General features: G+C 36.6%; 4 protein-coding genes and 2 pseudogenes across 4 annotated transcripts; 1 reads left to right on the top strand and 5 right to left on the bottom strand.

Moving 5' to 3' along the window:
* The first annotated feature begins 4,948 nt into the window (after window positions 1–4,948).
* Window positions 4,949–5,890, top strand: LOC138816510 (olfactory receptor 1J1-like). The gene has a single exon (XM_070006301.1). The coding sequence runs from the start codon at window positions 4,949–4,951 to the stop codon at window positions 5,888–5,890; it is 942 nt and encodes a 313-aa protein (XP_069862402.1).
* A 5,174-nt stretch (window positions 5,891–11,064) lies between these two features.
* On the bottom strand, window positions 11,065–13,806 carry LOC138815620 (olfactory receptor 1J21-like; annotated as a pseudogene).
* Window positions 13,807–15,646: 1,840 nt separating this feature from the next.
* LOC138816502 (olfactory receptor 1J21-like) lies at window positions 15,647–17,528 on the bottom strand. The gene is made up of 2 exons (XM_070006288.1): window positions 17,521–17,528; window positions 15,647–16,583 (listed from the first exon to the last, which is right to left on the bottom strand). Exons 1-2 carry the CDS (start codon window positions 17,526–17,528, stop codon window positions 15,647–15,649), a joined length of 945 nt encoding a protein of 314 aa, XP_069862389.1.
* Window positions 17,529–25,490: 7,962 nt separating this feature from the next.
* LOC138816495 (olfactory receptor 1J21-like) lies at window positions 25,491–26,429 on the bottom strand (annotated as a pseudogene).
* A 7,747-nt stretch (window positions 26,430–34,176) lies between these two features.
* LOC138816488 (olfactory receptor 1J21-like) lies at window positions 34,177–35,112 on the bottom strand. The gene has a single exon (XM_070006264.1). The coding sequence runs from the start codon at window positions 35,110–35,112 to the stop codon at window positions 34,177–34,179; it is 936 nt and encodes a 311-aa protein (XP_069862365.1).
* A 10,218-nt stretch (window positions 35,113–45,330) lies between these two features.
* On the bottom strand, window positions 45,331–46,257 carry LOC138816480 (olfactory receptor 1J21-like). The gene has a single exon (XM_070006253.1). The coding sequence runs from the start codon at window positions 46,255–46,257 to the stop codon at window positions 45,331–45,333; it is 927 nt and encodes a 308-aa protein (XP_069862354.1).
* Window positions 46,258–54,612: the final 8,355 nt, after the last annotated feature.

The following is a 54,612-nucleotide window of genomic DNA, read 5'->3' as shown; positions in this document are numbered from 1 at the left end:
CAGGTGGTGTAGGAAGGACTCAATCCATATGCTACAAAGCAGACATCATGGTAGAGGAACTCAGCTTAGAAAACCAGATATTTGGGTCTGGAAACCAATTTGGATGTTTTCTTTTGAGACACTCCCAAGCTCACAAAATGGATAGACATTATCTACCTCAAAAAGTCATTTATTGGTGGGAGAGGTAGAGGAAGACAGGGAGAGTAGGAGAAAAACAAAGGAGGGAGTAACAATGTTCAACAAGAAATGTACCCATTACCTTATTCATGTAACTGCAACTTCTCTGTACAGCATCTTTACAATAAAAACTTAAAGAAGTCATCATTGTTAGATAAACTTATAGCAATTCAAACTCTTTATAATACACAAACATGTAAATAATAAAAATCCCCATATATATGCTCAAGAGAGTGAATTATCTTTAGTATGCACCTGCCCACTGGGAATATTAAGAGAAAAACAGTAATTATTATATATTTGTTTCTTACCAGAAGCTTGTGGCGCTGGTCCCCTGAGTTCCTAACCAAGTTCCTAAAGAGGGTCCCCTTTTATCATTGTCTTGGAGCTGGTGATAAAGGGGAGTTGAGCTCAGGACTTATCTCCTTGTCCCTACTCTAAGTCATTTGGAGAGAAAACGAATGATCGGTGCACATCATGAAGCTGACAGTGTTTGAATTTATCTTTTACTGAGCTAGGTAAAGGGAGCGTTTGTAGACTCCACTTAGAATTGTGTGTGTGTGTGTGTGTGTGTGTGTGTGTGTGTGTGTGTGTGTGTAAATGGTGTGCTACAAAATATTACAGATGAGTATACTTGTGCCAGGTACACCATGTATAATTTTTTAACCTTCTCAAATAACTTTCATAGGTATAATAATTGTAATTCTTTGGACTTGTACATTTCTAAGAAAATGTTGTCTGAATATGTGCTAAGCACTGTTACTGAATATCTGTTCTTTATCCAGGCTGTGAGCCAATCATTACAGGTTTAAAACAACAACAACAGCTATCTGCATTTTGGTTGATGGTTATAAACATACTTACATACATTTTCTAGAAAGTACTTTCAATGTGGCATCGTAAGTTTTTATTAATTCATTTTGACTCCATTATATTACTTCTAATGAATATATATGATCATCACCTTAACATTTCCCTTTAAAAAAGCAACTAAGAAATCAATCAAAAAACAATCAAAAACATTGTCCAGGGCCTTAACTGACATTGTTCTGGATCCCAGAAATTTCTGGTTCATAAATCCAATAGCTGGCTTTATAGTCCCTCTCTTTACCTTCAAACATCTATTTAAAGACTTAGGAAATACTTCTATGGAAAAGCTTTCAATCAAATTGATGTAGGTCTCTTTTCCATCACTGGGTGCCCTGCATAGCCATTAGAAGTGTGGGACTGGAATGAGACAAATATGAAACTAAATGATCTCTCCATTATCATGGTGTACAATTTCAGACAAATTACTTAATAGTCTCAGAACCAGTTTTCAATTCATTAACTGATAATCAGACTTTTCTTGGACAGTAGTTAGGCTCATATGGTGTAAACTATATGTCACAGAAACTTGTTAATATTATTATTATAAGTATATAATTAATAAACAGTTGCTATCCTAAATTGGGCCATCCGTATTATTGGTATTCCCATCCAGGAATCCCAAATGTTGATTCATCCTTAAATTTTTAAATTTGCTTCCTGAAATTTTTCAGTTCCCTTGGGCAGCAAGCATGGTTTATAAATATTTAGGGTATGTTTAATGGGGGCTTTTAATAGACGGATTATCACAGTCTATGAAGCCAGATAGACTTGTGTACAAATGCACAGCTCATTGATTAGTTTTAGAACACTAGATATTGCCAGTAGATGATGAAGCCCAGTGGTGATGATAAAATCCCAGTGCTCTTCTGTCCAAAGCGAGGATTCGAATGCTGAAAGTTTACAGGAAAGATGCCCCATGTCCCCAGAACTCTGATCTAACAAACACTGATCTGCTACCATTCTTGTTTCTGCTCTTTCAAACAACCCAAGGGGCTGGGAAGGTAGCTCCGTGGTAGAATGCTTGCCTTGCATGCATGAGGCCCTGGGTTCGATTGCTCAGTACCACATAAGCAGAAAAGGCAGAAGTGGCGCTGTGGCTCAAGTGGTAGAGCACTAGCCTTGAACTGAAGAGCTGAGGGACAGCACCCAGGCCCAGTGTTTAGGCCCCATGACCGTCAAAAACAAAAATCTGAATCTTAAAATGAACCAGTGATTTGCTAATTTTGGTCTGTCATAATAGGGACATAGGAAAAAATTGGTCAATGAAGTGTGTTTGCACTAACAAGGTTCCAAAGAACTCTTTCCTCTGACTCCCTCTATCTGTAGATTATCCAAAGTGGTTTTGGTCTGATGATCCATCTGTTCCTTGTTTTTTAATCTATCAGTTCAGGCAAAAAATAAAATAAAAATAAAATTTAAAAAAATAAATAAAACAACCCAAAATGTCAGGCACAACCAGTCCTTCAGTCCACCTATTACGTTTTTGTTGTTGTTGTTCTGCTATTTCATCATCTTTTCACTGAGTTTAAGATACTCATTAATATATGATTTCATCATTAACCAATATATTTGTACCAATTAGTAACATACAGTGTTGTTAAGTGTTTTAATGGATGATATCATACTGTAAGCATAATTCTGCATCTGTTTTAACTCAAGATTAATTCTTAGAGAACTATCCAGGTAGAAATATATGGTAGAAGTTTATTTTTATTGATAGGTAGAAATGTATGATAAACTATTATCTGTTCACCCATTTCTTGACTACTAGGCAATTCGTTGTTTCATCTTTACTCTTTCAAACAACACTGAAAATACCAATGCAGTCTACTTCAGAGTGAAGAAGAGAGAGCACTTTTGCAGGGAATGCCTGGGTAAAAATCACTACATCAAAGAAAATACAAACCTTCAAATTTATAAATCATATTCAAAGTGGATGAACAGGTTTGAACATCTAATAGCAATTTATAAGATATTCTTTTCCCCATGCTTATTGCAAATGCATAGTTGAAACTGTCATCAAGAGTATTCATGGTTAGTGTCATTTACATTTCCTTTGTCATTTGAAATCAAGCTACTTTAGATATGTTTATTATCCATTTGAGCTTTATTTTCCACAAATTTCTGGATTGCATTATCTTCTATATTTTGATTGGGTGTTTTCACTTTATTGATTTATACCAATTTGTATATATTCTGAGTACCAATCTTTTGCTGGTTTGGGATGTCATACATTATCCCATTTGTAACTTCTATCTTAATTTTATGAGTTTCCTGTGATGGTTGTTGTAGTTACATAGTTAAGGAAATTTATTTTGATATTGAAAAATTTGCTAGAACTTTTATTTTTCTGTCAGTATTTGGGGACTTTATTAAGAAATATGTTAGTACCTTCAGATACTGAATACTGAATAGAAGCTATGACATATCCTAATGGTTTTGAAAATTTGTTTTTCATAATTAACTTCAATTCATCTGGGAATTTCATATATGGTGTGAGTTAGGGATGTAGTGTGTGTGTGTGTGTGTGTGTGTGTGTGTGTGTGTGTGTGTGTGTGTGTGTGTGTGTGTGTGTGTGTGCTAGTCTTGGGGCTTGAACTCAGTAACTGGATGCTCTACTTCTGGAATTTTTGGTGATTAACTGGAAATGAGTTTCATAGTCTTTCCTCAGCCTCCTGAGTTGCTAGGGTTACAGGCATGAGCCACCAGCACCTGGCTGTATGGTTTTTGAAATATATGGATAGACAGCTGCTCAGAACTATTATTATGTCACTTCTGTCCATTGCCAGATGTTCATTATAAACCTATTAGCTCTTGGTTCTCCCTTTTCCTCCATTGGCTATTGTGTGTCCTATGCATTACTTATAGTTACTATAGCTTTATTATATGCTTTGATACATTATAGTATTAAAGCTTCTTCAAAAATCTATAGATGTATTTTTATGTTTATTTGGATTCATAAATAAATCCTTTTATGCTATTTTATACACACCAAAAAGTTAAAATTTCTTTTGAAAATTGCTTTGGCTTTTAAATTGTTGTTCTTTGAAACATGGTGACTGTGACCATTTAAAACATGGATTGTACTTTCATTGGGGTTATGCCTGGCTCTGAACTATCCCTAACTGAAGCTTATTATTGAAACTGTCAGAAAAATTTTATTTGGATGAGACATCTATTTGACCTAAAAATGATGTTGTACTTGCACTAATTATCTTGGATAGATTTCTGGACCTGTTGTTAATGAACAAATTAGAAACAATCATGGAATATATAACCAGGCAGGGGATATAGAATTAAAAAGTTCATTACACACAAAAGCTAGGAGCCATAGTGATATTTCTGGTGCCAAATAATTTCTCTTTGCTTCTGTGGCACAAAATCGAGAGCCAACATTCTTGAGTTTATATCCTTCTTTTTCCCTTCCTACTTCCATGACTTGTAAGACTGTCTACTGTACAGCTCTCTTGTCTGAAGAACAGAAAAGATAGCAGTGCCTATTTAGTTCATGCAAGATTATTGAATTACCACATATAAACTATTAGAATGTTTAGTAAATTTTAACTGTGTTATTATTTACAAAGACTGGTATCAGTCTGAGAAAGAAAGCAATGTGTATCATAAACCTATATTATTTTCTACCACATTTGCAGCAGAATATGTGGAACATGGAAGGAAATATGAAAGAAGACATTCCATAAGTCAAAATAACATCTCTGCTAAAATCATCCTTGTGCAGGGAGGTCACTTGGCTTTTTGCCAGTTATTTTGGAGATGGAGCCTTGTGAAATTTTCTACCTGAACTGGCTTCAAACCATGATCCTCTGGATCTTGGCCTCCTGAATAGTTACAATTACAGGTGTGAGTCCTTGGCACTGGATCATTGTTTCTTACTGTAAGTATGAGGTCTGAAAACCACAGTAGTATATCCATGTTCCTACTCCTGGGACTTCCCATCCGGCCAGAACATCAGGGTGCTTTCTTTGCCCTGTTCCTGGCCATGTACCTGACCACCGTGCTTGGGAACCTGCTCATCATCCTGCTCATCAGGCTGGACTCCCGCCTCCACACCCCCATGTACTTCTTCCTCAGCCACTTGGCTTTCACCGACATCTCTTTCTCATCAGTTACTGTCCCAAAGATGTTGATAAATATGAAGAGCCAGCGCCAATCCATCACCTACGAGGGGTGCATTTCACAGACATATTTTTTTATATTCTTTGCTGACCTGGACAGTTTTCTTATCACTTCAATGGCCTATGACAGATATGTAGCCATCTGCTATCCTCTGCACTATACCACCATCATGAGCCAGAGCCTTTGTGGTATGCTGGTAGCTGTGTCCTGGGTCATTGCTAGTGCCTGTGCTCTTCTGCATACCCTCCTCTTAGCTCATCTTGTCTTCTGTGCAGAATACATTGTCCCCCACTTCTTCTGTGACTTGGGTGCTATGCTCAAGTTGTCCTGCTCAGAGACATCCCTGAACCAGCTGGCAATCTTGACAGCAGGACTGGCAGCCATCATGCTGCCGTTTCTGTACATCCTGATTTCTTATGGTTGCATTGGGTTCACCATCCTCCAGGCTCCCTCTACCAAAGGCATCTGTAAAGCATTGTCCACTTGTGGATCTCACTTATCAGTGGTGATTCTTTATTATGGGGCAATTATTGGTCTTTATTTTCTTCCCCCACCCAACACCACCAGTGGCAATAACATCATTGCTTCAGTGATGTATTCAGTGGTCACACCCATGTTGAACCCCTTCATTTACAGTCTGAGAAATAAAGACATGAAAGGGGCTCTAAGAAAACTCCTCAGTAAGAAAACTCATTCTTCCAGTTAATATTTGTCTTTCTTTAAACCACACTCACATAATCATTTCCTCAAAAATGTAAATACAAATAATTGAAAGTACGCCTCATTTATCTTCTTCCCACAGCTGCCACTCACAATGCTTTGCTGGCATTGCTTTTGTTCCTGTTGAGCAAAGAGCAAAATAAAACGTGTCTTGTATGATTTTATGTGACATTCATCTTATTTTATGGGTTACTGAGATTGGAAAAATTGGGGAGGAATCATTAAATGGATGCCATCAAGTCCACTCTTTTGGATTTTTAATTTATTATAAACATGTCTGGAAATCCACATCGCCACTTCTAAGAATGTGTCCATTGTATGAAGGTATAGCTCCTAGATATCCAGCAGCCCTCAAACCTTCTAGAACTTTTGAAGAACAACAAAATATTATTTTATTTACATAAAAGTTTACACATTGTCTCCTTGTTCTCTAGAGTTATATCTCCTTCTTCCTTGCTCTCAAACACATATAGAGATTTAGTGGTAAAGTGAATGTCAACTCAATTGCTTCAGGTGCTGATGCAAGAGATTAGTATACGATAAACCATGTATTTTTATCCTTACAACAATCCTAAGAAGTTGTTTGGAAAACAGGTTCAGTGAGGAGAAGAATGCCCTAAGATCACATAGTTAAAGGAGAATGTTTCAATCTTGGCTGTCTTCCTCAGAGCATTATTGTAGGTTGTGCAGTTTATCTATATAAATATGTTAATTTATGTGGAATGCTAAGTATTGTTAATTATTTGTTCAGCTGAAAGAGGATACAAAAGACTTCACTTGCTTTAGGTTAATAAGTAAGGATTATCTGGATGCACAAAGTTCATCTGATCAGGAAGATCAGGAAGAGGAAGTATTAGTGTTAGGTTATTGAATTGGCTATTTCAACAAATGCACCAAGATTTGATAGACATAAAATTAAATACACCAATATGAGTTTCAATATTCAAAGTAAAGATAGTTATAAGAAGTGCAAATGCATCAACATAACTCAAGATTTTGCATTAAAAGTGGATCTAGAAACACCTAAGAGTTAGATATAAGAAGGGTCTTAAAGAGAGGGCTTTAAGTAGGGTTTTCTTTTAGCTAAAGCTTTGCACTGAACACCAGATCCTCCCAATGGGGAGGGAGGTACTTTATTTTTTACTTCAATTTTAATGGGAGAAGATCCAATAAAACCATCTAAAGCCTTTGATAGAAATCTGCTTTTGTGAAACCAAAAACAATAGCAAGGAATAAACAAGAGAAGAGGGGAGGAGTAAGATAAGCCCAAAGTGTTTCTGGGCACTACTTTTATTCCCAGTGGGTAATAAAAACAAAATGTCTCCTAAAGACCACAGATAGGTTATGTGAAACAAGTAGAAGAGTTTTGAAGCCAGTTAATTCTCCCCAACCTTATCTTTTAGAAAGCCAAAGAAACTCTCAGAGAAGGAGTGAGATAACTGTATAGAATGATGCACCACAAAACCAGGGGCTATACAGAAACATCCAAGAAAAAAAAATATGCTTCAACCATTTCATAGGAGTTGCATGAAAAGGCAGTCTAGATGTCTCTAAATATCCCTGACACAAGAGAATCAATTTTAACATTGAACCCACCCATGAGAAAACCTCCTTAATATAGTAGCCATCAAAGAAACATACTCTGCTTTCTTATTCTTTTTTCTCATGTTTCATTCCAGGTGAATGGAATGGTCCCAATACAATTGGATAACAAACAATAACAAAAATCTCAGGGTCAGTCATCAAGAAGCACTTCTGTTGTTCATGAATCTGGGGGATGTCTGGGGATTCATCTGGGAATGATTGTCTTGGCTGTCTCACTTGTAATTCTGTGACTAGTTGTGGTTAGATGATCTTAAGTGGCTCTGATCTACGTCTGTCATCCTGTTCCTGGAATCTGTTTATAAGCACATTCAGCCTCTGAACTAAGCCTTTCCTTTGTTCTGTCTGTGTGTCCTATGGTATAGACTCTATAGTTTTAGCTCACCTTCATTATCATCCACTTCGAGATGATTGAGGTGAAATGTTAGGATAGTTTGCCTTTCCTAATAGCTAAGAATCTTGAACATTTTTTCATGTATCTGTTAGCCATTTGTTTCTCCTTCTATGGGAAATAAATAAATAAATAACACCAGATGAGTAGATAAGCAAATAAAGAGAAAAAAAGACTTAACAATAAAAAATTAAGATGGCAGAAAATACTATACATCTCTGAATATCAATGGATTCAACTATCCAAAACAAAGGTATAGAATGGTTAGCTGATTTTAAAAAATATGATCCAACTATCTTTTGCCTACAAGGAATTCACCCCACTGACACAAACATTGGCTTGGAGTGAAAGGCTGAAGATCTTCCAACAAACAGACCTGTTGCAAAGGCAACAGGAATAGCTGAATTCATATTAGTTAAAGTAGATTTCAAACCAAAATTAGTCAAAAGACACAAAGAAGGTCACGTTAAAATAATAAAGAGAACAATCTAGCAAGAGGAGATAACGACTATTAACATAAATGCGCCAAGTGTCGCACCCAACTTTAAACAAACCCCACTGAACTTAGAAGCAATAGATCATGTAGTACAGTGATAGTGAGAGACTTCAATATTCCACTTTCACCAATACATAGATTAACCAGAAAACAACAACAAAACAACAAAGAAACTTCACAATCAAATGACCCTGAAGACTAAATGGACCTGACAAACATATATAGAGTATTCCATCAAGCAGTTGCACAATGCTACATTCTCCTCAGCAGCCCATGGAACTTTCTACAATCTAGATTACATCTTGGGACACAGAATAAGTCTTTAGCAAATATAAGCAAATTGAAACAATTCCTGTTATTCTCCACTTGTAGGTTTTCAAATAAAAGTTGTGTTTGTTGTTTCTGTTTCAGTGTAAACCTCTCATTTTGTACATATATTATGTTCTAAATTTCACTTAATGTGTGTTATGTGTGTATTCTTGTAGTTCATGGGATAGATGTGAAGGGATTATTCTCAATTTTCTTTATTATTCTATAAACTCCTGTTTCCTCTCCTCCTCCTCCTCCCCCTCCCCCTCCTCCTCCTCCTCTTCCCCCTCCTTCTTCTTCTTCTTCTTCTTCTTCTTCTTCTTCTTCTTCTTCTTCTTCTTCTTCTTCTTCTTCTTCTTCTTCTTCTTCTTCTTCTTCTTCTTCTTCCTCTTCCTCTTCCTCTTCCTCTTCCTCTTCCTCTTCCTCTTCCTCTTCCTCTTCTTCTTCTTCTTCTTCTTCTTCTTCTTCTTCTTCTTCTTCTTCTTCTTCTTCTTCTTCTTCTTCTTCTTCTTCTTCTTCTTCTTCTTCTTTCTTCTTCCTTCTTCCTTCTTTCTTCTTCTTCTTTTGTTGGTCCTGGGGCTTAAAATCTGGGCCTGGGTGCTGTCCCTGAGCTCTTCAGCTCAAGGTTAGCACTCTCTCACTTTGAACCACAATGCCACTTCTGGATTTCTGATGGTTAACTAGAGATAAGAGTCTCATGTACTCTTCTGTCTGGGTTGGCTTTGAACCATGATCCTCTAAGTTCAGTCTCCTGAGTAGCTAGGATTACAGGTATGAGCCACCAGTGCCTGCCTGTTTCTTCTTTTTTATCAATTTAATTTTATTGTCAAGGTGATGTACCAAGGGGTTATGGTTACATACTTAAGATAGTGAGTACATTTTTTGTCAAATATTGTTACTCCCTCCTTTGTTTTTCTCTCACTTCCCTTCTCCCTTAATCCTCCCCCAAGTTGTAAAGTTCATTTCCAACAAATTGTCTTGTGAGTATCATTGTTGCATTGGTTCTTTAGTTAACTGTCAGAACTTTATTAATTTTGAAGGTATAATAATTTTCTGAATCTTTGTAATTCTGTCATTTGTTTTCCTTAGAATATATGAATTATATAGAGGTTTTAAAGTATAATTTCACACGTGACTATATACTTTAATTGGATGACCCTTATCTGTTTTTCTTTCTTTTATTTCCACCCTCTATTATTCAACAGCCTTTGATAAGTTTGATGAGTTTCTTTATGCCATCTTCACATATAGATGTGATTATTTAGATAATATTCACCCATCATCTTCTTTTCCTCTCAAATCTCTGTCAGCCTCCCCAACAGTCCCACAATTAAATAATTATATGTATTTTTATACGTGTGTACATACAAATATGTATATATATATAAATCTTTTATATGTCTAGATTCAGCATGTTGCTTCTGAGAAAAAACATGACCTTTTCTCTAAACTTGGTCCAGTTCACTTATCATGAAGATCTTCCGTTCCAATTTCTTATTAGGATTACTCATAAATAATTTCCGTGTACAATATAAAGTAAATATAAAATTGAAATAATGAACCTATTTTTTCTCTTTTTTTCTTTTTTTTATTGTGAAAATACCGTACAGAGGGGGTACAATTACATGGGCAAGATAGTGAGTACATTTCTTATCAAGCATTTTTGCCTCATCCTTTGCTCCTTTGTTTCCCTTTACCATCCCTTCCCATCTCCCACCCACCCTCCGGCCCCCACCGGCCCCCCCCCCGGCCAAAGTTGCAAAGTTCGTTTTTCGACATGACTTGTACGTCTCATTGTTGCAATGGGTCCACCTGTATCCCTATTTAAACAATTTGTTTTTGCCCTTCCCCTCCACAAATTATGCCAACATCAAATACAATGAAATCAGGGGTTATACCATGGGGGAGGGACATACAAAGCAACAAAGAAATAATCTTATAAACGTGTTATTAGAAGTTACTTTGTTATCTTCTGAAATAAAAAATAACCTACAAAGGAGCTACAAATTGGGGCTTTAAGAAAAATAAATATTGTAAGGAAAAAATTTGCAGACAAAAGGTCAAATGTGGTTTGGGAGAGATTACAGGGAGAATGATGAAAGGGGTGGCATTAGTCCAGATGCATTGTACTCATAAACTGACATGTTGAATTGAAACACTTTGTACAACTTCTTAATAATATAAAATGAAATATAAAGGGAAATTTCTAAAAATCAAGTCTCTCAAGATCAGACCACTGGACAGGGGGAAAGCTTCATCCAAGGTGAAATACTTTCTGAAAAAGGTGCCACATCAAGATACAATAAAAATAGCAATTCAGAGAGGAAAGCATATATGTAAGGGTTTAGGATCTTGTATCCTCTTAATAGGAAGGTGACACCCACCAAACAAATATTCTACTACTGTATGTGTTTTCTAGAGTGCCTTTCATATCCCGATTCCTCAGACTATAAATAAATGGATTTAGCATGGGAGTGACCAGGCAGAATAATATAGTCACAATATTATTAGCATTGATGTTATTGGATGAAGGGAAAAGGTAGAGCCCAATAATTGCTCCATAGTACAGAGAAACCATGGAGAGGTGAGAGTCACATGTGGACAGAGCTTTGCAGATTCACTTCACAGTAGGAGCTCTCAGGATGGTGGCCCCAATGCGGCCATAAGAGACCAGAATAGGAATGGTACAGTATTGACCATCACTCCTACTGTGAGGATAACCAGCTCATTGACTGTGGTGTCTGAGCTGGACAGCTTAAGTAAGGCAGAGAGGTCTCAGAAGAAGTTGGCTAGAGTGTTGTCACCACAGAGAGATGGACTAGGAAGAGGGTGGGCACAAGGACACTGGAAATGGATAAGACCCAGGATGCAACAACTAGCAGGAAACTCAGGCTCTGCTGCATGATACTGGTATGTGCAGAGGGTGGAAGATGGCCATAGACCTGCCATAGTCCATTGAGATGAGGAGGGAGCTGTCCAGATCTACATAGAATATAGAAAAAATACAACTGGGAAGCACACCCAACGTATAGGATGGATCAGCTCTGGGTCAGCATGTTCATGAGCATTTTCGGGGCTGTGATGGAGGAGAAAGACGTCAGTGAAAGCCAAGTGGCTGAGGAAGAAGTACATGGGGTTGTGGAGGCGGGAGTCCAGCCTGATGAGCAGGATGATGAGCAGGTTCCCCAGCACGGTGGTCGGGTACGTGACCAGGAACAGGGCATAGAACAGGCCTTGCTCTTCTGGTTGGATGGGGAGCCCCAGGAGAAAGATCTCAGACACACTGCTTTATCAACTTTCTGCATGTTCCTCTTCATCTTCTGCGAAGTGAAAAATGAATGGAAACGTAAAAGAAAGAGAAATCATTTTTACTACTACATTAAAAATATGCTTTTAAGCTAGCCAATATGTGCATTTTAGCGAGTGGATTGGTCCAGTCAAAGATAAAATTTGCCCACTTAGAATCAAACTCAACATTTTTGGGAGAAATTGTAAAGTGACAAAATGACTACAAGACCAGGCTAGCTTTAAGCAGGTAGAAACTGAGTTCATCATAGAAATATAAATTGAGAAGTGTAAGGTCAGGTCATTATCCAGTTATTCAAACTAAATTATCTCTTCTACTTGCTGGCTTCTCTCTGTAACTCAAATCTGTGAAACTCTAGCTTTCATCTCTCTTTCTCTTTCATAGCTGAGGATTCTACTGTCTAATTCATTTTGGAAGTTAACAGAAGTTCACATTCATGTATAAATTCTCCTGATTTGATTGAAATTGTCTTTCAAATTCCCACATTCTCCAAACTGCTATCTGAAAATCCTCCTAATATGATTTTATCAGAGATGGATTAGACATTCATTATAGTACTCATTACTATTTAACAACAATGTATTAAGCATGAATATTCTTTGTAATAGTATGCTATTTCCAGCAATATTGCAATTTATAAAAAAAATTATTCATAGGTCATTTTGCACATTTACCTATAACAGAAAATTTCAGTTCTATCTTTATAGCAACAGTAAACACAAATTTTAAATGGCTTTCTGCTTGTTATTGTAGAAGTCAGATTTTTTACCATTTATATTGATTTTTATTTTATTTTATTTTTATTTTTTTATTGTAAAAAATACTATACAAGGGGTTACAATTACATGGGCAAGATAATGAGTACATTTCTTATCAAGCATTGTAGCCTCCTCCTTTGTTTCCCCTTCCCATCCCTTCCCATCCTCCCCCTCACCCAATCCTCAAGATTATCAGCAGAAACTCAAGTTGGAGTTTCCTATAGTAGGTAAGATACAAAATAAAATATATTTACACCTGTATTTTGGCACCAAAAACTAATAAACATTCAGAGATTTGATATAAAATTTGGAAAACCTGTTAAGAATACTTAATGGTGATTAGGGATCAACAAAATGGGGAGTATTTTTTCCAACATTTCATCCAATATAGATTTAAGATTAGTTTGAGCTAAGTCCTTGTACATGGAGGACTAGGTTTGCCCTATCCTACCAAATTTGGGGTAGTCTCTTAAGGGAGGATAAATTACCGTGTGTGGAGCTGTCACTCACAGCATGGTGATTGTAAATACCGATGACACATATTAGAAAGATATCCAGAAATACACAAATGATACTGCTGAATATAAACCCTAATCCTTGTACCTTAGGTGCTGAGCACAAATACCTTCAGTTGCAAAGTATGGGGAGATTCTTCCATTTCTTTCTCTACAATTCACAGAAAACAATGAAACAGGTAAAGCCCATGCAGAGCTCAGAGATCCCCTTTGAGAGGCATATGCATTTAGAGTCTCTGTTTAAATCCTTACAAAATATATAGATATATAGATGAAGGTTCGTGCCTCCTGAGAAATCAGTGTGAGTTTTAATTTTAAAACATCACATCGATCATCTACATCCCCAGCTCTAAATTAGCAACTAACTGTATATAATTACCTTTAGCTCTCTTGGGGAAAAGAACTACTTATTGGAACAAGCATAGAAAAGAGAAATATGGTAATAACCCAAAGTCAGCATTAGGCTCTTGGTGAGTCATAAAACTTTTGGCCTTCTCAATTTACCTTGCAGAAACAGGATTCATAATTCATAATGAACCAAAAAGAAATTGTCATAGCCGGAGTCTCTTGCTTTTGAACCCTGTGCCAATCTCAATGAGCTTCATTCATAATATACTTTGACAACATTCACTTTCCCTCACTCTCTCACCTTTGCACTCCCACAAATGCCTACACCCTGGACAGCACGCCACCTGCTTTACATTCTTGCCATTCATTCACAGGAAGAGAGAACATGTGGTATTTTACTTTTTCAGCTTGGCAATTCTTGCTTAACTTGATCACCATTTGTTTCACCTATTTGCCATCCAATGCCATTTTATTTTTTAGGGATGAATAATATTCCATGGTAAATATGTAACATGTATTCTGTATCTATTCATCTGTTATGCTGCTCAGCTAATTCCCCTGGTTCGGCTATTATGAGCAGAGATGCAATAAACATGGGTATGCATATTAATTAATACACCAGATATATGCCCAAATTATGGTATGATACATAATGTGATGGACTCTTACCATATTTTTTATGAGCCTCCGTACTACTTTCCATTGTGGTTGTATTAGTTTACCCACCAACTGTATACAAGAGTTCCTTTTCCCTCCATCCTTTCTAGTATTTATTGTTTTTTGTTCATTACCAATCTAGTTGAAATGAGATGGAATCTTAATGGAGTTCTGATTTACATTTCCTTTGCAACTAAGTTGAACATCTCTTATTTGTGAGCCTTTGTGTTTCCTTTTCTGAGAACTGTCTGCTCATCTATCCATTGATTAATTGGATCATTTGTTCTTTTGTTGCTTAATATTTTTGAGCTTTTTGTTTATTCTAGATCGATCATTTATTCACTAAATAGCAGGTAAAGATATTTCCCACATTCTTTGTGGTATCTCTTGATTCTAGTTTGTCCCATTTGTCAATTATTGCCCTTATTTCTAGGGCAGTTGGAGTCCTTTTGAGAAAAATTATTAACTATGTGTATATATTTAAACTTTTCCTTGTCTTTCCCTATAATAGTTTCAAGTTTATGGATCTTACATTAAGATTTTGATCCCTAAGGTGTTGATTTTAGTAGAGTGGGGCACACACATATAAACATGAAATATTATATAGCACATCTATCTACATATGTTGCAAACATTGTTTTATTTGCATGCTCTTTCAATGTATTTGTAAAGATGAAAGCAAATTTTCCAGTAAAATAAGTTACATATTGCTGATATTTGAAAAATGCTCACATGGTTCATGGGGCTAGAAGTATGCACCTGCACAATCATTTGAGTTCCACGCTACTAAATTTCGCTAGCTTAGTAGAACAGGGCTGGTGACTAAACCTCTCTTTATTTTAATTATCAGGTACTAGAACCAAATAAAATAATGGATAGGGAAATGACTGTCACTGTAGTCAGTTTAAAGTAATGAAATGATGTGCCTTTGTCTTGAGCAGAGATAGTTGTCCACAGAATTAAAGCCCAAACTACAATTTCAAATGCAAAGAGAAAAAAAACTTAAATGTATGTTGTTGGACACTGAATTACTTTTGTTCCACTTCAAAATAAAACAGTTGGATTAAGCTACACTGAAGACCTGCTTGAACTCAACTCAATGTGTCTAGATTTCCTGACATCTTGTCTAACTATTCTTTTTCCCATGCCCAGAGAGGCTGACATTTTTTTCAACATAGATTGATCACTCAAAACCAAACAGATGACTAAATAACATTTTTTAAGTCCATCAAAGGTGAAATGAATGCAGGAAAAAGATGCTACATTAAGATTCCCTAAAATCAGCAATTTGCCGAAGGAAAACTGGGTAGTATTGAGAGACCAACATAACAATTTAGGGAAAGATGAGCCCCAGCCTTATCATTCTGAAAATGTTCTTCTGAATACTGCTCTCAGAGCTCCTTTCATATCCTTATTCCTCAGACTGTAGATAAAAGGATTTAACATAGGTGTCACTAATGTGTACAGCACAGCCACAATGACATCTTTATCATTAGTGTTACTGAATGCGGGGAAAAAGTAGAGCCCAATAATTGCTCCATAATAAAGAGAAACCACAGAGAGGTGAGAGCCACATGTGGACAGGGCTTTGCAGATTCCCTTCAAGGAGGGAGCTCTCAGGATGGTGGCCCCAATGCGGCCATAAGAGACCAGAATGCATAAGAATGGTACAGTAATGACCACCACTCCTACTGTGAGGATAACCAGCTCATTGACTGTGGTGTCTGAGCTGGACAGCTTAAGTAAGGCAGAGAGGTCACAGAAGAAATGGGGCAGAGTATTGTCTCCATAGAAAGAGAGACGAGCTAGGAGGAGAGTATGCACAAGGGCACTGATACAAGATAAGACCCAGGATACAATAACCAGCAGGAAACACAGCCTCTGACTGATGATGGTGGTGTAGCGCAGGGGGTGACAGATGGCCACATATCTGTCGTAGGCCATTGAAGTGAGGAGGAAGCTGTCGAGATCCCCAAAAAACAAGAAAAAATACACCTGGGAAATACACCCAGCATATGGGATGGACCGGCTCTGTGTCAGCATGTTCATGAGCATCTTCGGGGCTATGACAGAGGAGAAAGAGATGTCGGTGAAAGCCAAGTGGCTGAGGAAGAAGTACATGGGGGTGTGGAGGCGGGAGTCCAGCCTGATGAGCAGGATGATGAGCAGGTTCCCCAGCACGGTGGTCAGGTACATGGCCAGGAAAAGGGCATAAAACTGGCCTTGCTCCTCTGGCCTGATGGGGAGCCCCAGGAGGATGAACTCAGAGAATGTGCTTCCATTACCCCTCCTCATGCTCTCCTACTTCTTTATTGTGGTGAGGAGGGAAAAGAAGACATGAAAGAAAGAAAAGTTATTGTGACTATTGTCCAATGTATTTAAATTAGTGAGTATGGACATTGTAACCAAATGTTTCAAACGTTTTACCAAAGTGGTGGGCATTTGTTGATGTAGAAACTAACTTGACTTTTTTTTTTTTTTTTTGAGAAATGTTGCATTATCATCATGGTCTTCAGATAAGACCTGAATCAGAGTTGAGTGGGGAATGACTTCATGCTCTGATTATTCCTCCTTGTGGTTCTCTAATTCTGTTTCTCTGGACAGAAAATAAATAGCATGAACTTGACCTAGTCAATACTCGCATTTTAATCTAAGACATTTCATCTTTTAGCCACACTAATAGGTTAGTGATATTCTGGACAAATGACAATGTCCACCAAAGAATCAACTCACCATTTTATGGAGAAACTATCAGACATCAGAATGATCTCAGAATGATCATTAACTTGGGTGAGGATTAACATTAAGGTATCCAGCAATCCATTTTAAACCTGAATTCAAAGAGGTAGTGTACAAGGTCAGGTTGATCATGAATTAATAACAAAACTAATAAATGGCTTCTTACTGTCTCTTGGCCTGGTTTAACCTATCACAGGCCACAGAAATACAATTTGTTAAGTGATTTTTTTATGCACTGGATCAAGATCAGAGAACCCAAGGTCTGCTTTGAATTTCCCTAATGGAATTTGGAGACTTGTCACCAAAGTCCAATATGGTAAGTTAAAGCAAGAGAATCAAGTGTTTACATCCAGGTCAATACATAAAATAGCTAGTAACACACCCTATAATAAATCTTTTCCCACTCAACATTTTCATTCTAACTTGGCCTTTCTAAAGGACTTTTCCTGTGATGTAGGGGGAAAAACATGTTTGATTTCCAATGTAACTTAGACCAGCTCATTCTTGGTCAAGGCTGTAGAATACCAGAAAAATTTTCCAGGATCTGTCAATAAAAAATGACCTTTCAAATGTCTTTCTGGAGTAAGTAGATAATAGCTTCTCCTTTTATAGGTCCTAATTTTGATTTTATGTCAATTATTTATTATTATTATTATTATTATTATTATTATTATTATCTTCAAGTAATTGTACAAAGGATTTCAATTTATGCCAAGGATTCTTAACATTTTTTTCTGTGCTTTGTAAATATTAATTAATCCTCTTCTTTTTCCTTTAAGTTAGTTGGTCTTAGAGCTATCCCTGAGTACAATCATGACATAATAGGGAAAGTGAACATAATGAATTTGTACTAACATAAAGTCTAAAGACATACTAAATCTGAATATATTGGCTTTTAAGAGCTGAGGAGCAACATTTAGTTTACCTCATATAGAGGTAAACTAAAGTTTACATTAACATACGAATTCTTCCAACTTGATTTGATCATCTTTAAAGTACAGGTATTTTTCAGCTCAATGTATTAAAAATCCCATTGAGCTATGTTACTTGAGGTGGATTATATATTTACTTACACTACTTCTATCTATGTTATTAAAATCAGTTGCCCAGAGAAATGATAATTTGATATCTCATATTGGAAAGTATGTTTTTATTACTTTTATATTTCTAGAAATATTGAAATATATAATGTTCTTATGTCCATTGTAAACTAGCCTATATATATGTATATATATGATGAATTTCTAGAAATGGAGTTGTAAATTCTATATTCATGATTTTAACGTATTGTTTAGTTACAGGATGCTAAGATGATTTTTAAAAAGTTAATTTTCATGTGCTGTTTAAAAGTAATGCTTAATATAAGAACCTGCCATATAAAAAACCATAATAATGTACACAATATTTAAAAGTTCTAATTGTACAAGTTTAAGGAATTTGAGAACCAGAAAAGATCAATCATAGTCTTAACCATGATTGGCCTGGAAAAAGATATTGTTTAGGAAATCACTGAGGAATCAGAATAGGTGATGTGTAGTCTGTAAAACAGACCTTTCATTCTGTTCTCAAGAATAGTATAGTATACCCAAGAATGATTTAAGTAGAGGTAAACAATTGAGTAAAATTTTTTCTTCTTGTTGTCTACTGTGTAATGTTTAAATCATAACAAAGCAAGCATTCTGGAAGCTACCTGAATTGGAATGTATTACCATAATTTAAAATAAGACCTGATTCTATTTGCACTGGGGCAGTAGAGGTGAAGAATGTTAGTGATTTCATATAAAATATGAAAGAAAAGCCAATAGTTAAAGATAAGCAAAAGATGACATGTCTCTTTACTCTTAAAATTGATCCAGGTAAATATAAAATTATTATACATGGATATTTAGTATCACCCTATCATCTTAAAATTTAAATGGATATTCAAGATAAATTTTTTTAAAGACCAATTATTCTAAATTGGGTTTTCTTCACACTGTGGTGTAGTTAAAACTAGAGATAAGAAGCACACACTGGACACACAACAGACACAGCCATACCACCAAATGGAAATTCTGCTCCTGCCCTGGCTTGGCTCCTTACAATTAGCAAGGTTACCTTCTGCGATAAGGCATGAGCAAGATTTTTCATTTCTTTCTAGACAGCATGAAATACAGTGAAACAGAAGAGATCTCTAAGAGGTTTAAAGTTCCATTGTGAGAGGCAGAAGAGTTTTCACTGAAAGGCTAATGGATACTCATTTACTTATAGCTCCTGAGAAATTAGCATGAGTATTAACTTCACAAACAACACAGAGGGCCCAGGGGTAACTCTCCATTCCCAGCTACAAATTAGAGGCAAATGGGTATAATTGCATCGTTGCTCTGAGTTTCCTTTGGGGTAAAACTCTTGGTTGAAGCAGACACCAGAGAGTTCACCTTGGAGGAATAATGATAACAACCTTTAGGCAGCTATTATGAACTTGGTGATTCCCAAAACTTTTTGCTTTCCTGGTTCATAATGGGAAATTTTGATTTACAATGAACCAAGAAAATGATTGTATATGTTAACCAAAATCTCTTGTAAAATGCCATGCTATTTCAAGGATGCCAGAAATACTCTGGTATCTTCACTTTCTGACTAAAAGATTGAGAGAAATGACATTTCACCATGATTAATGCATAATTGAAATGATCATCTGGTTTTAATACTTCATTCTGTGGATGTGTCATATTCTATCCCGCAGTTTTATATGTCCGACTATCCTTTAATCTGAGATAAATCCCACTTGAACATAGTGGATAAATTTTAATATAGTTTTATACTTGATTTGCTAATACTTCATTGAGATTTATCACAATAAGGTTCCTCAAGGATATTGGTATATAGTTTTCACTGTGTTCGTGTGTGTGTGTGTGAGAGAGAGAGAGAGAGAGAGAGAGAAAGAGAGAGAGAGAGAGAGAAAGAGAAAGAGAGAGAGAGAGAGTCCTTTCTTACATTTCTGAAATGGTTTTATTATTTAGCTCATGCAGCCTCAAAGAAACAAACTTCCTGCCTCTGCTTGTGAAGTGCTGAGTATATAGTTGTGCCCCATCATGCCCAGCATATTATCTCATATTAGGGTCAGGAAAGTAGTGAAATCATACATAGAAACGTTTTAAATGAATTCCCTTCCTTAGGATACTTTGGAATGAGTTGAGAATTGTCACTCTTCGTTGACAGTTGGTAAAATTCAACGTGAAAACCATTCCATTTTTAGATAAACTTTGCTGGGAGACTTTTTATTACATGTTCTTTCTCATTTCTTGTTATGATCTGTTCAGATTGTCTATATCCTGGTAGTTTAATTTTGTTAGGTTATAGCTATCTGCAAAGTTCTCTATTTTTTTCCTGGGTTTCCAATATGTAGCATATACTTGCTCAAAACACTCATTAATGATTCTTCATTTTATAGTATCATATTTAACATCTCCTTCTTTTTTTAACATCTTCTAACTTTTCTCCCTTAAAGTTTTGTCCATTACATTTAACTTTTAAAAAACAAAACTTTTCATTTAGTAGATCTTTTGTGTTTTCAGTATCTATTTTTATTTATTTCAGCGATGATTGTAGAGAATTGATAAAAATGATGAAGTTTAAATGTAAATACTTTATTATTACCAGAAAAATCTCAAAATTGTTGTCACACAATATATATTAAGAAATGGTCAACACCTATTTGTACCTTTTTTGTGGGGGGGGGGGGTGTTGGTCATGGGACTTGAACTCTGGGCCTGAGTGCTGTACCTCAGCTATTCAGCTCAAGGCTAGCACTCTACCACTTGAGCTATAGTGCCACTTCTGGTTTTCTGGTGGTTTATTGGAGATAAGAGTTTCACAGCCTTTCCTGCCTGGGCTGGCTTTGTACTATGATCCTCAGATCTCAGCCTCCTGAGTAGCTAAGATTACAGGCAGTAACCACAGGTACCCAGCCTTTTTGTACCTTTTAATGGATTTTATCAAATATTCTCATACATATAGATGATGTACTTTAATGATAGTGGTCCTATTACTCTCTATTTAAAGCTAGTATTAAATAAATGTGCACAATTTTGTCATCCTTAAAACAATGATCGGCCCCATGTTTTTCAGGAACTTCATGACCTGAAGAAATATTTTATAATTTTGTATAAAAATATCATCATTAAGTACATATAAAAGAATTCACTTTAAAATGTCAGATACATTTGAGTCCACCATGGTGCAAAGCACATGACTTACCATTATGATATGTCGTCAATGTACATTATATGATCGTGCAATATACCATGACAAACCTTTTTGCACAATTAAGTTGCACTAATAAAAAAGAAAGAAAAAATTCCCTTTGGCATTAGAAATCTCCAAGTGCTATAATAACTGGGTGCTAATGAATTGCTATCAATGTATACACTATTGCTAATCTATTGCTCTAACTCCTATGAGATCTAGTTCAGTTTTTCATCATAAAATGCTCATTAACTTAAGTGTATATTTGTCACTGTAGTAACTCAATTGATTCCTTTTTTTTTGGGGGGGGGTCCGGTTGTGGGGCCTGAACTCTGGGCCTGGGTGCTGTCCCTCAGCTCTTCAGCTCAAGGCTAGCACTCTGCCACTTGAGCCACAGCGCCACTTCTGGCTTTTTTCTTTTGCTGAGGAATCGAACCCAGGGCCTCATGCATGCAAGGCAAGCGCTCTACCACCGAGCCACCTTCCCAGCCCTGATTTCTATTTTTCATTCATAAACTTCTGCTTGACTATGGAGATTCTTGTATATATAAACTGTTAGTCATAAAGTGTGCATGTGTGTATTGAAATGGAACTAACTTAAAATTGTGGTACAGGGGACTGCACTGGAATATTGCTAATGCATTTACAAATACAAGCTGCTCCTCTAGCCATAATTGAATCTTTCCTTTTAAAGTTTCATATCACATTACTTCCTTGCAATAGAATGTATGCCATTTTCATGGTGACTTCCTCAAGCAATCATATTATAGCTAGACCAGTACTCTTAAATTAGTACATTAATAATTTATGTACCTTAATACTAAGACACTTTACTCTAGATAGTTAAAAATTAGCTATGTTTCAATGTTGAACAATAATTGCAGTTAAACAATGATAGCACTTATTTCCAGATTATATAAAGATTATACTTCACATAAAACATAAATGAAGTACCAGAAAGCCGAAACAGGTTTTGCTGGGGAGAAAGTCAAGATAAGGGAGGTGCAGAGGACTGGAGAGAGATAGGTAGGTGAATACAATCACAATATTTAGTGTATGTATGTGGAAATGGACCCACGTGACTTGAAGAGATGGGCAGGATGAAGACAGACAAGGGAGAATGATAACAAGTAGTAACATTGACCCGAATGTAATATAAATGGATGCGCTGAAGATGCTGGAGGGGATGTGGCCAAAAGAGGACCCTATTGCATTGTTGGTGGGAGTGTAAATGTGTTCAACCACTTTGGAAAGCAAGAGGTTCCTCAAAAGACTACATATAGAGCTACCCTATGACCCAGCAATCGCACTTTTGGGCATTTACCCAGATGATCACAAACAAGACCATACTAAAGCTACCAGCACAACTATGTTTACTGCAGCATTATTTACCATAGCTAAGATTTGGAACCAACCCAGATGCCCCTCAGTAGATGAATGTATCAAGAAAATGTGACAGACAGACAGACAGACAGACAGACAGACAGACAGACAGACAGACAGACAGACAGACAGACAGACAGACAGATAGATAGATAGATAGATAGATAGATAGATAGATAGATAGATAGATAGATAGATAGATAGATAGATTGATTGATTGATTGATTGATTCTATGCCTCCATCAGAAAGAATGACATTGTCCCCATTTGTTAGGAAATGGAAAGACTTGGAAAAAATTATATTAAGTGAAGTAAGCCAGACCCAAAGAAACATAGGCCCCATGGTTTTCTTTATTTGCAATAACTAGTATACGTCCAGGATAACCTTACCAGACAAGAAGAAAAAGTCAAAAGCTATGTACATATAACCATATAAGATGGTGCTAAGAGAAATGAACCCCAAGATAGGGACACAAGAGGTTTTATCTTGTTGCTGTTGTTTTTAATATACTTATAATGTACTATGTGATTTTTTTTGTTTCTCTTGTATGTTCTTCCCCCGTGGTATAACCCGTTTTCACTGTATTTGATTTCAGTGCCCTGCATCTTATATAAACATTTTTCTAATATGGGGAGGGGAAGGGAAATAACAAAATGCTGAGACAAGAATACAAGTTGACCCATTGTAACAATGAGATGTACAAGAGATTATGTTAAAAATGAACTTTACAACTTCAGGGGAGGAGAGAGAGAGGAGTTGGGGAGGTGGGAAGGGGAGGGATAGTAGGGGAAAAACAAAGGAGGGGGAAATAATGCTCGATAAGAAATGTACTCATTACCTTACTCATGTAACTGTAACCCATTTGTACAGTACCTTTACAATAAAAATATATATATTAAATATGGATGTGTTGAATTGAAATCTCTTTGTATAACTAAAGACTATAAGAATAGGGTAATAAACAATATATTCTTTAAAATCAATTGTTATTTAAATATTATTTAATAAAATATTAAATGATTTAAATGATTTCAAAATTAGTTCAAATAACCTATCATTTAGTTACAATAATAGATTATTATTTTTCCTATAGGAAAGCAGGAAAAACATTTTTTTAGCTAGCAAAAGGGTATCCCTAATGGTCAAGTGTGCATCTCTTAATAAGTAGATCAGTTGGAAACAGCTTTAATAATCTCTGAGAGCAGCAGGCAATCTTCTTCTGACTAAAGGAAGATATCTATACCTATGTAAAAAAGTAATGGTCAGGAAATGAAACATATTTTATCCTGAGGACAGCATGTCACCAAGACACAGACGTATTAGTAGAAAATGCTGCCATTATCTCCCAGCAGCAACTCCATAATCATAAAAAAAAAATTTGAGTGAACAGTGAGCCATCGCTGAAATAAATAGCCAGTAAGCTGGGTGCTGGTGGCTCATATCATAATTCCAGCTATTCAAGAGGCTAAGAGCAGAGAATCATGGTTCAAAGCCAGCCTGGGCAAGAATGTCTATGAGACTCTCACCTCTAATTAACCACCAAAATGTCATAGGAAGAGAGGATATAAGGAGAGTGGATATGAAAATAGCATGATACAAACATATGTGAAAATAGTGTAGCAAATCTATTAATTTATGCAATTAATATGAGTTGATTTTTAAAAATCTGTTACAGTAATTAGCTCATAACAATGAAGTTAAGTACCTTTACCTTGAGCAAAGTTCGTTTCTCAGTTTATAAAGCCAGAATTACTATTTTAGATGAGAGAAATTACACTTACAGATTAGGCAAAAAGATTACTTTGTTATTTTAAAATAAAAGACAGTTGTCTGTCACAAACAGTACCTTACCTCTAACACAGAATGATCTCAGTTCAGTTTGTGACCACGCCCAGTCACTTGGAGGAAAATCAATGTTATGTGCTAGTTACCATCACACTAACAGAACTTTGGCAAAAAAGACAGTGGATGAGATTTTTCCTTTTAAGATGAGGAGACTGGAAGAGTGTGACCAGTTCAGTGAATGAATAAGTTACACTGAAATAGAAATAACTTTTGGTGTCCTGTTACATGACAGGGGTATGCTAGACAATAAAAAATACTATATACTTCAAAAATAAAAGAAGAAAAATTTACCATCTTCATCAATATGTGAAAAAAAAGTTTGAGAAAGTACATGTTTTCCATGATATTATTAGGCACTATATACACTTATAAAAACATCATACAATATCAAGTAATTAGGTACCATTTCCGCAATAAAAATAAAACAATTAAAGTGAAAGCCATTGAACATAAAATTTAAAATGGAAGCAAAATTACATTTTAATTACTGTTATTGGAAATAAAAAGCCCTCCAATTAAATGAAAAATACCATCACAGACACACCTGGAAAAGAAAAGTATTCTACACAAAGCTGTAAAGTAGCTAATAAAAAGACTAAGCTGTGATGATATAAATGGTGAATGATTTTTAGGAAATAAATTCTACATAGCGAAGAAATGTTTAGGTTTGTAAAAAAAAAAAAAGACACCTTTTGAAAAACTCTCGAGATTTAAAAAAAATGATGTTCCATATTGTGGAAAGATAGTTGTGGTTTTTTTTACCCCATCAAAATTCACTAAAAATAATAATACCAAGAGGAAAACTGAATGAGAGGGAGGGAGGGGGTAACACAGCCCATAAAGAAATGTATGCATTATCTGACTTAGGTGCCTATAACGCCGTTGTACATCACCTTTATAATTACAATTTTTTAAGCTTTTAAAACATATAATAAAAATACAGGCAGAAAAAGATTCAGGGAAGGAGCAGAGAAGTTTTAATGTCTATTCAATTGGTGATAACAACAACTACACTGAAAAGGTTCCTCTCCTGAGGATACTTTTCAGAGCTCCTTTCATATCTCGATTCCTCAGGCTGTAGATGAAGGGGTTTAGCATGGGTGTGACCAGCGTGTACATCACAGCCACAATGACATCCTTGTCATTCGTGTTGTTGGATGAGGGGACAAAGTAGAGCCCAATAATTGCTCCATAGTACAGAGAAACCACAGAGAGGTGAGAGCCACATGTAGACAGGGCTTTGCAGATTCCCTTCAAGGAGGGAGTTTTCAAAATGGTGGTTCCAATGCGGCCATAAGAGACCAGAATGCATACAAATGGTAGGGTAATGACCAATGATCCTACAATGAGGATAACCAGCTCATTGACAGTGGTATCTGAGCTGGATAGTTTAATCAAGGCTGAGAGGTCACAGAAGAAGTGGTGGAGAGTGTTGTCTATAAAGAAAGAAAGACGGGCTAGAAGGAGGGTGTGTACAAGGGCTCCTGCAAAGGACAAAACCCAGGAGCCCATCACTAACAGGAAGCAGATGCTCTGACTCATGATGGTGGTGTAGTGCAGGGGGTGACAGATGGCCACATATCTGTCGTAGGCCATCGAAGTAAGGAGGAAGCTGTCTAGATCTGCAAAAAATAAGAAAAAATACACCTGGGAAATGCACCCAGCATATGAGATGGACCGGCTCTGTGTCAGCATGTTCATGAGCATCTTTGGTGCTGTGACAGAGGAGAAAGAGATGTCCGTGAAAGCCAAGTGGCTGAGGAAGAAGTACATGGGGGTGTGGAGGCGGGAGTCCAGCCTGATGAGCAGGATGATGAGCAGGTTTCCCAGCACAGTGGTCAGGTACATGGCCAGGAAAAGGGCATAAAACTGGCCTTACTCCTCTGGCCTGATGGGAAGTCCCAGGAGGATGAACTCAGAGAATGTGCTTCCATTACCCCTCTTCATGCTCTTCTACTTCTTTATTGCTAGAGAAAACAAGTTGGAATGAGATCTGTCTTGTGAACGATCAGAACAACAGAGAAACATACTATGATGATCTGCCTACTAACAAATGAATCTCTATGCAATATCCAAGATTCATCCAATCTCAGCACCATTGTCTTTGAGAGCTTAGGAGCTGTCTCAAATTACTGCTCATCACTCAATTAGAAAGTTAATTAAACTTTATATGACTGTACCAATTTGCCCAACCATATGGACATTATCTTTAAAATCACCACATTCTTCAGCAAGCTATGTTAATTATTTTGTTAGCCTGATACACCTGATGTATTATATACCCATTTATGTTAATTCTTTGCCATGTTACTAAGCAACTACTTTATTACAATGAAAATAGTAATTAGTTGACTTCTGGATTAATTGGTTGGCTTCAATATTCTGCTATTTCTAGCAATATTACAGTAACTATCATTATTCATATTACTTTATATATTAGTATGTATGCATCTATGATAAAACCAGGAACTGGATTTAGGGTGTATATTTGTAATTTTGATAGTCAAATTACAGGAGAATCAGTGGCTAGTAAGTTTATTTTTATTAATTTTATCGAAAGAGCTAGGAGTATAAGATCTTGTCACAGGAAGATCATGAAAGTTGGAAGTTTTACTTAAAAGTTTGGAGAGAACAGGGACAGGACATTTGAGATAAAGAGAAAATTTAAGGCCGTGTTCTAGCTAGATGTGTAAAGTCTTTTTTAATCTCTTATAGAAAAAGTTCCAATTGTATTCTCAGAGCAATAGTGGAAGGTGTAAATAAATAATTGAATACAAAATTTGAGCATCTTGCTTTTAAGCAGATAGAGATCTATGTATATAAAGAGTCTGAGCAAAGGTTGTTACAACAGATTAGACACAAATAATCAATACTTACACCTGGATTATGACAATAGAAATAATGCAATTATAGAGACTGGCATAAAATTTGGAAAAGATGTATCAAGACATAATCGGGATAAAGATAAGGAACAGGAACTATGTGATCTTATTATCTTCTAATAAATAAGATTCAGAATCATTTTGAGATAAACTATTCTCCCTGGAAAGTTGTTTTTGTCCTATCCTTTCGAAATTCAGATCGTTCATCATATGCTACTGCTCATGGAGATATCAGTCATCCTGTGGTCTGAAGAGAAGTGGAATCTGAGGGTCACATACACTCAAACACACACAATCTTAACTACTGAAGTTAATTTAATTTCTATACCTTCTCTGACCGGGCTGCTTAGATGAGGAACACTGCTACCTTCAGCTACAAAGTATAGGAAGGTTCTTCTTTTCCTCTCAAGAGAGCAGGGAATACAGTGAAACAGGAAGAACCTCTAAAGAGCACAAAGTTCCATTGTAGAAGGTAGAAGACTTAACTAGATCTGAACAAAACAAAATAAATCCCCCCCAAAAAAACATTGCTCACAGTAGCTATGGATTGGCCCCTGGGGGTCTTGCTATTTCCTAACTGATATAATTGCTTCATTTCCTTTGATTCTTGTGGGAATAAAACTCCTTGTGGAAGCAGGCATAAGAGCGTTCACACCTGGAGGAATATAATCACAAGGGAGCCATTAAAAACTTTGGGTCACAATACTTTTTGCCAAACCAAGATGGAGATTGGATGTACCAGCCACACCATCTTTGTATATGAACAGCAGGCTAGTTTTCAACTATGCAAAATAACACATTTAGTAAATATTTTATACACTTATACCTTGCTTGATCATATTCACCTCATTACTTTCTCTTGATCCATTACTCCCTCTAGTTCATCTCCCCTCAGTAATCCTCCTTTTACATTTATGTCTTTCATTTTGTCCTGTTATTTTTTGGTATGGATTTTACTTTTGAGAGACAATGTGGCCTTTACCCTTCTAAGTCTACTTCGTTGTGTTTATGCTAATGATCTCCAGTTCCAGCCATTTTCCTACACATGGCATAATTTCACTCTCTATGGTTAAATAATACTCCAGTTGTGTGTGTGTATGCGGAGAGAGAGAGAGAGAGAGAGAGAGAGAGAGAGAGAGAGAGAGAGAGAGAGAGAGAGAGAGAGAGAGAGCAATTTCTTTTTCATCTATTTATTAGCATGGTTCAGAATAGGCCTGTTTCAATTGCTTACATTATCTTGGTTCTAGTTTCATACTCTCCTGATTTCATAGTATGTTTTTCTAGTGGTACATGAAAATACTACTGAATTTTGTACATTTATTTTTGTGTCCTGCTACTTTGCTCAAAGTGTTTATCAGGTCTAAGAATTTAGGAGTTCTCAAGACAATCGTGTCAGCTCCAAATTGAGGGTAATTTGGCTTTTTCTCTTTCCTATTTGTATTCTTTTAATTTCTTGCTTTATTTTTCTAGTTAAAAATACAACTACTGTATTGAACAAGAGTTGAGAGACTGGATACCCTTGTCTCATTCCTCTTACTTAAAGGAATTACTTTCCATTTTGCCCATCTAGTAGTATGTTGTCTACAAGTTTGTCAAATAATATTTATTATCTGGAGTATGTTCCTTCCATTCCTACCTTTTTTAGGGCATTTGAATTTTGTCAAAGGATTTTCTACATCAATCAAGAGCATATGATTCCTGTGTTTTGTTCTGCTCATGTTCTACAGTACATCTTTTGATTGGTATATTTTGAGCCATTTTGTATCTCTGGAATTAAATCTGCTTATCAGAGTGTTGATGTTTTCATTAAGTTATTGAGTTCATTTTACAAGAATTTGTTTATCCAGTATAATGTTATACCATTTTCTTTATTTGTGTTCTGTCCTTTAAAAAGTAGCTTCATAGGATGTGTTGTAATGTTCCTTTATTTATGCTATAATCTCTGAAAAGCACTTGGTGCATTACTTTTTTTTACATTTGATAGAATTCAGCCATAAATTTATCCTGCACTTGTCTTTGTTTTGTTTGGAGACTCTTTATTGCTTTAATTTCATGGCTCAGAAAAGGCCTGTTTCAATTGCTTGCATTATCTTGGTTCTATTTTCATAGGTCCTGTATGTCTAGAAATTTATCTATTTCTTCCAATTATCCAGTTTATTGGAATGTAAGTTTCATATATCATTGCTCAGTCAGTTCAATGATCTTTTATATTTATTTGATATCATATAAAATATATACTTTCTCCTCTTCCATCTCTTGCAGTACCATTAATAAATAGAACCTGTTTTATATTCCTGCTATTCCTGGGGCTTGAACTCAGGGCCTTGGTACTGACCCTGAACCTCTTTGTGCTCAAGGCGAGCACTCTACCACTTGGGTCACAGGGCCACTTCCAACTTTTCTGAGATAAGAATTTCATGGACTTTTCTGCCCAAGGTTGGCTTCAAACCACAATCCCTGAATCTCAGCATCCTAAGTAGCTAAGATTATAGGTATGAGCCACTGGCATCAGGCTCTGTTATTCATTTTTGAAGAGTAGATTCTGTATATGAGAGAGAACATATAATATTTGTCTTTTCTTAGTCCAGTTTATTCCATTTAACATGATATCTAGTCCTATCCACTTTTCTTCCAAGACATAATTTCATTTTCTTTACTACTGTACAACACCATATAGTGTATACATACCACATTTTCCTTATCCAGTCCATTGCTTGATGGACTGCTTCCATATCTTGCCTATTTTGAATGGTATTGCTTTAAAAAGTGGCCATGCAGGCACTGAGAGGGAGTTGAATGGACAGAGCCTGATTTACTGTAGAGCACATGGGCAGCAAAGATGGCGCTGAGAGGAAGTAGAGTGGGCAGAGCCCAATTTGCCTTACGTTCAGTGCAAAACCAGCCCGTGAAAGCTTAGGTGCATGATAGGGTGTGACCTTGACAGTGATTGGATCCTTCCTCCCCTGCCACGCCACCCACTCCTTTTGGCTTTAAAAAGGACTGCTCTCTGTTAATAAATGAGTTTTCTTCCTACTTAAAAAAAAAAAGTGGCCATGCAGATATTCAACTGTGTTTTTACTGTAGTTTCAGATATATGCCCAAAATTGGTATAACAGAGCCATAGATTAGTTCTACTTTTAGTTTTTGAAGGAAATGGTTCCTTATTTCCATAGAGTTGCATTAATTTACATTCTCACTGACAGCGGACAAAAGGCCCTTTTTTCCTTGTATTCTTGCAAGCATTTGTCCATATTTTGTAATGATAGTCATTCTGTTATTAGCATGCAGACAAGTTGTATTAGCATGTTTGTTTTACTTCTTGTTACTTTGCTAAAAGTGTTTTAACAATCCAAAGAGTTTTCTGGTGCAGTTCTTATAGTGTTCTTAAGATTAGATAACATGGTCTGTAAATAAGGCTATTTGAACATCTTTCTTTCCCATTTGAATTCTTTTCATTCCCTTCCCCCTTTCTTGTTGATCATGTCAAAATTCAAACAATGTATTAAATAAGTTACTTGTCTTAGAGGAAATGCTTTCAGTCTGTGCCCATTCAGTATTACCTTAACTATAGGATTATTGTTATAACCCTTAGTATGTTCAGATTTGATGCTTCCATTGCTAGATCATTCAGAGGTTTGGTTTTTTTTCATCATTAAAGCATGTTAAATTTTCTCAAAGATTTTTTTCTGCATGATCTTAAATGATTTCTTAATTTTTGTCTTGGATTATATCTATATGTTATGATACATTTAATGATTTGTTTATTGAACCATCCTTGCATTTCTGTTACCTATGTATACTTGATTGTGGGGTATTTTTTTAATATGCTATTAAATCAAGTTTCCATTCATATGCTCAGGTAGTATTCAGTGACCAGTTTTGACAAATGTATATCATTAAACAAAACATTGACATAACTCCAGAGAGCTTCCTTGGCCTGCTTTCCAGACCATAGGATCCAGAAGCAAACATTAATCTTTTTATTTTAACAATAGGTTAATAAACTTACAGCAATACCTCTAACTCTATCACTAGAGCTATAAATTATGCTGAAGCTGGTTTTAGATCCTTACCTATTGTTACACTTGATTTTGGTGCTGGTTCTGGTTAAACTAGTGTTTGCTTAAAGGTCAAGTGGCATTATAGCCGTCAATGCTAGATCTGGTTCTCCAGAAGGAGCTGTTGGGAGAGCCAATGCTGGCTTCAGCTTTGGAGCTGACACTGACTCTGTTATCAGTGTTGGAGCTGGCACTAATTATTCTGCCTTGGGAACTGTCTGTTAAACTGGCAGTAGATTCTTATATTCCACTTTGTATAACAATCTCTCAATAACTCACCTTCAAAAATTCTCCCTATGCAATATCCATTTAAATGACTGGTCTAAGGCTATTGTCTTTTTTTAGATTTTTTTTGCTTTGCATTATTTTATTTTTTTATTTTTTTAATTGTGAAAATACTGTACAGAGGGGTTACAATTACATGGGCAAGATAATGAGTACATTTCTTATCAAGCATTGTAGCCTCCTCCTTTGTTTCCTCTTCCCATCCTCCCCCTGCCCCCCCACCCAACCCTCCCCGCTCCACCCCCCCTGCACCAAAGTTGTAAAGATCGTTTTCGACATAACGACTTGTACATCTCATTGTTGCAATGGGTCCACCTGTATCCCTATTTATTGTAAATGAATGTTGTTAATGCATTATACAATGTGAGAAGGTTTTATTATGCCATTCCATACCTGCATAGAATGAACTTTGGGTACATGCAATTCCTCTATTACTCTCGTATTTCCTCTGTACTCAATTCCCTCCCACACTTTAACTTTCTTACCTTATTTTCAAGGAGTTTCATTATGTCCTTTTCATATATATGCACAATGAATTTGATTATAATCGCCTTCCTTTCTTTTCACCATACAATCTCCCACTGCCCCTCCCTAGCAGCCTTTCTTTTATATTCATGTTGGAAAACTGGGAGAAAGATAGGTACAGAGGAATTTGTCAACTGGTATTAAAATAGGTAAGATGGGCTGGGTGCTGGTGGCTCCTGCCTGTAATTGTAGCTCTTCAGGAGGCTAAGATCTAAGGATCATAATTTGAAGCCAACTCATACAGGAAAGTCTGAGACTCTTATCTCCAATTAATCACCAAAAAACCAGAAGTGGAGCTGTGGTTCAAGTGGTTAAGTAATATTCTTGAGCAAGGATCAGGGACAGGGCTTAGGCCCTACTTCAGCCCTAGAACCAGCACAAAAATTAAGTTAAATAAATAAATCATGTAGGAAAATCAGATCTGGTATTCTAATGCCCAGTAGGTTGACTAGAAATAATGACTACACACACACTCACACAGACACACAGACACACACACACACACACACACACACACACACACACACACACACACACACACACACATACATACTATACCTTTTTGGACAGTGTTACTCCTTCCCTCATTTTCTCACACTTTTTCCCCTCCCGAATTAAATAAACTATAAAGAATGATAAAACTAACTTTTTTTACTAAGATTACTAGCCAAAAAGAGATCCAAATACATTACAAAGTAAAAACAATAAAACCTGAAGCTCAAATAGTAGATAACTTGCCTAGCAAGTAAAAGACCATGATTCACAGCCCAGTACCTCAAAACAAATCATGAACCTAAAAAAAAGAAAGAAAGAAATTGAAAGGTCAGATAAGTTGATGTTAGGTGAAATGAACACCAAGATAAGTATTCAAATGTTTTTTTTTCTTTCTTGCGATTGTTTCTAACATATTTATAAGATGATTTCTTTGTTGATTTGTATGTCCCTCCCCCATGGTATAAGCCCTGATTTCACTGTATTTGATGTCAGTATAATTTGTGGAGGGGAAGGGAAAAACAAATTGTTTAAACAGGGATACAGCTGGACCCATTGCAACAATGAGATGTACAAGTTGTTATGTTGAAAAATGAACTTTACAACTTTGGCGGGGTGGGGGGGAGGGGGATAGGAAGGGAAGGGATGGGAAGGGGAAACAAAGGAGGAGGCAACAATGCTTGATAAGAAATGTACTCATTACCTTGTCCATGTAATTGTAACCCCTCTGTACAGTATTTTCACAATAAAAAAAAGAAAATCATGAACCTAAAAAAAAGAAAGAAAGAAATTGAAAGCATTGCTGAAAATGAGTCTATATCTATTTTAAAAATACAACTAAGTGATGGAACTACATAAAATGCAAATGATTTTAGTACAAGAATATATTACAAAAAGGAAATTTAGGAAAAGAAACCTGTACAAATGCTTGTAAACAACCTCCTAGAAATTCTTAAGATCAATAAAGTGAAAAGGAGAAAAGGAGAAGAGAGGAAATAAAGAGGAAAAAAGAATGAGAAGGTAAGAGAATGAGGAGAGTGAGAGCCTTTGTGCCCATGACACATGCCGGTTACTCTGAAGGCTGAGTTCTGAGGATCACATTTGGAGCCAGCTCAGGAAATTCTGTGAGACTCTTATTTCCAATTAACTAGCAAAAAAAGAGAGCCAGAAGTAGAGCTATGGCTCAAGTGGTAGAGAACTAGACTTGAGTAAAAAAGCTAAGGAACAGCACCAAAGCTGTGAGTTCAAGTCCCAATACCAGCACAGAGGGAGGAAAGGAGAGACAACAGGAGGAAAACAGAAGGGAGAGAAAGGGAGGGAAAAAATGCACCCAAGAGTCACATAGCTAAAGCAAAAAGAATGCCACCTCAAGATTTAGTAAGAATTCGGGAAAGAACGTGTGTGTAGGATAGAAGGGGTTTTACATTAAATAATAGTAAACATAATGGCTAATCACAATGAAAATGTTCTGCTGAGTATATTCCTCAGAGCTCCTTTCATATCTCGATTCCTCAGACTGTAGATGAAGGGGTTTAGCATGGGTGTCACCAGAGTGTACAGCACAGCTACAATGACTTCATTGTCACTAGTGTTGTTGGATGAGGGGACCAAGTAGAGCCCAATAATTGCTCCATAATAGAGAGAAACCACAGAGAGGTGAGAGCCACACGTGGACAAAGCTTTGCAGATTCCCTTCAGGGAGGGAGTTTTCAAGATGGTGGCACCAATTTGACCGTAAGAGACCAGAATGCATAGGAATGGTATAGTAATGACCACTGTTCCTACAGGGAGAATAACCAGCTCATTGATGGTGGTATCAGAGCTGGACAGCTTCAGTAAGGCAGAGAGGTCACAGAAGAAGTGTGACAGAGTGTTGTCCCTACAGAAAGAGAGATCAGCGAGGAGTAGGGTATGTACCAGGGCACTGGCAGAGGACAAAATCCATGACAAAATTACCAGCAAGCAACAAAGGCCGTGACTCATGATGGTGTTGTAGTGAAGTGGGTGACAAATGGCCACATATCTGTCGTAGGCCATTGAGGTGAGGAGGAAGCTGTCAATACCCCCAAATAATAAGAAAAAGAATTCCTGGGCAATGCACCCAGCATAGGGGATGGATCCACTCTGTGTCAGCATGCTCATGAGCATCTTTGGTGCTGTGACAGAGGAGAAGGAGATGTCCGTGAAAGCCAAGTGGCTGAGGAAGAAGTACATGGGAGTGTGGAGGCGGGAGTCCAGCCTGATGAGCAGGATGATGAGCAGGTTCCCCAGCACCATAGTGAGATACATGGCCAGGAACAGTGCATAGTACAAGCCTTGTTCTTCCTGCTGGATGGGAAGTCCCAGGAGAATGAATTCAGACACACAACTTCGATTATCCTTCCTCATGTTCTTCTCTTTTGTGGGCAATGAGAACGAGATAGAAATGTGAGAGAAAAGTATTTTGTCAAAATCCAAGCGTTAAACTACATATATTTTAAACCTGAAGATCTTGTGATTTTGCCCCTTAAAAGACTGGTGTTGGAGTGAACAGAAGAAACACCTTACTTATCTAGCTAGAAACTAGGTTAATAAGCAAGATCTGAATAATCATTGTATCATATCACACTAGGCTCAAACTTGATATTCCTATTAGTCTATTTATGGAAATCTGATATTAAGTGACCATGAAGTACATTCAGTAGCCAATTTGCAGAAAAAAAATAGCAGATGGTTTCTAATAGTTTGTTGGCTTCTCTTATACTGCCTATGCAGTATAAGAGAAGTATTTACCAGTACTTTATTTTCAGAGATCAGATAAAATGAAAGAATCCCCAGTGAGCTGCTTTGTGACTCAAAGTCAGCATCTGGAGAGGTAGATACATCACATGCTACCGGTAAAGTAGGGCTTTGAGGAATGAGTGTATGTCAATAACATAAAGCAGCTAGTAAGATCCCTTGTTGTACATCTCTGTCCTTCCTTTAGGAAAATAATTTCTCCAGTAGAGGGCAGAACATAGAGGAAGTGGTGCTAGTGTCCATTTCTCTCCTCTATACTACAGTATTGTGAAAAATAAAACTTTTTATTACTGACCTTGATTATGCAGTTATATTAGATTCCGTCACAACCGAAGTTTTGACTAATAGTTCACTCTAATCGAGAACAAAGAAACAAGAATATTCTTTCTCACTCATTATTTTCTGTCTTCCATCACACTTTCTATAGAAATTTTCATGGAATATACAGGGGGGAAGATCTGTTCCTCTTTCAGACCTATCCTGTGTAGTATTTCCTTAGCTCAAATCAGGCCATTCTTATTCAAGTCCTCAAAAAAGCTCTTTACAAATTGCCACTTACATAAACAAATAACCTCTTTCTCATTTATAGTATCTAATCAAGGTTTTATGTCAAAGATTCTTAACTGATTTTTTTTCATAATTTTAGTATGTTTTATTTCACTAGTCATTCATACCTTTTTCTCAAGACTGTCGATATTGTTCACTTATAAATAGGTGAACAATAACAAAAGAAGAAAGAATTTGATGATCTGTCTACTCAAAATTAGAACTAATATTCTACATACTTATATTTGAGGATGAGGAATCAACCTCATCATTCATTTGGAAGACGAACTACAGTTTATATTAACATACAAATCTCCTTAACTGACTAAAATTATCTTTAGAATACTTCTTTGAGTCCGCTACATAAAATCATCTTGTTTATGTTATTATCTCAGACAGATTATTATGTAGCTGGTAGTATGTAGCTTACCACATAAAAATGATAATTAGCTATGTGTAGAGCATGTATTTTGTTTCTAATACTGTACTGTGTACATGTATTTTTACATGAACTGTTTGCATATACTAAATAATATTACTCATATGCAATTCTGTACTTTAGCATGTATACCTATAGGATAACTTGCTAGAAATTGAATCAGAAGAAATGTATATTTATAGTTTTGATAGTTCATTAAATTACAAGAAGCTAAAATGGCAGGGGAATTCAGTGTTGTTTGTTCTTTAAATTATTCTTTAATAGACAAACTTGTTACCTGAATAATCTAAAATTTGGCTCTGAACTCTGCACTCTCTTAACTCTAGTTAAGTGCTTGGAGATAGCTATTTGAAGAACAGAAAATCTCAAGACTGTGGTATTCATAAAAAGAAAATAGAACAGAATTATCAAGCAGCCAGAATATATAAATTGTGTCTTTAAATTCTAAAATTCAGTTTTATTTCAGGTCAACTGTACTTTGAAGAAAAAGTTTTAGAAAAGTGTACTAAAGATTTTAATATGCAGTACATTATGTAAATCGAATTATAATAAAACATGAGTGTTCACAGGAATCTGAATGGGAAGTTATTGGAATAATTTAAATACAAATAATATTTGCTTATGTCTACATCATAGCCAAAGAGATGAAGACAATGGCAGGGATTTGGTATTAAGTTTAGAAGAAAGCCAAACTATAGCTACAATAATGAGGAGGGGCACAGAAATGGAGGGACAAAGGATGAACAAATGCAGCAATGGTACTCACCAGACATATGTTGAAAATGAACTATACAACTTGTGGATGGGGGAAAACAAGGAGAGATGAAGGAAGGGGTGACATTTTCCAAATATAACTGTATTCTTTTTTTTTGTTTGTTTTTTGGGTCCGGTCATGGGGCCTGAACTCTGGGCCTGGGCGCTGTCCCTCAGCTCTTCAGCTCAAGGCTAGCGCTCTACCACTTGAGCCACAGCACCACTTCTGGCTTTTTTCTTTTTGCTTATGTGGTGCTGAGGAATCAAACCCAGGGCCTCATGCATGCAAGGCAAGCACTCTACCACTGAGCCACCTTTCCAGCCCCTATAAATGTACTCTTTACTTGACTAATGCAACTGTAACACCTCTGTACATCACCTTTAATAATAAAAAATTCAATGAAAAATAAGATACTCAAAGAAATACTTTTTCAATGTTTTCTCCAAAATTAGATATAAGTTCTGTCAGTTTCTGGTAAATTATTCTATTTGGAGAGTTATCTGGCCACTTCAATTCAAAATATGCATAGATATTCATCTCAAGATACAACTTTCTGTCCTGTCATGTGATCAAGAGATCAGTAGCACATACTGGACATGCACACACACACACACACACACACACACACACACACACACACACACACACATCAGCACTGCTGAATGTAAAGTCTACTCCTGCTCTGTTGCGACCCTGAAATGCTGCAAGGCAGAAGTACCTTCAGATACACATCATGGCAAGTTCTCCTATGTCTTTCTACAAGGCACAGAAGACAGGTAAATCTCAAAGAGGCTCAAATTTCCTTTGCAATTGGCGGAATTGTTAATACAGTATGAAACCACATAAATATAGCAATACACATTTGTTGATATCCCTTGAGACCTAAGAGAAAAAAATACATTTACAAACCATGGAGAGGACTTGGGGATGACCCTTTATTCCCAGCTGCAGATTAGAGACATACAGAATATAATTGGCTTGTTCCTTTTAACTCCTTTGGGGGAAGAACTCCTTGATGAAGCAGGCATAGGAGTGTTTACCTGGGAGCATGATGATCATAACAAAGTAACAGTTCTAGGAACTGGATGATTCACAGAGCCTTTTGCCCCCTCAGTTTACCTTGGAGAAAATGCAATACAAAGTCCAAGGTGAAGGTTGAGTGTGATAAGCAATAATCTCATTATTTCAAAACACCAGATGCTAGGCTGGGAATGTGGCTTAGTGGTGGAGTGCTTGCCTTGCATGCATTAAGCCCCGTGTTTGATTCTTCAGTACCACATAAACAGAAAAAAGCCTGAAGTGGTGCTGTGGCTCAAGTGGTAGAGCACTAGCCTTCAACCAAAGAAGCTCAGAGACAGTGCCTAGGCCCTGAGTTCAAGCCCCATGACAGGGAAAAACAAACAAAAAATAAAACACCAGATGCCTTCATTCTCGGAGAAATTTTATCTCACTACCACCACTAAACCGTTTGGAAATGGTTATAGTTACTGTTACTCTTTCTCTGCCCAAAAATTGGGAATGGAATTAATTAATCCCATTCTGGAGAAAATCCAACAACACAGTAGTGTCATCATTCAATAAATGTTTAGCAGTAAACTCCTTATGAAACTTATCCCAGAAATATTCCATGGATCTCCGGCTCCATTTTATTTTTCTGAATAATACTTGATTGTATACAGCTAACACACTTTCTTTATACATCCATGGTTGGGTAGGCACCAAGACTGACTTCAGATTTCTCTATGTTGATTTGCATTTCTTTGAATAAACCCACAAGTAGAATAACAAGAGCATGTTGTACTTCTATCTTTAAAGTTTAAAAAAAATGAAAGTGGCTTAAGTGGTAGTGCACTAGCCTTTAGGTGAAGAGCTGAGGGACAGTGCCCAGGCCTAGAGTTCAAGACCTGTGACCAACAACAATAAAAAACAAAAACAAAAACAAAAACAAAAAACAAAAACCCTCCACACTGATTTCTACAGTGTCTGGGGTGATTTGCATTCTCACCAACACTAAACAAGGCTTCTTTTTCTGTTGCATCCTCTTCAACATTTGTTGTTTCTTTTCTTGATAATAGCCATTCTGACTTAGGAGTGAAATGTAATTATAATGGATGTTGAGCATTCCTCGTGCATATCTTAGCCATTTGTACTTCTTTTGAAAACTGCTCAATTTATTTGCCATTTATTAGTTATTCTTTGGGTGTTTAATATTTTGGAGTTTAAATTTTGGAGTTCTTTATATACTCTGCATATTTGTTCTTTATCCAATGAATAACTGGCAGATTTTCCTCCATTTTATAGGTTTTCTTTCTATGCGAATCACTGTTTATTTTGCTGTGCAGAGATTTTAATTTGATTCAATCCCTTTTTTCCATTTCTTTTTGTGCTGGTCATACAGCTTGAACTCAGGGTCTGGGCACTATGCTTCAGCTTTTTTGCTCAAGCTTAGCAATACCACTTGAGTCACAGCTTCACTTATAGCTATTTGATGGTTAATTGGAAGCAAGAGTATCATGGACATAGTCCTGCCTCAGCTGGCTTAAGAATGTGATCCTCATGGAATAGGAGAAACCCTAGGTCTCCTTGGCACAGGCCAAAATTTTCTTAATAGAGACCCAGAAACACAACAAATCAAAGAAAGGTTGGACAAATGGGGTTGCATGAAGTTGCAGAGCTTCTGCATGGCAAAGGACATAGCTAGCAAGATCAATAGAAAGCCTACAGATTGGGAGATCTTCACTAGCCATACAACGGACAAGGGTCTCATATCAAAAATATACTTGGAACTCAAAAAATTAAATCCCCCAACAACAAATACTTAAAGAAACAACTGCCCAATAAATAAGTGGGCTAAAGACTTAAAGAGAAACTTCTCTGAAGAAGAAAGAAGGATGGCCAATAGACACATGAAGAATGCTCAACCTCCCTAGCCATAAAAGAAATGCAAATCAAAACAACATTGAGATACCACCTCACCCCAGTTAGAATGGCAAAAATCAAGAACTCTAACAACAACAGATGATGGAGGGGGTGTGGACAGAAGAGAACCTTACTGCATTGTTGGTGGGAGTGTAAACTTGTTCAACCACTTTGGAAAGTAGTATGGAGCTTCCTCAAAAGACTCCACATAGAGCTCCCCTATGACCCAGCAATCCCACTTTTGGGCATTTACCCAAATGTTCACAAACAAGACCACACTAAAGCTTCCAGCAGGACTATGTTTACTGCAGCATTATTTACCATAGCTAAGATATGGAACCAACCAAGATACCCCTCAGTAGATGAATGGATAAAGAAAATATGGTATATATACACAATGGAATTCTATGCCTCCATTAGAAAGAATGACATTGTCCCATTTGTTAGGAAATGGAAAGACTTGGAAAAAATTATATTAAGTGAAGTAAGCCAGGCCCAAAGAAACATAGGCCCCATGGTTTCCCTTATTTGCAATATCTAGTATATGTATGAGTCAAGCAGAAAAGGTCAGATAAGTTGATGTTAAGGAAATGAACCCTAAGATATGTATTCAAATGTTTTTTTTTCTTTCATATGATTGTTTCTAACACATTTATAAGATTATTTCTTTGCTGCTTTGTATGGCCCTCCCCCACAGTATAACCCCTGCTTTCACTGTATTTAATGTCGGTATAATTTGTGGAGGGGAAGGGGAAAAACAAATCGTTTAAATAGGGATACAGGTGGACCCATTGCAATAATGAGATGTACAAGTCGTGATGTCGAAAACGAACTTTACAACTTTGGTGCAGGAGGGGGGGAGAGCAGGGAGGATTGGGGGGAGTAAGGGAGGATGGGAAGGGATGGGAAGTTGAAACAAAGGAGGAGGCTACAATGCTTGATAAGAAATGTACTCATTATCTTGCCCATGTAATTGTAACCTCTCTGTACAGTATTTTCACAATTTAAAAAAAAAAGACTGTGATCCTCAAATCTCAGCCTCCTGTGTAGCTAGAATTACAAGGATGAGCCACCAGAGCCCAATCCATTTTTCAATTCTTGTTTTTATTTTCTGAACAATTAAGTTCTATTCAGAAAAAAATTACTACGTATTGCCTATATCTTCAAAGGTTTTCCCTATGTTTTTCTCTAGCTAGTTTCAGTTTTTAGTCTTATATTAAAATCTTTGATCCAATTGAAATTGATATATTAATAGCTCTCATTCTATAGCTCTTCCACATCCTTGGTTAGGTTTATTCCTAGATACTTTATTTTAGAGAATATTATGAACAAGATTGTTTATTTTATTTTTTCTCTGTATGCTTACTGCTGTTGTACAGAAAAGCTACTGATTTCTGCATGTTGCTTTTATATTCTGATCATTGGCTGTAAGTATTTTTCTGGTCCAAAGTTTATTGTAATCCTTGGGGTATTTTAAGTACAGAATCATAATATTTGCAAGTTGAGATATTCCTTCTTAACTGTGCTTTCATTTCTTTCTCTTGTCTTATTGCTATGGCTAGAAATTCAAGCTGGAATATTGAATAAAAGTGTAAAGACCAGACATTCTTGGCTCATTTGCCCTCATTAAGAACAATGCTGGCTATAAATCTGTGTAATCTTTTTAATTTAAACTGTGTTCTTTCTATACCTATTCTTTCCAGGGCTCTTATCATAAGAAATGCTGAATTTTGTCAACAGTTTTTTTCTACATCTGAGATGATCATTTCTCCTTAGTTCTATTTAATGTTCTGTATTATATTCATTGGTTTTTCTATGTGAAACTATTCTTTCATTACTGAAATGAAGCCAAACTGGTTATGATATATGTTTTTAAATGTGTCACTAGCATTTTAATTCATTATGAAAATTGGTTTATAATTTACTTTTTGTGTCTTATTGTATGTACTTCTGGTCTCCTAGAAGGAGTTTGGACATGCTATTTCCATGTCTCTTATAAAATAGTTTCAGGAGCATCAGTCCTAGTCTTTATTTCATAAGTATTATAGAATTCAGCAAGGTATATGTCCAGTTCTGGGCTTTTCTTTTGAAGAAACTCTTTTTGAAACTATTTCTGCTTACTGGAAATAAATGGTGTGAACTCAGGGCCCTGGGGTTGCTAGACAGGCACTCTTACCATTTAGGACATTCCTCTAGCCCTTTTGCTTTAGTTGTCTTTCAGGTACAGTATAACATATTTTACCTGGGCCAGACTGGACTATAATCCTCCAAATAACATTTCCTGAAGATCTGGGATGACAGGCCTATGCCAGCATGTCCAGATTTTGTTGAAATGAGGATCTTGCTAACTTTTTCCCCAAGATGACCCCAAAATGTGAACCTCTCAATTTCTACCTCACAGGTAACTTGCATTACCAACATGAGTTGCCACTTATGGCCTTTATGTATGCAATTTTTAATACTGCCTCAACTCCTTTTCTCATTATAGATCTGTTTTAAGTTATTTGCATTCACTTTTGGTCATATGTGCCTAGATATCTATATGTTTCTTCTAAATTTTCCGCTTTGAGTTTTTTTTTTTCAAAATGTTACCTAATGATCCCTTTGATTTCTCTGATAACTGTTTCTGATTTTTTTTTTGGGGGGGGGTCCGGTCGTGGGGCCTGAACGCTGTCCCTCAGCTCTTCAGTTCAAGGCTATTGCTCCACCACTTGAGCCATAGCGCCACTTCCGGCTTTTTTCTTTTTGCTTATGTGGTGCTAGGGAATCGAACCCAGGGCCACAGGCATGCAAGGCAAGCGCTCCACCACTGAGCCACCTTCCCAGCCCTCTAATAACTGTTTCATATCTATTTTTATTTAACTCTAATTTTTTAATTGAGTCCTCTTATTCTCACTTCTCTAGGAATTTATCAGTACTTTTTATGTTTCTGAGATCCCGCTATACGTGTCATTGATTCTTTGTATCATTTGATCTTAGCCAAAGGCTTGGAGGCCATGTCTAATTCATTCTTCCTCTCCCCTACACCCCAAACCCATAGCAGCCACCGATCACTTTATTATCTTTATAGCTTTACAGTTTTTAGGCTGTCATGGAGTTGGAATAATATAAGATGTAGCCATTTCACACTGGTTTTCTATGTAGTCCAACTATTTTTATGGAAGCAGTAATTGTAAAATCAAATATACCTTTGGTAGTTTTCTGGGTAGAAAATTGTCAGATTCACTTTCATGTAAATAGCAGATGCATACACAAGATGTGAAATTTTTCATGATAACAACATATTCAATGAAAAAATGGCCATAGAAATAAAGCACATAAGTGAGTCATAGTCTCATGATGGAATATGAAAATATTTGGATTTCAAAGGCAATAGTAAATAAGAAAAAAGTGGGCTAAAGTTATAAACAATTTTTGTTTATTTAAATAAAATCCAGACAGTAAAAACTGAAGATTCAGTGTAGATATATCAAAGGGAAAATAAAGAATTTTAAAGTAAAGAAAATAGTCATGTATGATACGGGGTATGTTCAAAGGGAAACAAGACATTTGAGAAGGAACTAAAGTAGTTTCAACTATATTGTTAATTTTTCAATCAGTTAAATCAAGATGGTTAGGTAAATCTTTTTATATTCTCTCTTAAAATGTTTACATATATCACAGGTATGTAAGCATATATATATATATATATATATATATATATATATATATATATACGTGCTGATGTAATATAATGTTTATATAAACATACTTAAACTATGTGCAATTTATATTTCTTGCTTTTTGGATAACATCTCCCACCCAGAAAGTATTTGTGAATACTTTCTACTAAATATTGGTAGCTTAGCAGTAAAGGAACAGTAACCCAAACTTTGCTAATTTGAATTTTCTCCTTCATACTAATTATAGTACTAAGTAAAATCAGGTATAGAGGAATGTTTATCACACTGATTGACTTGTAGCAATGGAGTTAACTAACTTTGGCTTGAGACAAAGCTTTTTTACAATAATTTAATGTACTTAGGAAGAAAAGTAACTGTTCATTTTTAAATAATAAGTTCTTAGATTAACTACACCTATGTTCTGTATAAATTCTGCACAGATTAACTAGTCTTCCTGTCAAACTCCCTAGCACAATGCCATCACAATCAAAAAAATCTCTACTCTCACGGCTGTATAACAACCCTACTTGAATTTCTGGTGACCTAGAAGGCACCAAACGAGTTTTGACTCATGATATAGGATCGTTATGAAACTATACAGAAAACTGTCTTTCTTTAAATTTGTAGCCAAATCCACTTGATTTGCAGTAAAATTGTTATGTCTAGTGAACGTGTTTTAAAGGACAAAGCTAAAAATGTTTTGAACAATGCAGAAGAAATTACACACAATTTGCTAGAAAGGAAGAAAGGCTGGTTTATAGGTTCAAAGTAAAAAAGAAGAAAATTTTTCTCATGTTCAACTGCATAGTAATACATTTATAGAAATGAAAAATGTTATATATTTCAGAAACAACACAAAGAAGAATCCTGAATATTTACATCACAAAGAAGCAATGAAAATTTAAGGAAAAGGTATGTTTTCAATAACATTGTGGCAAACATAGAAACATCAAATGATATTTCATAAATATCTGATGTGTTATATATCAAGAAAACTATAAATGCAGAATGAAAACATAAAGAAACATAATTTTAATACCTCTCAATGTCTAATAAACATTTCAAAAAATGTTTTAAGTGTATCACAAATTTAAACATAAAAACTCTCAAAACCTTACCAAGAAAAATTACTGCTACATTACACAGTACTAAATAAAACCAGTCATAGAGGGAAAATACTCTAACCAAAGACTATGGCTAATAAAAAAGATGAAATTTTGTGTTCATATAAAAATTTAAAAAGTATATAGGACAAGGAAAGTAAGCAAGAGGAAAATGGCCATGTATTTATGGTTTTAAATTTCAAAAATAATGATAAAAAAGTAAAATTCACTCCAGAAATGCTCAAGAGAATTAAAACACACATAATATTCATTACAGGAAATGTACAGGTTGAAAAGTGTGCCACATCAAGGTACAAGAGAAGCCACAAGTCAGAGGGAAGAGGTGGCATACAGAGAATCTCATATCCAGTTAACAGAAAATGCAAAACACAATGCAGATCACACTCAGAAGTTTCCTCTACTGAACAACTTTTTCAGAGCTCCTTTCATATCTCGATTCCTCAGACTGTAGATAAAGGGATTTAACATGGGTGTGAGCAGCGTATACAAGACAGCCACGATGACATCCTTGTCATTGGTGTCATTGGATGAGCTCACAAAGTAGATTCCAATAATTGGCCCATAGTACAGAGAAACCACAGTGAGGTGAGAGCCACATGTGGACAGGGCTTTGCAGATTCCCTTCAAGGAGGGAGCTCTCAGGATGGTGGCCCCAATGCGGCCATAAGAGACCAGAATGCATAGGAATGGCACCGTAATGACCATTGTTCCTAGAATGAGGATAACCAGCTCATTGACTGTGGTGTCTGAGCTGGACAGCTTAAGTAAGGCAGAGAGGTCACAGAAGAAATGGGGCAGAGCATTGTCTCCATAGAAAGAGAGACGAGCTAGGAGGAGAGTATGCACAAGGGCATTGATACAAGATAAGAGCCAGGACACAATAACTAGCAGGAAACACAGCCTCTGACTGATGATGGTGGTGTAGCGCAGGGGGTGACAGATGGCCACATACCTGTCATAGGCCATCGAAGTAAGGAGGAAGCTGTCTAGATCTGCAAAAACTATGAAGAAATACACCTGGGAAATGCACCCAACATATGAGATGGACCGGCTCTGTGTCAGCATGTTCATGAGCATCTTCGGGGCTATGACGGAGGAGAAAGAGACGTCAGTGAAAGCCAAGTGGCTGAGGAAGAAGTACATGGGGGTGTGGAGGCGGGAGTCCAGCCTGATGAGCAGGATGATGAGCAGGTTCCCCAGCACGGTGGTCAGGTACATGGCCAGGAACAAGGCATAGAACTGGCCTTGCTCCTCCGGTTCGATGGGGAGCCCCAGGAGGATGAACTCAGACACATTGTTCTGATTTGTCATATGTTTCTTCTTTTTGTGAAGATGACAAGACAGATCAAATTGTGAAGAAAGAAATGAGAACTCATTATGATGACTACATTAAAAAGAATAAAACATTTTTTGAATCCTTAAGTTGAGAGAAAGAAAGAAACTATCAAGGTCATTATTCTATGCCAGTAACAAAAAATAATCTAGTGCTCTACATTGTCACACATCCATCCATTTTTTCTTTGTAAAAAAATTTTCCCAGACATCTTGAGTCTAGCATAACGCTTTCTAGAGGAATAGTCATGAAATGTTCACGCTATGTAACCTGCACACTAACAGGTTACATAGTCTCTTGATTCAAAATCACCTTTCAAGTTATTAGAACACTTGGGATATTTTGTCTTCTCAAGTCCTATCTTGAAAATGTGAAGAAACTTATTTGTCTCATTAACAATAACAAATTAGTTCTGTTCTGATTACTCACTTCTTACACCATTAGGTATTTTTGACATATTTCTAGGCTTCCTTTTACATTGATAAAGTCTAATTCCTCTCTCTCTTCTCCTTTAGGTCATTCTGTTAATATCATTCTATTAATGGAAATGATCATTAAAAATAAAAAAACTGAACCTGATCATCTATCTCATAAATAATTTTTGATATAGAGATTTATTTACATGAAAATTGATCTTCATGGTAATCAAATTAAGCCAGATTGAGAAAAAAATTATGTACTCTGTCTCATCTGTAGGATTTAGACATAAATACTGAATCAATGAGCATAAAATGAAGATGTTGGCAGGTGGGAGCCAGTGGAAGGGAGATAGTTAAAAGAAAGAAGAAGGTCACATGATCACAATATTTGGATAGACAATTGTATGAAAATAGAATAATGAAACCCATTAAATTGTTTTAAAAAGGGAGAAGAGATAAGGAAATATCTAAGTAAACGCTTCGATACAATTAATGATGATAATAAAAGTAGTCATATTTTAAAGGCTAACATTAAATTAATAAAATAATAAAAGTAAAAATTAAAATAGTAATACAATAATAAAATTTTCAAAAAAAAAGAATTGTTAAAGATGGTTTTCCTCTTGTGAGATGAGTGTCTTATTGCCTAATTTACCAGCCTTTTGATAGTTAACTAAACTTTTTTAATATCTCAATACTCCTATTTTAATTGAAACTATCTTTATAATTTCCCCATTCTTTAAAGACTGCATTATAAATCTTGTTACTACAGTGTTACTTCCTGATACTGATTAGAATACAGTTCTATTACTGTCTTTATTTTAACAATTAGTTTATCACATGGGAAATGGTGATGTTACCTTATGGATATGTGCTTGTTTCTAACATTTTGCTACTTTTAACAATATTTCAATAATGGATATTTCTCTTATCTCATTTTTCATACATATGTATATATGATCTATAACTATACTATATGTGCATATAGTATATGTGCAGTATGAATTCAGAATGAATCTATAGAATAGATTCTTAGAAATCAAACTACTAAATGATTGGAATTTACTCTGATTATTAAACGTTGTAATTTCTTTTTTTCTTTTTTTTTTGGGGGGGGGGGGTCCAGTCATGGGGCCTGAACTCTGGGCCTGGGTGCTGTCCCTCAGCTCTTCAGCTGAAGGCTAGCACTCTGCCACTTGAGCCACAACACCACTTTCAGCTTTTTTTTCTTTTTGCTTATGTGGTGCTGAGGAATCGAACCCAGGGTCTCAGGCATGCAATGCAAGCATCTATCACTGAGCCACTTTCCCAGCCCCTAAACATTGTAATTTTCTAGGATGCTTTATAAGAGATTTTAAGAGTTGTTGGAACTATGAAAAGTGGCATATGTTTGCAAATCCTTTACTCATAATCAAGAAGTAAAATATATATAGGCTAGACAAAAAAAGAAATAGAACTACTGAGAATTTCCCTTGGTGATTATGATTTTGAAATCAGAAGAGCTGAGATATAAAGAAGAAAATTCTTAGATGTTCCATAAGTTATTCACTGAAGAGTATGAAAAAATGGACACATTGTTATTTGTTTGTAGAGAACAGGACTAGAGAACTTGTGGGAATGAAAATTCAGGAGAAGGATCACTTTGAGAAATGTTAGAGAAGTATTGGAAGAAATGTTTGAGCAAGACAACACAAGGACTTGTCTACTATAGTGGGAAGTTTTGATCTTTTCTAGAAAAATAGTACACCACAAAAAATAGGAACCAAAATATTAAATTCCCTTTTGGCTACAAGGTAGAGATCCGATTATACCAAGTAATATGAGTATACCAGTAATATTGAGAATAGGTGGTCATTGTATTATTTTAGGTGTAAACTAATACCTAACTCTGCTGGAATTGGAAATTATTGGGATATACATTCAATGGCTAAAAGACAATCAATGAAAGGTATAATTTTCTTTCTTTCAAATATTAGATAAAGAATTACTTTGAGATAAATGATTCTCTTTTTCTGTATTATCATCTCAAAATGTGGATAGATAATAACTTCAAGACAAAGTACAATATAGGAAATATGCTATGTAGGATCCAAACATTAGTAACACAGACACACAGACACAGACACAGACACAGACACACACACACACACACACACACACACACACACACACACACACACACACACACACACACATGCCATCACGCTACCAATTGTTCATTCTGTCTGTATCTGACAATGAGCACCAAGTACCTTCAGCAGACAAGAAAGATGAAAGTCTGTCAATAATTTTTTTCTGTCTACGTCAGAAAATAGAGAAACTGACAGATTTCTGGGGTGCCCAATCTTCCATGCCAATTAGCAGAAGAGTAATCAGTATAGAATCAAACAAGTTAGATAGAACAATGCAAGCTTATTCACATCTCCTGAGCAGCTTTTTGAGTCCTACTTTTACAAATCATGGACAGTATCTGAAAAGCAATTCCTCATCCTCAGTTCTAAGTTGGAGACAAACAGGATATAATTACTTCATTGTCTTATGTTCCTTTGGGGAAAGAGTGGCTTCTTAAACAAGACATAAGGATTTACCCTGGGAGGAATTAATCTCAAAAACAACCATTAAGAAGTTGGTAGTTCAGGAACTGGGAAGGTGGCTCAGTGGTAGAGCGCTTGCCTTGCATGCATGAGGCTCTGGGTTCGATTCCTCAGCACCCCATAAGCAAAAAGAAAAAAGCCGGAAGTGGCGCTATGGCTCAAATAACTAGCCTTGAGCTAAAGAGCTGAGGGACAGCACCCAGGCCCAGAGTTCAGGCTCCACGACCAGACCAAAAAAAAAAAAAAAAAAAAAAAGAAGTTGGTAGTTCAAAAATCTTCCCTTCCTCAGACTTTACACTAGGGAACGGTGATTCAGGATCCACCAGAAACCAAGCTAGAGATCAAGTGTGATAACCAAAGACCCTTCTTCTGATCCCATGCTCTTTCATGAGCACCATAAACACAAGAACCTCACTCTCTAAACAAAAGTGTGAGCATGCAAACCTCAACACCACTACTAAATTGGGGGACTGGAATATATTTCCCTAAATCTCATGCTTGTATCCTGGCTACTCAGAAGTCTAAAACCTGAGGATCATGGGTCAAAGCCAGCCCAGGTAGGAGAGTCTCTAAGACTCTGATCTCCAATTAACCTCCCCCCAAAAAAGCCAGAAGTGAAGCTGTGGCTCAAGTGGTAGAGTGTTAGCCTTGAGCAAAACTTCAGGACCTAAGTTCAGGACCAGTATATACACACAGGGAGGGGTGCAGGGGCAGAGAGAGAGAGAGAGAGAGAGAGAGAGAGAGAGAGAGAGAGAGAGAGAGAGAGAGAGAGAGAGAGAGAGAGAGAGAGAGAGAGAGAGAGAGAGGCTAACAACTCAGAGAGTTTCAAGCATGATTTTATTGATGGTATTGTTCAGAAGAAACCATTCATCTTTTGCCTTAGCAGTATATTCTTTCAGTTCTGGAGAAGGGTAGAGTTCTGGCCAGGTGTTGGAACTTGTAATGGACCAGATATTATCACCAAAGCTAGTGCTAGGTATGGGTTGAGATTGGCTCTTCTAGAAACGAGAAAGGGCTCCAAATACAGATGACACTACAGCTAGCGGCACTATATCTAGATTTAGCTGGGGGAGGCGGTAAAAGAACTAAACTAGACCTGATCCTAGCTCTGGAGGGGCCTGTGGCAAGGCTGCTTGTCCTAGAGCTCTAACTGGAGCAATATTACGTGTGGAGCTGGCTGCAGAGTGAACAATGTACACTGTGCTGCATTTTGAAGAACTACCAGTCAAGAAGTCCATCTCACTAGTGACTGGTCTCAGGCAACCTCTTCCTACAACCACCCAGCCTGTTCTCTCCATACATATCCACAGTCACAAGCTCAGTCCTCCTCAACATCTGGCTTTGTTTAAGTGGGCTCCAGGTGGGCCAGAGAAGATGAACATGGTGCAGAGGGTCAGAAATAGGGAAACGAAGCTGCATGTAGAATGCTATCTGCTTTAAGGCAGCAAAGTGCTGAGGTTTGCAGAAATCCTTTGTATGTCTGGTTGATTCCAGAGATAATGAGGAGGGCCACAGAGTCATAGACCTGGAATTTCCTTCTCCATTGCTCTCCTATTCTTGATGCTGGACTCCTGTACCTGTTCAGTACATCCAGGATCTTGTCTCATCCCTCCAACCCAGCCAGTATGTTCCCTTCTGAAGAAAGTTCCAAAAGTGCTGAAAAAGAATGTCCTCTCTCTCTCTCTCTCTCTCTCTCTCTCTCTCTCTCTCTCTCTCTCTCTCTCTCTCTGTCTCTCTGTCTCTCTCTCTCTCTCTATCTGTCTCTCTCTCTCTCTCTCTCTCTCTCTCTCTCTCTCTCTCTCTCTCTCTCTCTCTCTCTGTCTCTCTCTCTCTGAATATTTTGCTGTTGTCTGGTAAATCTAGCTTTTAGTATAGTTTAACTTGTTTTGCTAGTTTGATGCTTCTGTGTTGCTAGTTTCTAGTTGTAAACTTTATGTTGAGAAGCATTAATTCATCATGGAAATTGCCTTACAATTTACTTTCTCTTTTTATTGTCTTCTTATGTTTTTGGTATCTGTTTGATACCAGTATCATAGAATCAATTTGGTCATGCGCTTTCCATTTCTATTTTAGAAGACAGCTTGGGGAGCACTGGTGTTGGTTATTTCTTAAAAGTCCTATAGAAGAATTCAACAGTGAATCTGTCCAGAGAGTATTTTTAAATATTTTTATTTATTTGAAATAACTGGTTTGATCAAAGACCTCAGTGTGAGACCTGAAACCATGAAACTATTATAAGAAGGAGTAGAGAAAATATTAGGGTTCACTGGCACAAGAAGAAACTTTCTAAGTAAAGATCCAAAAGCACCACAAATCCAAGACTTAATAAATGGATTTGTTTCGAACTTGTTTCTTTATGGCAAATGACATAGCCAATAAGCTAAAAAGAAAGCCTATAGAATGGGGGAAGACTTTTGCCAGCTCTGCATCTAATATCCAGAATCTACACAGAACTCTAAAATTTGAACCATCAAAGAACCAACAACCTAATTAGTAAATGGGCTAATGACTTAAAGAAAGTCTTTTCAGAAGAAGAAGTGAAAATGGCCAATAGCCACACTAAAAATGCTCAGCATCTTTGGCCGTAAAGGAAATGCAAATCAAAACAACACTGAGGTTACAACCCATCCCAGTTAGAATTGCCATTATCAAGAAAACTATAACAGATGCTGGCAAGGATGCAGCCAAAAAGAAACTCTATTACACCGTTAGTGGGTATGTAAACTTGTTCAAACACTCTGGAAAGCAGGGTAGAGGTTCCTCAAATAACGAAATATACACCTAACCTATTTCATTCCTGGGCACTTATCCAAAAGATCAGAAACTAGGCTACAGTTAAGCCACCAGCACAATCAGGTTTACTGAAGCACTATTCATCAAAAGCAAGGTATGAAATCAGCCCAGATGACCCTCAATGGACGAATGGATCAAGAAAATGTGGCATAGATTGGGAGAAGATCTTTACTAGCCATACAATGGACAAGGGTCTCATATCTAAAATATACCTGGAACTCAAAAAATTAAATCCCCCAACAACAAATTCTCAAAGAAATAACTGCCCAATAAATAAGTGGGCTAAAGACTTAAAGAGAAACTTCTCTGAAGAGGAAAAAAGGATGGCCAATAGACACATGAAGAAATACTCAACCTCCCTAGCCATAAAAGAAATGCAAATCAAAACAACATTAAATACCACCTTATCCCAGTTAGAATGACTGTAATCAAGACCTCTAATAACAACAGAGGCTGGAGGGGATGTGGACAGAAGGGAACCTTACTGCATTGTTGGTGGGAGTGTAAACTTGTTCAACCACTTTGGAAAGTAGTATGGAGCTTCCTCAAAAGACTCCACATAGAGCTCCCCTATGATCCAGCAATCCCACTTTTGGGCATTTACCCAAATGATCACAAACAAGACCATACTAAAGCTACCATCACAACTATGTTTATTGCAGTATTATTTACCATAGCTAAGATATGGAACCAACCTAGATGCCCCTCAGTAGATGAGTGGATCAAGAAAATGTGGTATATATACACAATGGAATTCTATGCCTCCATCAGAAAGAATGACATTGCCCCATTTGTTAGGAAATGGAAAGACTTGGAAAAAAATTATATTAAGTGAAGTAAGCCAGGCCCAAAGAAACATAGGTCCCATGGTTTCCCTTATTTGCAATAACCAGTATTTGTCTGAGACAAGCAGAAATGGTCAGATAATTTGATGTTAGGCAAAATGAGCTCCAAGATAAATATTCAAATTTTTTTTCTTTCTTGTGCTTGTCTCTAACATATTTATAAGATGATTTTTTTCGTTGCTTTGTATGTCCCTCCCCCATGGTATAACCCCTGCTTTCACTGTATTTGATGTTGGTATAATTTGTGGAGGGGAAGGGAAAAAACAAATTGTTTAAATAGGGATACAGGTGACCCATTGCAACAATGAGATGTACAAGACGTTATGTTGAAAAACGAACTTTACAACTTTGGCAGGGGGGGCTTCAGGGGGGTGGAGGTTGGAGTGGGGGAGATGGGAAGGATGGGAAGAGGAAACAAAGGAGGAGGCTACAATGCTTGATAAGAAATGTACTCATTATCTTGCTCATGTAATTGTAACCCCTCTGTACAGCATTTTCACAATTTAAAAAAAAAAAAGAATATTAACAGTGACTGGGAAAAAAAGAAAATGTGGCATATATACACAATAGAATTTTACTCATCCATTAGAAATAACAATATTGTATCCATTGCGGAGAAATGGAAAGACTTGGGGGAAAAAACCATATTAAGTGTCAGACCCAGAGAGAGAACGGTTACATGTTTTCCCCCATATGTGGAAGCTAGAATTTGCCCATAAACCTTTAAGTAAACACACTGGGTGATATGCGACTGATTACAAATGTATGAACTGAAATACGGTAGATTCAAGTGAGAATTCAAATAGTGTAATTCTTTAGAAAGGCAAAGTCAAAGCCCAACAAAGTAAGCACCAGGTACTTGCCGGAGGGGAAGGTAGGGCCCAAGGAAGAGCAATCAAAGAGGGAGAAGAGCAGAAGGAAGGGAAGAATGTAGTCAGAGAAGGGATGAATGGGAGAATGAGAAGGTTGAAAGGGGTGACACTGATCAAAGTGCATTGCTTCCATAAACTGCTTTAAGTGGCAACTCCTTTGTACAGCTACTTAGAGATCATTAATATAAAAAATAAATAAATGTCTAGTTTGAACTCGGGACCTTGTATTTGCTAGAAAGGCACTCTACCATTCATGCCATGTGCTCAGCCCTTGTGCTTCAGTATGTTTTTAGGTAGGATCGTACATATTTTGCCTGGGCTGCCCTGGACTATGATCTTCCTATATAAGTTTTCTGCATACCTGGAATGACAGGCATATGCTACCATTCCCAGATTTTGTTGAGATGGGACTTTAACTTTTTTCCCCAGGCTGCCCTTGAACTGTGATCCTCTCAATCTCTACTTCACAATTAACTTACATTACAGGTGTGAGCTACCTCACCTGCCCCCTTTTAAATATATGTGACCCTTTATTATTGTTTCAACCTTATTCATCATTGGGATTCATTTAAGTTATTTGCATTCTTGTAGCTCTATGTATCTCAATTTGCTAACTTTTTTCCCAAGAAGTAACTTTTGGTCTCATGGAGTATCTCCCTTCTTTCTATTTCATAACATTCTGTTCCTTATTAATTTTTTCTTCTGGATTTTTTTGTTTTGTTGGTCATGAGACTTGAACTCTGGGCCTGGGGTCTATCCCTCAGCTCTTCAGCTTAAATCGAGTGCTCTACCACTTGAGCCACAGTGCCA

Source organism: Dipodomys merriami, unplaced genomic scaffold (genome assembly GCF_024711535.1).
Source record: "Dipodomys merriami isolate MVZ:Mamm:240054 unplaced genomic scaffold, mDipMer1.0.p SCAF_11, whole genome shotgun sequence".
NCBI classification, from domain to species: domain Eukaryota; kingdom Metazoa; phylum Chordata; class Mammalia; order Rodentia; family Heteromyidae; genus Dipodomys; species Dipodomys merriami.
Note: the sequence above shows the minus strand (reverse complement) of the source record. Positions and strands in the feature narration are given on the sequence as shown.

Excerpts from the sequence above, each read along its gene's own strand:
- LOC138816510 (XM_070006301.1), top strand. The coding sequence starts at position 4,949 with ATGAGGTCTGAAAACCACAGTAGTATATCCATGTTCCTACTCCTGGGA.
- LOC138816480 (XM_070006253.1), bottom strand. The coding sequence starts at position 46,257 with ATGACAAATCAGAACAATGTGTCTGAGTTCATCCTCCTGGGGCTCCCC.
- LOC138816488 (XM_070006264.1), bottom strand. The coding sequence starts at position 35,112 with ATGAGGAAGGATAATCGAAGTTGTGTGTCTGAATTCATTCTCCTGGGA.